This window comes from Protopterus annectens, chromosome 4.part1 (genome assembly GCF_019279795.1).
Source record: "Protopterus annectens isolate FY-2018-M chromosome 4.part1, PAN1.0, whole genome shotgun sequence".
Classification (NCBI taxonomy): Eukaryota; Metazoa; Chordata; order Ceratodontiformes; family Protopteridae; genus Protopterus; species Protopterus annectens.
Window position 1 is genome coordinate 649,864,502 of NC_056734.1, and position 72,089 is coordinate 649,936,590.

General features: G+C 39.5%; 1 protein-coding gene across 1 annotated transcript; it reads right to left on the reverse strand.

Moving 5' to 3' along the window:
* Positions 1-4,183: 4,183 nt before the first annotated feature.
* On the reverse strand, positions 4,184-52,037 carry LOC122801265 (vomeronasal type-2 receptor 26-like). Its single transcript, XM_044070815.1, has 5 exons — positions 51,995-52,037; positions 27,548-27,570; positions 26,640-26,870; positions 24,138-24,261; positions 4,184-5,079 (listed from the first exon to the last, which is right to left on the reverse strand). The coding sequence occupies exons 1-5, from the start codon at positions 52,035-52,037 to the stop codon at positions 4,184-4,186; spliced, it is 1,317 nt and encodes a 438-aa protein (XP_043926750.1).
* Between the last annotated feature and the right edge of the window lie 20,052 nt (positions 52,038-72,089).

Sequence of the window (72,089 nt, forward strand, 5' to 3'; positions counted from 1 at the left end):
GTTCAAAATGCATTGAAACTTTATTATGTAAATGGAAAAATATTTTGCAGATACTGCTATTTAGATAATGATTTCATATGTTTGTTCAGAAAAAATTCCTAACACCAGTTTGAAACTGTTGCTAAGGCAGTTACCATTCAACCATTTGTGCTGTTTGTTGTCTGTTATCAATTTTGGATGAGCTACTACACTTTTATCTATAGACACTGTAATAAACTTGGTACATTCTAAGTCTGCACTAACAGTTGTAGACTCTCTCCCATAAATAGTTTCATTTTTCTAAGAGTGACAGAATAACAGTGTGAGAAGTTTTAATTTGTAAATCCAAAAAAGGAAGACATTGATAGTTATAAGACAAAATTCTGTAGCGGTGTGCTTCCTATGTTATGATTAAACAAAAAATTGCTTTTAAAATTGTTAAAAGAGTACATGAAACAAACGTAAATACATAGGGAGACTTTGTGGGCTGTCTGCTTGAGTGTTGTAACTAGCTCTTCGTGGCTGTACTTTCCCCGATTTGTTTCCTCTCTTCTCTAGCCCTTTTGAATGTATCAGTTGTTTTGCTCTCTGTCTGCCTTTAAGGCAGTTCATTTTATCTATCCATGAAGAAATGCTACCTCATGTGTAGCTGTACATTATGCCCTCTACTCCCCTTCCTTGTCGTTCTCTTCAGTTTATTCCCCCTATAAGTCAGATTTGATAAATGGTGTAGACATATTATAAGCACACTTTCATTTCTATTGTACTTTGAATTTAGACCAGAATGAACTAGTTTATGTAATACAATGGCTCAGTTGTAATAGCTCTGTATCACAACACAAAGTTCTGAAATTCGATCTTGCCTTCTTTGACTGTGTGCATTTTTGCATTTTCTTCCCCTGTGCACATGAGCATTTTATATTTTTTTCTAGATACTGCAGTTTCTTCCTATCGCTACAAAACATGCTACTTGATTGGCTGGATCACGTTGTGCATGTTTTGTGCTACATTTATCCTTGCTTTGTAGTATGGGTCATGACTAAAAAGGGTTCGTGAAAGACCACATTATTTACCTATTTGAATGAATAGACTAATTTGAGAAAGCACACACAAACACATACATACAGACACACACACAGTGGCAGATTATAATGGGTCTATATTATAACATCAAAGTCTAAAATCTTCGAATGTTATAATATTGAACCCATTCAATTGAAACACCAGAAAACCGAACAGTCAGAATAGCGAATTTTTTCCCAGGGAAAAAAATTGTTCTGACAAATATACACACAACTCAAGCACACCAAAATAAATAATCCACACACATACACTTCACGAAACCCTACACTAAACCAGACATACACCACTAGCTACCCACTTAACTTAACTCAACCCTAACCCTAAGGTCCCTAACTATCGCACATTCACCTTACCCACTCCCTAACCCTAACTCACCTACCCCACTCTAACCCTCATGTCGACACAATCGCACATTTACCTGACCCGCGCTCTAACCCTAACTCACCTAACCCATGCCCAATCGCACACTCACCTTCATTCACGCACTTACCTTAACCCGGTCCGTAATCTTCGCTCCACAGCTGAGGAAATAGCGAAGCTGCAGAAACGGACCACTGAATACTTTCCCTAGGAAAGTATTTGGTGTTCTGCAGCTTCACTATTTCAAGTGTTCACTCTACTGGGTTTGATATTATAACATTCAAAGTTTTTAGACTTCGATGTTATAATATAGACTCGGTTATAATATGGGTGATTTGGGTGATGACCCGGGGTCCACATCTTCAGTGGAACCCATTGCCAGATGAGAAAAGGAGCACTGTAGATTGCTTGACTTTTTTATTTGATATGTTTGAGTAATGAAATGCTGTATCTCTTTACTTAAAAAAGACGCGTGTCACAAAGCTCCTTAAAAAAACTGTCATAGTTGTAGCACCATACAAGGAAGGTGATTGGTTAAATGCACAGATCTTTGGGATGTCAGTGCACTTAACCAATCAGTTCGCAGGTTGCCTCTTCCTTGCCTGAGCAGACAACCTGTCAATATTAATCAGTTAGTAGATGGTTAAGATTTGTATTTTAGTGTCTTTGCACCAAAAGAAGGATCTTGTTTAAAAGCTAGATCTCATTTTGCTTGGGCTTAATAGGATAAATATTTTGCTTAAGTAATAGTTTTACATTTTTGTTGAAAGCATGTGAATATCTGAGGGCAGTACATGAGAGCTATCCTAACACAAGTGACTAAGAAAGAACTACCATATAATTAAAGAAAGCTGATAGTAGTAAATGTGTTTGCTGAGCCAGAAATGCAGAAAAACAAAACAGAAGTGGGAGGCAGTCTCTTAATAACATTATTCTTAAATGAATGAATGAATGAATGAATCCGAAAAAAAAAACATGTGTGGGTTTTTGAGGTTTAGCATCTATAACGTTTGTGAGGCTTGACATTGTTTTAATATAATTATATGGTAGAAAGGTTCAAAAAAGTATTCAAGTCCCATAAGTTAAAAAAATAGAATAAAATTAGCTTCCAGGTTTATTCAGATGCATTTTTTAAAGGAAGTTTTTTTGCTGTACTGTTGATTATCACCAGCCCTTTTCTTTTTCTATTGTCTTTAATCCTTACTTTTTTTCATTCCTGAAAGCAGACTTGCTTTCAATGGTGGGTTTTAGAAGTTTATTCTCCTCCTAAGTAAATATGCCCCAATGTGCTTTCATTACATTTATTCTTGTGTGACTATACTATATATAGGTCACATCTGGACCTACTACACTACTCTGGTTAACAAATATGTGTTATTTACTTCCTAATTATTAAAAAAAATAAATTATGAACTGCTTTCGCATGTGAAATACTAATTGTTGTAGTGGGGATTGAACCAGGAGCAACTACTTGCAAAGTGAACACTCTAACCACTTCACTATTTCTGCATTGCTAAGCTTTGGAGTATATAACTATTTAGCTCCTCATGATGTGTAAGCTAGGCTGAGCAGAGCTGTGCAGTGTGCACACTCCCTCAGCTACACATAAACTTTATTGGGGACTGAAAAAAAAATTAAACTGATGTGTTTTAATTTTGTACTGTAGGGGTATGCACATTGATGTATGCAACATTATCTGTGGGGGGCTGTGCTTTTACAATGGTGATGACATGGCAGGCTTTGCATTTGAGGTATGCTCCACAGATGCTAACAGTGTCCATCATACCTCTGAACTGTACAGATTGTCACAGGCTGCCCAGATATTTGCTCTATAGATTTGGTCCATTTTTCATAGCATTTTGGCTTTCTGGCAGATTAGTGGCAAATCATTAAAGATTGCAATTAAAAAATACTGACAGACATTTGCGTTTTAGACTTCATACCCTTAAGCACATTCATGCTAATGCATGACCTGTTATTCTGTCAACTTAAGTCTGTGAGCCAGACTTTTATTTCCTTTCTCCAAATTTCTTACTCTAAGAGGTTGAGAGGTATTTCGCAGACACTCTCGCCACCATTAGATTGCCATACAGAAATTATGGAGTGCAAGAGGCATGTGTATAGTGAGAGCATTGCTCTCAGACACACCCCCTGCACTCGTGCACTGAATGGTGTACATTTTAGAGCACGGTAGCGTGCCTTCATGAATATGCATGGCATGCTGCCATACTGTATGAGAATGGTCCCTTCCATGCAGGAATAGGTTATTCCTGCACGGAAGTTTTCTGAATCCCTGGAAATGTCTTTGAAGATGGTGAAAAGAATGTGAGTGATACTGAATTTATACATGGAAAACTTAAGAATAGGCTGTGAATATAGTTTTAATGTAATAAGTAAAGATTTGCTTGTTACATATGCATAGAGTTTATTGTTTTTGTGAAGTACAATTATTTCTTGTAAACTGTGAAAGCTGAATTTAGCATATTATAAAGTGTACCAGCATTAAGAAAAATAACTTTTGAAATAAATGTCTGTTTATTGTAATATTAAATATTTAATACTTAATGCATTCACTGTGGCTGTTCCTGTCAGAGTTGATAATTAACAAGTTATACAATCGTAGGTATATGTGATCCAACATCTATTTCTATAACTTGATACAGGACAGACCAATTGCCCCCCCCTCCACACACACACATAAATATATCTGTAACACCTGGAGGAATTAAACAGAAGATTGCCTATTTTTATGCAGAGAATTTCATATTTGCTGCAAGATCCCCCTTGTGTTTCTGTGGGGCCTCAGAATAATAACATAGCATTTTGGGCAAAATATGCAAATAATTATACATGCACCAGGTGTTAAGATAGCAAATATCTCCACAGCCACCATATACTTTCCATTTATGCTGAGGTATGCTGGTATGAAAGAGAGCCAGACACTAACAAACACAATCATGCTGAAACTAATGAATTTAGCCTCATTAAAACGGTCTGGCAATTTTCTTGCAAGAAATGCCATAACAAATCTGACACTGGCCAAGAGACCCATGTATCCAAGCATAAAGTAGAACATAATCACTGAACTCACTTTGCACTCCAGTACAATTTTGCCTTCTTCAGTCTTCATATTCATTTCAGGATATGGGGCAAATTTCACCAGCCAAATAATAGACAATACAGCTTGATGCATGGTGCCAAGGAATGCAATGCAGTAGGGAGTTTTGGGTCCAATGTAATGTCGTAAAATGCTGTCAGGTGTTGTGGCTTTAAAAGCAATGGCAACAGTAATAGTTTTGGCCAGTATTCCAGAAACATATAAAGAGAATATTATTCCAAAACTAGTCTGATGAAGCAAACTTATGACTTTCTGGGGCTGTCCAATGAACAGCAAGCGGGAAAGAAAACAAAGGAATAGGGAACTAAGGATGATGTAGCTGAGTTCACGGTTGTTGGCTTTCACAACTGGAGTGTCCTGATACTTAATGAAAGTACAGAATATAGATTTAGTAAATAAAGAGAAGAAAACTGTGCAACTAGTCCGACTTGTTCCCAGAGCTTCTTCATAAGACAGATAATCCATAGACTTCTGGATGCACATATGCTGTTCATCATTAGGCCACTGATCCTCTGGACATCTGAAGCAGTTATTTGCATCTAAGCGAGAGAAAATATGTAAAGGTCATATTTACAGAAATTAAATACTACTCCAAGATGTATGGTATTCAGTCATGTTAATAACTACATAGCAGTAGTGAGTTGGTTATAGAGGAGCAGATAAGGGAATTCAAGTCAGTTTACATCTTATAGGTTTAGGCAGTGGTGAGTGCAGAAAGCTGAACCTCTAGCAAATCTGGCAACATGGTTGTTCAGTTTTTGCAAGTTAGTCAGTATAGGAAAGCATATAAGAGGGTCAAAAGTAGGTGGGAGCTGGCAATGGTAGTTCTGGCAGTTGGGGTGAGAAATGCAAAGTTTCTATATAGGGATCCCACTTTTTTATTAGTGTTTTTTATTGTTTAGTTAAGTTTACGTGCAGGTCAAATTTGAGGTTTCTGTCTATTATTACACCTAGTAATTTAGTGTTAGTATCTGGGTAGATTGTAGTACCATTGTTAGATATAACTGTGAAGGTAATTGTTGGTGACTGACGGGTGGGGGTGAAGTAATTTGGTTTTATTGGGGTTTACTATTAGACCACGGTTAGAGAAGCATCTCTCAACAGTTTTAAATGTGGATTGGGTCATGGTCTGGAGGTCCTGTGGGATATTGGCTGAACAAATGAGGGTGGAATCGTCTGCATATTGTATGCATGAAGCATTTGGGTTGACTGTGGGGAGAGCATTTATAAAGATGGAAAAAAGTAATGGGCCCAAGATGAAACTACTATAGTAACAGGTAAGGGGGAAGAGAGTTGGTTTTGCCACAGAACAGCCTGATGACTATCCTGCAGGTAGTGTTGGAACCACTGGATGGATTGGTGATCAAGGGATAACTTTCTAGAGCAATAATAAATAGCTGGTGACTGACCATGTCAAAAGCCTTGGAGAGGTCAAGGAATAGGGAATATGAGAGTTGGGCATTATTTCTATTAGAATTAATGGTGTTAGTAAAAGAGAGCAGTGCAGTAGTGGTACTATGGTGGGGTCTGAAGTCATGCTGGGAGTTGACAACAGTTTGTTTTGGAGGAGAAAGTACATTAGCTGTTTGTGAATGCACTTCTCCATGATCTTAGCCATGGGGGATAGAACGGCTATGGGTCTGTAGTTGGAGAATTCTGTGGATGGTCCACCCTTGAGGAGTGGTATCACATGTGACACTTTCCAGAGTGAGGGGATGATAGCTTCTTTAATAGTTCTATTTATTAAGATGGAGATGGGGATAGCTATGGCTTTTGCTGCATTTTGTAGGTACTCAGCTGGCATTAGGTCATTAAGACATGACATATAAGAAAAAGTAAATTAAAGGGTAAAACATGCAGAATCAATAATTAAATCAAGAAGATTGATAAACCCAGAAACACATTACATAAATTAAAAAGTTTGTAGGCATAGTAACAGGTACCATACAATACTACTCTTTTTTAAACAAGGATGTGAAAATTTGAAGCTAATATGGAGGTGTTAATTTGAAACTAGCATATTTCATGTACATTATTTTCTTCAGCCAGTTGTGTGAAGTTTGAGAAAACATTTCAGTCTAAGAGTAATCTTAGGCAATGAAATTCAGTAAACAGTAAGAATGGCAGAATAAAAGATATCTTGTAGATAAGCCTTTTAAGTCCAGATGAAATGCTTATCATTAGATGCAGTAGATTTAGCAACATTCAACATATACGTAAATACAAATATGTGACAGTTTTATAAGCATCATGAATATATGTGATCTGAAAGAAAGACCAAATATATCAGGGAACAAAAGAGTAGCACAGTAGGAGAGATGATGCAAAGAGGTAACTGAGAAATTTTGTAGGGAGGGTAGGAAGCTAGGAAGCAAAAGGGGGAAAGAGACTAAAGCAGGGAATTACAAAATATGTTCAACTGAATTTTATGTGACTACAGTTTGTAGTGTGTATAAGTCTGCAATGAGTAAAGTGAGTGACTTAAAAAGTTATGAGTTAGTTAGTATTAAGTGTGTGCAAGGAATATGTTCAGGGTTGATTGTTACCAATTAATATATCTTATAGAGTATCATCAGTGGGTAAGTTAGCATCAGGTTTCTCCTATATTTACATTGGTAGATTGCTCTTTACAGATTTAGGCAGGAATGGAATTCCAGGATTTCAGTGTTGATACCATTGGCTAAGTATCCTAATGTTTGCTACTTGACTTTCTGACTTGTAACAGATGATATTTCAAAGACAGTCACATTTCTGGGTACATCTACCACTTTATTTCTGCTATCAGAGATGGACATATAGATACCTAGATGATATTTTATACCATTGTATGATAAGATTCCTGCATGGACAGTGTCTCTAATAGATATTTAAGAGGAGACCTTATTCGAGTATATAAGGCATTTAGAGACAACTACCTCTGGGAATATCTGGGCTTATCAAAAAGTGGAGAATCAACAGACAACCTGTGCAGAAAATTCTTTAAGATTGAGAAGTGTACTAACTGGTTTTCTGAGAGAGCAGCTGATGCGCGGAACAGACTATCCAATTACATTAAAGGAAGCACTAGCTTAGATATTTTTAAGAACAGCCCGAGCACTTTTTATGGGAACAAGTGTTTTGGAATATTGTCAAGCCTCAATGCCTGTGCTTGAAATAATTGTATGTGTGTATGTCTGTATGTATTTATTTGTTTACAAGGTCAGAACAGTGATCAACAAGGACTGTTTTTAGGTTAACCCCAGGAGTACAATTATACTAAGACCAAGAATGTACTGGTAACTGGAAATAATAATAATAGGACAAAGATGCTTGTTGAGGTTTTTCACAATGCTGTAGCAATTACTATTAACAAAGGTATGTAAATAAGTAAAGGAATGGATTAATATGATATAACAACAGAAAATAGTTACAGTGAATAAAAGTCGTCAGCAATACAAAAGAGTAAGTTTGAATCCAGATTATGGAACGTCTGTGTGACATTTCCATTGGTGGAGTATTTGCAGTTGGACTGCTTAAAAAATATGCCTTTAATTCCTTGCTAATTTTACAAAATAAACTGTGTCATTTATTTGGAGATGGATTCCAAGATTCTGGAGACAAAGACTAGAGACATATATTTGCCTTTTGCTTCCTTTCAATTTGCACTTTTATTGAGGTTTTATAAAAATATAAAGTAAAATGTAACAAAAATATCTAAACTAAAGTTTGTAAGAAGGAACTTAGAATAATGCTCTATATTATAATAAATACTGAAGCAAAAATTAATTCACAGTATTTAACTATATAAAAAATGAATCAGGTATATCCGAATTCCCATGGGTTGTTCCTCCATATAACAGTTCAAATAGGATAAAGCAAGTATAGGACTGGCGATGCGTGTGTTATCAAACATAAAGTAAAATGGGAACTCTGTAACAGGAAGTCCTATTTTCCCATCCTTATTTATATCATTTCTTAGCATTGATTTCCAGTCCTATTAAACTGTTTGAAAAGCTCATCCATTTGGAAGGGGCACAATGAAGTACAAATATGTATGATTTTAACAAAACATGACCAATTTCTTTATCATCTTTGACAGAAATGAAATTTACTGGCCCCTTAGAATCTCTTTCGATATTCCAGGTCTAGGGAACATCTGTACTAGGGCATTGCAATATCTTTTTCAGTTACTCTCTGCATAGGAACAGCTTCTGGGCAATATAGCCTATAATCACCAAAATATACCAGTGCACATTTATGATTTTAACTATGAGTCTAACTGTGTTTATGCCTAGTCACACAAAGGATCCTTCATAGTGTACAATCTCACTAAGGGGCTCTGAAAGCCATACTTTAGGTTAAAACAATATATTTCAATTACATCGAAGCACAGGCACTAGAATAGCTAGCTAGATGTCTGCTCCTTCCATCCTTACCTACACTTTAGTTACAAATACAGAAGTATAGACCCTTACCGTTTACAAGACAGAGTCTGCCCATAGACCAAAGTCACTGGTGCCAAAAGCCAGTCAATACCTAGCCTCAAATGATACCTCCTGCCTAGAGGAGGGAACAAAATATGTCAGTCCCTGGATGAATGTGTGGGTGCCCATATATTAATTAAGGTATTCCTTCAAAGAAGTACAAGACTGTTTTATATGTAAGAGAAGAGTATTACAGAGATTGGGAAAGTGGTGCAGAATAAATCTCTCCATCCTGCTGGCATTATTTGTTTATTGATGGAAAATCAATATTTGGTTTAAGTGTTTGTGAGGCCAATTGTTTTGTGTTGGAGTAGAGGGGTCAAGAAGGGTTGGGGCCTTAACAGCAGTGAATGTTATGCATAAATCACCTGGTAGGAGTCTTTAAATGGCAGATTACAGCAACAGAGCTTCAAGCCTATTTTGGTAGATAGGAGTCTTCAATCAAGTTATAATTTTAGTGCATGGTTTATTTAGATAGATATGTAGTAAAAGGAGCATTGTATTCTATAAATGGTGCGATCAGTATAGGGTACAAAGAAGTGATCATTTATTTTGACTTGGATAAGACATCTTTAATTATTAGTCTGCACAGAAGAATTTCCTGACTACTGTTGTTACCTGATTGTCAAAGGACAGAGAGTTGTTGAATAAGTTACCAAGAACTCTGTAGACCAGAGCAATCAAGACTGGGGTGCTGTCTATATTGTAAGCTACTATCATTATTTCTTTACCAAATGTGAAAACACTGCACTTCATAATATTTAATTTAAAGCCATTTATAATATACCACTGATTTGTGTGGCTTAGACTTTTCTGCAGTAACATGATATCAGATGCTGAGTAATAGACTACAGACAGCTTGAGGACATCAGCAAATGTATTTAGTCATATGTATGGGGCAGTGCTTTGAAGTTCTGAGTAGTATATGTAAAATGAAAGGGGCCACAGTACTAAGCCCTGTAGTAAGCCCTGTTGAGGGCCACTGGGACATTTTTTGAATTATGAGGTGGCACATGTTACTTGAAATGCATGAGTTCTGTCTGTTAGCTATTTTGTTATCCATTATGCAACACAAGGGTCTACATTAGACCTTTAAGGTTATTTACAGTCCCAGAATGGAGAACAGTATTAAAGAGCATGGCTGAATCCATGCCCATTATATGAACTGCATGGCTGCTCTCCACAGCCTCAGTAACTTCTTTGAAGAAGTTTACTAGATTGAGTAGACATTATATTCCTTTGACAAACCATATTTTTTACGTATCTAGAACAACAATACTTTCTATATTGTTGGTGAAAAAATCAGATACAATACATTCCAGGCTTTTAAATTAAACCAGTTAGGCTGAAGGATCTGTTGCTCACAGAATCTAAGTTGGATCCCCTTTTGCAGACGGGGCATAACAATAGCTGTTTTCCATACCTCATACCTCATACCCTGTGGCTATGCATGTGCTGAACAGATTTAGGAGGGCTTCAGTGACAGTTGTTGATTAAGCAACCAGGTATAGGTAGAGGGCCCACTGAAGTGTTATTTTTAGTTTTAGAGTGTGGAATAAGGACATGTTCAATAATAACTTTCTGAAGGAAGGGAAGCAACAATTTCAACATCATCATCATCACCTCCCTTTTCCCATTTTCTACATGGGATCAGGCCGTCATGTCACTTGTCAACATCTCTCCCTATGCAATGTCACTCTCCTACCTTCTTCAACACTCATACCTGACTGTCACAGGTCTTCTGTCACACAATCCATCCACCTATTTGCTGGCTGCCCTAATTTCCTCTTGCCTTCTTCCTGTGTGCCCAAACCACCATAATCTGCTTGTCTACCAGTGGTCTAGAGTAGTATTCTACGTATACCTATAATACAAGGGTTACCCAAGGTACATAAGTCTATGGATCCACCTCCAATGAGACCTATTGTCTCAGGGCAGGGATGGTTGACCGAACCGATGTCCATTTACATAGAATACTACTCTAGACCACTGGTAGACAAGTGTGTCCATATTCTTAAAGATAGCAAACAGTTTCTGATAGATTTGTATGATTTTATGAAGGATGTGGAACCTAATAATAAGTTTCTAATGGTAACGCTCGATGTGGTGAGTTTGTTTACCATTATACCCAATGAGGTAGGGGTCCAGTTCTATCTTAACCACTTACATAAGAACTCTAGTTACACGAACAGGTTTATAGATTTACTATCTTTGTTTTTGGAAACTGTACTCACCAATAACGTGTTTATGTTTGGTGAGGATATGTACCTGCAGAATGATGGCGTAGCTATGGGCACTTCATGTGCCAATAGCTACGCCAACATAGTTATGGCAGAGTGGGAGGATCAGTATTTGTTTGGTTCTAGTGGTTTTAGAGACCATGTGAAGTTTTATAGGAGGTTTGTAGATGACCTCTTCCTCGTTTGGTGTGGCTCTCTAGAGGAATTGTTGTTATTTGTTCATAATGTGAACCACTCTACTGGATTTTTGAAGTTTACACTTGGCTACTCAGAGGATGTTATCTCTTTTTTAGATGTGGATATTCGTAGACTGCCAGGTGGACTGATTAATACTTCTATACATAGGAAACCATGCTATCGGAGCGCACTCCTTCATAGGAGTAGTATGCATCCTACCTATGTGTTTGAAAATGTCATGAAAGGACAAATCATGAGGGCTTCAAGGTTGAATCCCTCTGATATGGGTTACTCCCGAGAGTTAAAGAAAATGGGAGAGATGTTCTTGTCCCGAGGTTATGACTCAGTTACTTTTAATAGGATGAAAATAGAGGTGGATTCGTTACGTAGTACTGTGGCCAGACCCTATTTTTCAGATCTAGGGGTAGCCGATGATGTTGTACCTATAGGCAATGGGCTCCCACAAGGTATCGTTAGAGCCCCCCTTTGTTATACTAAGGATGCCAGGTCTATTAGGAGGTTTATGGAAGATAGATGGGAGATCTTGACTCTGGATCCTGTGGTCAAGGGAATTGTGGGTTTGAAACCTTCTATTAGCTATAAGAATAAACCCAACCTCAAGAGTATGCTATGTCATAGGCCTGTACCACCAGTTGTAGGACGTATAAATGGACCAACATGGAATACACATCCATGTGGCAATTGTAACCAGTGTGGGTTTATAGATACTAGGGATTCATTCACCCATCCTGTTACCAATTATGAGTTCAAGTTTTCTACATGTACCAATTGCTTAGATTCTAATGTAGTCTATTTGGCTAGGTGCTCCGCCTGCACCTCGTTCTATATAGGCAAAACTAATAGGACTTTGAGGGAGCGGGTGAGGGAACATATGTATCAGATCAGGATAGCTAACACCACGAATGCCTTAGCCAGACATGTTATAGTCACTTGCCCGCAGCATACTTTCTCATTTTGTGTTATAGAGGTAGTATGTCCTAGTAAGAGAGGGGGGGGCATTATTAACCATACCTTAGAGAGAGAGATGCAATGGATCATCAGATGTAGGGCAGATAAGTTCCCAGGACTCAATGATAAGGTCAATATAACCCCTGTGTTAAGGAAAAGGAGATGTTTTAGACCTTAATGTTTTTGATGATGTTTTTGATATTTTTGATGATGGTATATGTAAATACTGTCTATGTGACAGTTTCTAGATGTTTTTATTATTTTTACTTTTGTTTTTAACATTTAGCGCTTGTTAGCCTTGTTGAATTTGAAGTACTGTGTCTTTATTGTATATTGAGCAGTTTTTTAGATGCATAGTAATTAGTGTTTGACATGTGTTTGGGTTTAACCTATCAACAACAGTGCTCCAGTATTTAAATTGGGATAGGCATGCTTTTCTTTTGTAACTGTCTGAAGAAGCCTAAGGATGAAAGCGCTAACAGTTTTATACCAATAAACTGCTTGGATTTTATACTACAGTTGGTGATCGTGTTTTGAACTGTTTTGAACTGATTTCCTGCATTTTATTGCTCGAGGAGTCTATATTTTATCAGCCGTCAGACCCAGCACATGGTGGTGTTTGTTTTTTTCATTGGTAGAAGTGACAACTGAGAATACATGAGGGCTGCAGATTTTGTTAGTGACTTGTGAAAGTTCATTGCATAGTTTTAATTAATTTATCTTTTTTAAGTCCTTGAATTCAGAGATGATTACTGATTTGTCATTAGGATTAACCACTAGTGACAAGTACAAATCAGTGCAAGTGTTAGTGGGATGAAATCAAAAACATTTTGAACTCTAGTTGGCTGGTTACATATTTCCACAAGGGACTTAACATTTACTGAGACTAGGAACCATTGGGCATACCCACCCTTTGTGGTATAGGCACTCCAGTTAATCAAAAAATATTTTTATTTATGAATAATTAGGTAAGCACATTTAGAAAGCTTTCATGGCCCCCTAGATACATGTAAGGTGACCTGTAGCATGCTATAAATGTATCAGTTGTCTTGTTTAGTTTAATTTTAACTTCACTAAATACTGTTTGTGGATTCAGAGTAAACTATCTGGAGATGACTGATTCTTGCAGTACTGCGGTAATTCCCATTGGTTTCCATCAGGTTTGAATGCATTATAGGTACTGAGATCCAGTAAAGCTGGAGTGCTGTCTTTACAATGAAAATAAATCTATGTCACAACACAGATAAGAATGTGTTTTAATTTTTTTTTTTTTAAGTAGAGTTTTGATATATTGCAATTTATGGTTAAGATGTCTTGCCCTTAGCAGAACATCTTAATGTGGTTCTGACTGGAATTTACTGTAAGCTTTATACATACACGCACACACACACACACACACACACACACACACACACACACACATATATATATATATATATATATATAGATATATATATATATATAGATTAGTACTAGGCTAACTGCCCTTGTGGGCCATTTTCAGCCTAGCCAATTACCCCATGTGAGAATCAAACCCTGCACCTTATGTTTGTAAGGTAAACACCTTAACCATTATGCCAACCTCCCACCCAAATGACGATCACAGTACAGCACGGTAAAGCACGATATATATGTATACAGATCTATGTCAGATTATTGAAGTTCTGAAACTTCAAAATTCATATAGCCGAGACAATATGATCGAAGTTTCGGAACATAAAACATTTTAAAAAATTATATTTTTGAATTTTTAATGTTTGACAGGATGGCATGCACCCCAGCATCCCCCACCCCCTGCTAATTAAATATGCCAACTCTGAGATTGCACTACATTGCAGAAAAGGGTAAATTTCCTCTACCGTGCTGTATGTGATCTCCATTTGAAATGTTCAAAGTTTCAAACCTTCAATCATATGGTCCTGACCATATGACTTTCAAAGTTTGAAACTTCAATAATCTGATAGGGACCCATTGATACATATGGGTTCCTTTTATGTAAGTGAATGCTTAAAGTTGCAAACACTGTTTAATTGAATGTGTTTACTCGAAATGGCAAAATTCCGAAAGCATGGAGCAGCGATTTTTTTTCCCAGGGAAAAAAAATCACTGGGCCTTTTTCGGGACTTTGCCATTTCCTCCACTGTGGTGGGATCTCGGAGATGGTATATTTAAGTACAGGGTGTGGGGAGCACATTTCAAGCATTTGCTGATATAATATAGACCCAATACATATGTATATATATATATATATATATATATATATATATATATATATATATATATATATATATATATACACATATATATACAGTGGAATGTCTCTGAAAACATGCCCTATGGGGGATGCAAATGCTTTGGCAAGTATGTAGAATATGTGTAATTAAAGTTATGGATCCCTAGCAAAGAAAATTGAAATATCAGTTATCTTGTCCAAAGGTGGCACATACTAGATCCTGCTAGAAAAACCCAGCTATATAATCAGTTATTAAGCTAGTTATCGTCTCTTTGTATTATGCATCATTTGAGGGTAGAATTCCACTCAAGGTCAAAGTCTTGCGTGCATGCATTACAATCTCAAGTATATTTCTCTGAATGTCCTTCTGGGTAGTGCATCTCAGGTTATTCACACCTGTGTGAGCCAGGACCAGATTGCTGTAATATATGCAGTATTTTGGGGACTGTACCACCTTCAGGACGTCATGGGTCCTGGCACCAGAAAGGCAACTAACTACTGTCTTTGTCAGGCCTAATGAGTAAAGAGTCAATGAGCATGAATGAAGATGAAGTTAGGAGTTACTAGGGTATTTCTGCTTGGGCAGAAAATCTTATTAGCAGTGAAAGATTTACAGTCTGCGGTTTGGTGACTCACTCAGTTATGTGAGTATAACATAGCTAGATTAAGGGATTCCAGCCAAGACCTTTTTGTTCTGATTCTTAGAGGCATGAGGAGGGTTTCTTTTACAATCTCTGTATATGCTAGTTTAGTGTAATCTTGTGGCATTATGTATGACATTATGTGTTGATTACTGACTTTCTATGTAAGTGAGTGAGTGGTTTCTAATTTTTTACAGATAATTACCACTCTCACAAATCATGTCATGCTGGTTCAGTAGTAGTAGGTTGTCTGGAAGCATTAGTTATATCCTTCACTGTCTCATAATACCAACTGCAATCAGGCTGACAACAGAGGGGATAGAGATAGTCAGGGCTTCCGTGTTTGCACGCTTAGTCAAATTAGCGAGGGTGGGAATGATGTATTGAATAAATTTAGTCATTAGGCCGAGAATGGATATTGGTATGTGAATCATGCTGTGGACATTCATTTAAATTTATTTCTTTAAAGAAAAATTTTAGTATGTATAGCAGACTGCATATATTCATTGGCTACATGACAACTTTGATTAAAATGTTTAGACTGATTACATTTAAGATACTTCACTTAATCCATTTTATGTTCTGTTGTATCCTTTTTCTGGTGTTCCTTTTTAAAGTCTATAAAAGGTCTCCCATCCACAGCTTTTATTCCAAAATTAGTATTTCCATAAACAAGATGATCTACAATGTTATTATTTCCTTGTGCACTCACTGGATTATAGCACCCATCAAAGCTGTCACGAACTGGTTGAAAAGGATCATCTCTGCTACTTTTAGGACACATGGTTATCCTCTGTTTGCAACTAATTACAGGTTAGATGAGCAGGGTATATCATAAATGAATAAAGTGGATTCTCCAAATTGTAAATCCAGGCATGGAGCATTTGGGCCTTTACAGTAGGTGTTAAAACCCGGTGTGCTAGTATTTCCACTTTCCATTTGTCATAATTATTTTCATTGACAAACTCTACATAAAAGGAAGCCTTCTGTAGTACTGCAGAAAGGAATGAAGCAACAGCCGTGGTCCGCTCACATTCACTGACCTTTGAAAATGCTTGGATGAAAGTGTCTACATCATCATTTACATTCACTTTCTGTAAGAAAGAATTGGCCTTAATATGACACACTCCCATCCTGCAGGTGGAGTCTGAAATCCTACCTGAGATTTTTACTTTTCTTGCAGGGCTAATACACTGTGCTGGATTTCATCCCCACTTTCTTATTATCAATGACAAAGATTTATTTGTTTGCCACAAGTGTTGTTGTAACACCTGTTGCTGATCACTGGTTTCCTGAAAACCCTGACAAAGAGGTTTAATAGCTTTATCCATTTCATTTTATGATATAGAAGTTGTATCCAAATGTAGAACTATATTCTCACTGTCACATGTTTTTCATGTATGTACACAGGGTATAACATGATTCATTGGTTGTACCCAAATAAAAAATGACCCTCTCACTCACTGCTACAAGGTTTTCCTTTGTACAGGTACAGACTATAAATGATAAACAACAGAAATATAATGTATCAGGGGTTACAACTTTAGGAAATGTAATTCAGATTATCAGTCTGCATATGATAGTACAATTCATGAACAATTTTATAAAAACATCGTATCAGTTTATTACTGTGTGATACTATTCCGTCTCCCCACCCAGTCTTCACGTTACAGCAGGTGTTCAGCTGGAAGTGAGGCAGTTACCACACAGTTTTTGGCCTATATTTTCTGCATCTTATAATCATATTTTGCCCACTGCATTTTCTACTACATGTGACATCCTGAAATCTTTTGGCCTAGTATTTAACTTATACGAAAGAGAAAATAGCCACAAAAAGTATTGTTTGGTTTACTCCAAGTACAAGCAAGCATAAGAACAGAGATTTGCTTAAACCAAATAGTTGCTGAAATGGAATTTGTTTCAATTATTTTTACTCTGTAGAAGATAGCTATGGGTTCCTCCCATTTGCTCACAAATACACTTAGTTCATAACAGAAGACTATAGTTCCTGTAACAGAGCCCAATATGGAGCACAGTTTTTAAATGTCAGTCTTTCCTTAAGAAGGTAGAAGTGAGCAGACATTCTCTCAAGTATATAGCAAGTTGATCCATAAACTGTAGAAAGAGAAAAAAGCTTTCTTCTTACCACTAAACAGAGGGTTTTCTTTTATTAGCAGTCAATAAGTAGCAAAAGATAGTGGAGTCACCAAGCCAGCACCATGGTGTAGATGGCTAAAACCCTAATTACAAAGCAGGAAAGGTGTGTCTGAGGTGCTGGCAGGTACAATGGGTGAGCCTACTCAGGGAGGGTAGGATGAAAGGTCCTGTGCAAAGGGCACACAATGCACTTAGACAACAGCAAAGTGCTTCCTGAGAGTAGGAGGAGTGTTTTACTGATGTCACCCCCTGTGGAAGTGAGAGGTGTTTTAGCATGGTCTGCCAAATGCATGCCCCATCCATAAGGTATTAATGGGGTATGGGTGAAGTTGGGAGAAAATTAGGAAAAACACTACTGACAACAGTAAAATGCAGACCTGGGGCACATTGATCTCCTTGCCATCCCCAGTCCTTATCAGAGTAAGAATAGTACCACCAACCAAGAAACAGATAAACAAATCAGCAAGCAAATAGAGTCCCAACTGTCTCTTAAGAAATATTACTGTCTGTGAAGCCTGACAAGGTATACAAGGATAATGCAGTACTGCAAAGTTTATGAGACACAGTTTATTGTCATTGTAGACACTTGCATATTTAAAGTGTTTTACTGTTTTAATTGAGCTATTGTCATTAGAGGATATGTTGAGCAATTGGAGGAATTTTGCTGAAGGATTAACAAGAGTCATCTTTTCAAAAAATATTAGCACAACAATATTTTTTGAACAACTCCTGCAGTTCTGTTTAGATTAATGCAAGTTTGGGAAAGAGATCTGTAAGGTGGAATCCATATATTGAAGTAATTTTGACTGCTTACCCAAAACAAGCTCTGTCTAATGGATACCACACACCCAACAGTGGGGAAATGTTTGACTGCAAATACCTGACAATGATGAACATCTAAAACTATACACTTACTGATGGTAAGTGACCCAGAATATGCCTAGAAATTAACAGGGGATGCTGGTAATACAGGTTGATGTGTGATTGATTTTAGGAGCATTTAGGGATTAAAATAAAGGTGATCACCCATTAGAGGGATCTGAGTTTTGATGACTGCTGAGTATCAAGTAAAGAATGGTCATAATCACCAAGCAATGAGCACTGAATAACTGCAAAAATCCAAACATGTACTGAGTTGTGGAAATGAGTAAGATCCGATAACATAAAGTGAATGGAGATAAACACTTGGTAGCAGACATTAAAACTGTAAAGAGTCCAATAAATAATTAATGATCTTACGCTGCAGACATAAAACACTCAAACTGATGCAGTATATCTATCTACACGCATATATATATATATATATATATATATATATATATATATATATGTGTGTGTGTGTGTGTGTGTGTGTGTGTGTGTATGTATATGTATATATTATATATATATATATATATATATATATATATATAAATATATATATATATATATATATATATATATATATAAAGTGAATATAAAAAGTGTACACACCCCTGTTAAAATGCCAGGTTTTTGTGATATAAAAAAACAGAGACCACAATAAATCATGTCAAAACTTTTCCCACCTTTAACGTGACCAATAGCCTATACAATTCAATTAAAAAACAAAACAAATCTGTTAGGGGAAAGATATAAAAAAATAAAAAAATGTACAATAAGCTGGTTGCATAAGTGTGCACACCCTTAAACTAACACTTTGCTGAAGCAACTTTTGATGTAATGACAGGATTCAATCATCTATTAAAGAGACTATGATTAACCCAAAATAAAGTTCAGCTGTCCTAGTAGGATTTTCCTGACATTTACTCAGTTGCCTGCTACAACAAAAAACATGGTTTGCAGAGAGCTTGCAAAGCATCAAAGGGATCTCATTGTTGAAAGGTATCAGTCAGGAGAAGGGTACAAAAAAATGTCCACAACATTGGATATACCATGGAACACAGTGAAGACAGTCATCAAAAAGTGGAAAAAATATGGGACAACAGTAACGTTGCAAAGAATTGAATGTCCCTCCAAAATTGATGAAAAGACAAGAAGAAAACTGGTCAGGGAGGCTGCCAAGAGACCTACAACAACACTGAAGGAGCTGCATGAATTTCTGGCAAGTACTGGTTGTGTATTACATGTGACAACAATCTCCTGTATTGTCCATATGTTTGGGCTATGGGGTAGGGTTGCAAGATGGAAGCATTTTCTTACACAGAAACACATCCAGGCCTGGCCAAAATTTGCAAAACAATACATTAAGTCTCCAAACAGCATGTGGGAAAATGTGTTATGATCTGATAAGACCAGTGTTGAACTTTTTGGCCACAATTCCAAAAGGTACGTTTGGCACAAAAACAACACTTGGTATTACCAAAAGAACACCATCCCCTCGGTGAAGCATGGTTGTGGCAGTATCATCCTTTGGGGCTGGTTTCTTCAGTTGGAACTGGGGCTTTAGTCAAGGTGGAGGGAATTATGAACAGTTCCAAATACCAGTCTCTTTTGGCCCAAAACCTTCAGACATCTGCTAGAAAGCTGAAGATGAAGAGGATTTTCACCTTTCAACATGACAATGACCCCAAGCATACATCAAAATCAACAACAGAATGGCTTCACCAGAAGAAAATTAATGTTCTGGAATGTTCTGAGCCCAGACCTAACCCAAGAGAAAATCTGTAGAGTGACCTAAAGAGGGCTGTGCACAAAAGATGCCCTCGCAATCTGACATATTTGGAGTCCTTTTGCAAGCAAGAGTGGGAAAATATTGCCAAGTTAAGATATGCCATGCTGAGAGACTTCTACCCAAGAAGACCAAATGCTGTAATTAAATCAAAAAGTGCTTCAACAAAGTATTAGTTTAAGGGTGTGCACACTTATGCAACAGCTTATTGTATTTTTTTTTTTTTTATATTTTTCCCCTAACAACTTTGTTTGTTTTTCAATTGAATTGTAAAGGTTATAGGTCACATTAAAGGTGGGAAATGTTTTGAAATGATTTATTGTGGTCTTATTTTTTTATATCACAAAAACCTGGTATTTTAATAGGGGTGTGTACACTTTTTATATCCACTGTGTGTGTGTGTGTATATATATATATATATATATATATATATATATATATATATATATATATATATATATATATATATATATATATATGTGTGTGTATATATCTTAGTATACATTCATTTGTGCATTAGTGGAGTGTTCGAGTGTGTATTAATTGAAAGTACATTTTCAAAATATAATAAGACTGAAAAAAAATAAGTTTGGATCCATAATGAGCAAATCACAGCACACTTTCGCACATGTGCAATTTGACACCTGAAATTGAGGAAGTGTGGCTTTGCTGTACAAATAGCATCATCATTGGAAGTGGCATAAGTAATTAAACATGAGTATGTGCCGATATTTTGAGTGTTGCATATGTAAATGGTGAACTAAGTGCCCTGAACATTTAGAGTCACGATTTGTGACCTTGTGGATTATACAACTAAGGGCACAACATTGCACTTTGGGTCATTGGTGGCAGTTATTAAGAAACCTGTAAAGAATGCAGATAAATACATGTAGGTTACACTTTTATAAGCTGTACTGTACTATGACATGGTTTTTATTTGTGCATATATCTCTACTATTACAGGTTGATGAAGTTGGTGTTCAGGAGTATGTGCCTGGCACAGTAAACAATATATACACTACATTAAAAATGCAAAAAGGACCTGCATTACTTGTGGTGGATGGCTACCAGTTTTATTTGGAAAAGTCTGTTGAGCTGAGACAGTACTGGTGTTCTACACAGAGAACTAGGAGTAGATGTAAAGGGCATTGTGTTAGAGAAAGCCATGTTGATGGCTATACGTTATTAAAAAGTAAACAACATTATCATGCCCCAGATATTTTGCAAAGTGAGGTGTTTAAAGTAAGGGATTATCTCAAATGGAGTGCTGAACACTCCATAGAGGACCCCTGCAAAATTGTCTGTGAAGTGTTAGCCACAACCTCTACAGCTGTCATTAATGAATTACCCAATACAGCAGCCCTAAAGCAAACTGTTAGTAGGTATAGATACAAACAAAAGGTAGAAAGGTTTAAGGATTTACGTTCACTGAAGGACTTAACACCAGACATGCTGCCTCTAAATAGCAGTTCATTTATCATAAAGCACAGTGTCAATATGGTGCAAAACATGAATATAGTTGTTATTACCACTGTTAATAATTTACAGATGTTGTGTGCATCTGAGTATGTACTTGTTGATGGTACTTTTCCAATCAGTGCGACAAAGTGCAGACTGGTTTGTAGTATTCATTGCGCTTTGGACTGCACAAACAGTAGGAAAGTTGTTCCAGCCATTTATGGCATATTATCTAGTAAATCAGAGAAATGTTACGATATCTTTTGGGGTCTCATACTGGAATTGTGTGCATTGCACGATTTACAGCTATTGCCTAATATGGTTCTCACTGACTTTGAACATGCGGCTGTTAATTCTATTAAAAAGCACTTGCTGAACATGTCTGCTAAGTGTTGTTGGTTCCATTTATGTCATATTATCCAGAAATTGCATCTAACATCAGAGTTTGCCAGTAACATTGAGTTTGCTTTACTATGTAAGGAAATACCTGCATTGGCTTTTTTGACCCCCACAGATATTGGAGATACATTAGCTGATATTGGGAATTACATGCCAGAAAGTGCCACACCATTTTGCACTTATTTTAAGGAAACATACATTAATGGAAGACCGCGGCATTATGGCATGTGTGGTACAACTTCATAGAGACTGCCACCTCTGTTTGATACTGCATTTTGGAATCAGCATGACACGTGAAATGGAGTACTCTCATAGTCAAATGCCATGGAGGGGTGGCATAGGAGACTCCGTAGCTTAGTGGGGAATAAATGACTGTATTTACTTGATGTTCTCCATGCCATACAACTTGAACAAAACCATGTGGAGGACCTCAGAACTAGACATCTCCTATGCCTACCTTCATCTCCTAAACAAAAGTGCTTAATGGATAAGGAATCCAACTTTGAGAAACCATTGTACAAGAGAAATTATTTTACTCCCAGGAGATTTGTTAAATTAGTAGCATGGCATTGTTCATTTTAGGTTTAACACTTGTCTAAGGTCATTTGGTTTGGATTTCTGCATATCTAAATGCTAACACTGTGTATGCGGTTTATGTCAGTATGTCTGCACAGTTATCACTTGGGAAAGACTTCATGTTTGACTCAGAGGCAGCATATTACTTAAGGGTGCACAGTGACAGTGTTGTAATGTTTTGGGAAGTACAGATAACACGTTTATGTGGTGTTCATCAAATACGTTCAAAAAAAATATTCCACTATATGACTTCGACATTTTATGTAGTGCGACCATTGCAGATTTGTTATTTAAAGTCGAATAAACATGCATGGGCACAAACCATGTTCTATCAAATGAATGTATACCTATGGATTCTCTTCAGAATCTCGAAAGCCAAAAATCTTGAATTTCATAAGACTGAGACCAAAATCTCGAAAGTTCAAAATACTGAAAACTCAAAATACTGAATCTCAGACAACTGAAAACACAAAGGATACAAAGACTTACTATAAGTGCGATCTCAGAGTTGATATATTTAAGTAGCAGGGTGTGTGGGGATTGCAGGGGGGCTCGCCCTCCTGCTTATACTTGGAGAAAAGTCATATGGTTTGTCTTATACGTCTGCTGGAATATAGTAAGTCTTGATATCCTGTGTGTTTTCAGTATTCTGAGATTCAGTATTTTGAGTTTTCAGTATTTTGAACTTTCAAAATTTTGGTCTCAGTCTTTTGAAAGTCAAGATTTTGGGCTTTTGAGATTCTGAAGTGAATATATATATATATATATATATATATATATATATATATATATATATATATATATATATATATATATAGATATACATATATATATATATATATATATATATATATATATATATATATATATATATATATATGTCTACTTCTAAATTTCAGAGTTTCAAAACTTCACATATCTTAAGGTCGGGACCATAAGACTGAAGTTTTGAAACTTCAAAATGTAAGTTAAAAAAAAAAAAATCTTTTTACGTTTTTTTGGCCCCTGCACCCCCTACACCCACTGCTTATTAAATATACCAGGTTCGACATTGCACTACAGCAAGGAAAACTGTAAATATTCCATTCCACACTGTATCGGGATCTCCATTTAAATGGGTCGAAGTTTCAAAACTTCGATCTTATAGTCTCGACCATAAGAAATTTGAATATTTGAAACTTCAGTATTCAGAAGTAAACCTATATAGATAGAGTCTGTATTAGACACTTGAAGATGCATTTCATGGAACAGCTCTTCATCGACCCATAAACCACAAAAACACAAAACAGCGAATATGCATATAAGCGATTATTTTACCTGGGAAAGAAATCACTTACCCTAAACAAAAAAACACATCACTATGACCAATACTGTGCCCCCCACACCCCCTTAACTAAATATGCCAACTCCAAGATTGCACTACAATGGGGAAAACAGCAAAGTAACAGACGTGGCTAAGCAATTTCTTTCCCAGGGAAAGAAATCACTTACATGACTGTTTGCTGTTTTGTGTTTTCGTTATTTAACGGTCAATGAAGAGGCATTTGATGAAACGCCTCTTTGAGTATATAATAGGAACCTTATTTATAGATAAATATAATAATATAAAATAGCCATTTCAAGTTCCTGCTTACCAGTCTGGTTAGATATCTCTCCTTTAGGGCATGAAATACAGTCAAAACAGCAGAGAGGCTGTCCCTTGCGAGCAGCCTTCCTAAATCCAGAATGACAGGACTCACTGCATACAGACAGGGGAATCTAAAAAGAGAAAATATTCAGTAGTAGTATATTTTGAAAATTAAACAAAAAAGTTAAGCCAGCAATAATGCCTAACAGGTGTGTGCCATTGTGGAAATACCACACAGCCATGGTGTTCTGAGACCAGATGACAAGGAGTTATTTTTACAATAACACACAGCCTGGTAGGTATTCTTGCACTTAGAGAATGGATTTTCTGATTATTTGCAAAATTGTTTTGTATTTGTTTTTTGTTTTTGTTTTTTTTTGTTTTGGTAAAACATTATGTTAATGTGCAATCCAGACAAGTACTTTTCTTTATTTGATGACATACAGAATCTATACTGTATTTTACAACAGCAAAATAAAAATGGTTAGAAACTTATAGCAACATTTCAGAACAGTGGTTGAACAATAAGGTTATATACAGTCTAAACCACCACCCTAAAACCAAAAGCAAACTAATACATAATAAAATATTTACAATGAAAGGAGAAGATAATTAATATAATAAAGTAGCTAGTGGCCCATATAAAGTAAAAGCACAACAAATGATGGTGTATGCAAAGTAATTTAACATAGTCATACAATCCTGGCATATATAGATACAGTAGGAAATCAAATTTAGTTGCATTGAAGAAGATGAATATGCCATGGAGTATTTTTTTTGTTTTTGATTTTTTTTTTGTTTTTTTGTTTGTTTTGTTCTTTCAGGTGTAACTTCACATTAGTTTTGAATGCTCTCAGCTTGTCACAACTTGTTATGTTTCTAGGTGTGTCATTCGAAAGGACGGGTACAATTTTAGCTGACTTCATGTGATTTAACAACTTCAGGCCCAGTCTGGGTTATAAAGTGCAACAAGGATAACAAAAAAAAAAAAAAATATGCAGCAAATGGATACAATTAACAAGAAGCATCAGTACAAGCATTATTATACTACAAAATGCAAATGCAGACCAGAACTACCCTATAAAAAAATGGAACACAATACAACCTATGTACATATATAAACAGATGCACACTGCCTTAAGCAAGAGACTCAACGTAAGACATAGCTGCAGCAGAATTAAGTGCTGTGCAGTTTTAAAAGGTGAAATACGTAACATGTCCCAAGTTGCTGCATTTGAACTTGCTTTGTTTATATCTTTGAATTGTGGTCTTAACTTAGAAAAAGTAGCAGGTTCTTGTAAGTTTAAAGTGAGTGATTGCAATAGTTTGTGGTCTAATACAGGGGAAGCTGTGATCATGTAGTGGAGTTTTAGTCTGGGTGTTTGTAAAACTTGGACTGAGTTGGACTGACTTTTGCAGTTGTAAGAGGAGATGTCTGTGATAAGTTTAGTTGGCGAGAAAAGAGATGGAGCACCATATTTCAGAAGATGAAATGGTAGTAAGCCAGGAAGGAGGACAACTGTTTTTTTTTTTTTTTTTTTTTTTTTTTTACTGGCAGCCATTAAACCTTCTTGATGGATAGGCAGCAATGCTTTTAAAAGGGGGATATGGCTTTGACATGTTTTACTGGAGATGCTTGGAGTGTTGTGGTATTTTTTTCATGCTGTACTGAGATGTAATAAACCCCATTCCTGCTGTGAACTGTGCAAACAGGATACCTTTGGCCTATGATTGAGATCTAAGGAGAATTGAGATATGTTCTTGGCTTAAAACAGGGCATTTGATGTATTTTATTAATGTGAGTCTGAAATTTTTATTAAACTGCACTTCTGAGTAATAGAAGCTGAACTCAGACTGAATTCTTGTGGAATACACACAAAAGGCTTTTTTTATCCTGCAGAAGACTTTGTCTCACTTATTCAACCTTTACTTGATCAACCCAATGATTGTGGCAAGTCTGAAAAAGAGGAGCTTCATCTTCTCTGAACAGTGCAATACTGAACTATCACAAAGTATTGCACAGACGCAAACTATAATCCACAGTTAGTTCTCATGTAAAATATAAATATTGCTGAAAGTAAGGTAATCCTGGATGCAATACAGAAAACTCCAAGTTGGTCAGGTCAACAATAATCCATAAACAGACAGAAGAAGAAGTGTTGAAGCTTAATGATTTAAGAATACATGTAAAAAACTATAATCATTTTTCAAAACTATCTAATTAAAAAGAAGGCAGCCTTAACCTGTACCATCAATACAGTTTATACAAAGTAGTACATTTAATTAAAACACTATACTTGACATAAAATGTGGCTACAGTTGATAATCTGTACTAGCATTAGGCTCTAAACTGAAAAGCGAAAGTCATAGTAAAAGAATAGTTAAACATGAAGCTGGAATCTTTCAAATTCTCAGAACAAAATCAGGAACAGTGCTTATTTAATACATTGCATGTTTATTAATATTTTATATTACATCTTTTTACCTATAATACAACATGCAAACTCACCTGAGAATTACCACCATTCCACACAATAAGACTATTGTTAACAAACAGGTCTTGCCCTGAGGAAGCACGAGAGTCAAAGTATCCAATATGTACATACTTGGATGTTCTTCCATCTGCTGATACCTGCCAGTTTAATATGTCATATATTGCCGGACAGTCCCCATTTGCATCAAAATATACCTTTTCACCTGTAGTGTCTTCAAAAAATACATTTTTCACATAATGAAGAAGCTGAGGACAAAAACAAAAGTATTATGATTTGATAACCTTATCTTTTGGCTTGATGAAGCAAACAGCAACACTTAAGTTACAGTAGATAAATAAACAATAGTACTCATATTACACAGTACTGCGGTGGTGGTGCTGCAGTAGCATTGTCGCCTCATAGCAAGACGTTTGTCCCGTTCGATTCTCAGCTAGAGCGTCTTCTGTGTGGAGGCATACGTGAATAGGGCGTGCCTTCGTTGAAGGTTGTGTATCAGGGCTGGTAACCCGGTACGTAAAAATCCACTACCAATCATTAGCGGACCGGAGTTCCGCTGTGGCGACCCCTAACCGGGAAAAGCCGAAAGACACAAATAAAACTCATATTGCACAATATTTATTTGCATCCATGTCAGTATATAACAACTGTCTCATGTACACTGACACACCTAGGAACACAATTTGTGAGAGATGCAATTACATCAAGAACCTAGAGTCATTGTTCTCTCCCTCACAAGCCAGTATATCTGGCACTAAGAAGGTTGTCAACACAAACACCACATCTCAAACACCACCCACACCTACACAACATACCCCCACATATGCAGTGGTCTTCAACAAAAACATACCCAAACAAGGGAAACTTCTGAGGCAAAAACACATGCGAACACCACTGCCCACCATACCACACATAGTCCACATACCTGTATCTCACAACCACTAAGACCTAAACATAAACCCAACATGTTAGTCATAAGAGACTCCATTGTGAGACACACACATGTGCCCCTCATCAGGATGGGTAAGAAGAAAGTCACGGTTAGTTGTTTTTCAGGTGCCAGAATCTGCCATATCACCCATACACTCAAGTCTCTCAACAGGTACTGTTATGACTTAGTCATAGTCCATGTTGGCATGAATGACTTGAGACATACCTCCCTGGACTGTATGAAGAGACACATGATCAAGCTCACTGAATATGTGTCCCTGGCAGGTATGTCCCTAGTTTTAAGCAGCATTCGACTGCCATCCAGAATGATGCCTCAATATAAACAGAAAATTACTGACTTTAATAATTGGCTTAGTTTCTGGTGTCATTCCAAGGGGTTCCAGTACCTAACAGCCTGGGATGACATGAGTGACAAACCCCAATACTTTTATACTTTTCCAGAGATGGTCTGCATCTGTCTCCCTTGGGCTTCAGGCTCCTGGCAAAGGCTATTGCCTCCCTCATAGTGCCTTTATTAGACAATGCCATGAGGTCAAAACTATCAACATGAAAATTTCATCAAAACATAAATTAAAGGCCATGCTGCTAAATGCTAGGAGTCTAAACATGAAACTGGACTTAGTGCAGGCATTCTTAACCCTGGATGATTCTAACATTTGTGCAGTCACAAAAACCTGGTTCAAAGCTGCAGAGAGCACCCTGGCCATACCAGGTTACACATCTTATCATACATTCAGACCCCAAACCATAGGCAGCAAAGCAAAAGGAGGTGCAGTTGCAATATGTATAAAAGGCATGCATACCTCCAGGCTGGTCAAACAGTATGATGCACCTGAGATGCAACAGGAGCAGCTAACAATTGACAAGACCCCTATTTAAATCAGAACTAACTACAGCTACCCAACTTACACTCAGGATGCCCATTCCACCTATCTGGACCTCTTCTAATCTATCAAGATTCAATCCTTTACCCTGATCCTGGGTGACTTTAACTTTCCAACCATGGATTGGAATAAATACGCATGCCAAATCACAGATGTCCAGAGATTCCATGATATCGTCAGTGCAAATGCCTTGAACCAGCTGGTCGACACCCCCACAAGAGGTGAAAATATCTTGGACTTGGTATTAACCAACATGAACAACCACTGCAGCATCCCTATAATGTCATCATCCCTTGTAAGATCCGACTACAAAGCAATCACTTTTTCACTTTTGAAGTCACCATCACCCCCAGCTAGGGTCAAACAAAAAACTTCTCCAAAGCTGATTACAACCTCCTGAGGGAAGGTATAAACAGCTTTACAGACCACTCCCCCTCCACAAGAACTGGCACATATGTCCAAATCTACACCAAAGTACCATATGAGCATTTATATAGCGGCAGGGAATCAGGAATACCTGACAGGATGAAATCCTCCTCCTCAAGGAAGAGTAAATCTGTCTGGTGGACATCTGCAATAAATAAGCTCTATAATGCTCAACCCCACACAGTTTGGTTTCATTAAGGGAAGGTCTTGCCTATTAAATTTGGTCAAATTCTTTGAGACAGTCACCAAAGCCATGGATGAGGGGAAGATGGTGCACATCACTTAATGTGACCTGGTCAAAGCCTTCGATACTATTCCCCACTTGGGTATAATAGATACACTCTCACAACTAGACATCAATCCATATGTTACCAGATGAGTAGCAAACTGGCTCACTGATAGAACCCACCTAGTCAAAATAGGGGAAGCAACATCAAGTAGTAGACCCATAACGAGTGGTGTACCCGAGGGATCAGTCTTAGGGCCTCTGTTGCTTGAGATATACTTTTCTGAGGTGCAGGCCAAAACCAGTGGGCTATGGTTGACCAAGTTTGCAGATGACTGCAAGATGGGTGCTGTCATCAATTCCCCTAGTGATGTGAACATCCTCCAAGAGGGTCTCACCCAAACAAAAGACTGGTGCCAGAAACATGACCTCAAAACTGAATGCTAAAAAATGCATCATCATCCCCTTTGGGGAGAGTGACATCCCCAGAAATTATCACATTAATAACAAGGTCCTAAGCATGCAATCAGTTGTGAGGGACTCGAGCACCCAGGTTGATAGCAAACTGGACATTTGGCCACCATTGCCTCCATTGTACGGAAAGCTTTCTATATGGCCCACCTCAGTAGTAAAAGTATCTTATCCAGGGACAAGGTATTCATAACATCCTTGCATTCTTCCCTTATAAGACCCAATATTGAGTACAGTGCCCCTTTTGGCATGTACCTCACAAAGCATAGGCAGCAGCTGGAGAGACCACAGAGGTTCCTCACCAGGAGAATCCAGTGCCTCAAACATCTACCTTACACAGATAGGCTAAAGGCCCTGTACCTCTACTCAGTCTCATACAGACTCCTCAGAGGTGACCTCTGTTTGGCATGCAAAGCAATCTCAGACCCCACCTTGATATGACTGCTGCATATCCACAAGTCAAGCTCCACTTGAGTTACCCACACTCACAACTGCAACCTGGTCTGTGACATCAATAGGATTTGTGTCCCAGAGACTCCTCCTTTTGTGAAATAGACTCCCTCTCCACGTCAAGCAGGGCATCTCATTAAACCATTTTAAGCGCAAGCTGGATAAGTGGATGGGGAACAGAAATTACACCCCTGGGATTAAACCTGTGTCCCTGCTAGACAGTGGTGTCAGCTGCTGACTTGCTGGAATATGGGCTAAATTCTTGGTTAGGCTTGTAAGAGCCTCAGGGCCAATAGCCTAGTAACTTCCTATGATCCTATGATACATTACATGCAGTTTGTAGTTTCATTAGCCTCTGTTTATTTCCCAGAATAAAAGAATAAACAGTGATAGGAACACACATTTTTTTAAACAAGAAACATCTTCATTAAATTATCGCTTATGACATAGGCTGTTATACATTTATATAAATGAAAGCAAACCATACTGACAATATTTTAGTTGCAAACATTATATATCACTTATAATCTATCCAATCACTGTCAGTCAAACATTACAAAGCTCATTCAAATCCTGCCTTCTTTTAAACCTCATTCCTCCTCTGCATGTATTGTTCCCACAATTCCCATTTTTTTCTATGTAATTTGCTCCTACCCTTTTCTAAAGATCCCATTTCCAATTGTTTTATCTCCATTACTTGTTGTTTCTTTTGGCTTTTCCCAGTTAGGGGTCGCCACAGCGGAACTCCGGTCTGCTAATGATTGGTAGTTGATTTTTACATGCCGAGTTACCAGCCCTGACACACAACCTTCAACAAAGGTATGCCCATTCACGCATGTCTCATTACTATACTCACTATTTCTAGTATAGTTGGTTTAGACTTTGTTTTCCATTTTTTAGTAACTGCTCTTTTTTGGCAGCCACCATAATTAGACTCAGCAGGACTTACTATGTGATAAGAACACATGTTTATTCAAACAGTGTTTAGCTGAGCAGATTTAGTTGAATATACTGTATGCATACTCAGTTACTTCTACTTGCTTTCATCAAGATTGTGAAATATAGGGGTTACACAGTGCCTCCAAAGTTGTTCAATATTAGACTATTTTTTTGAGAAAATGAAATAAAGCGTTATTTATTTAAGACTCAAGAACTATCTATACATCATAAAAATGTTCTTAACATATTCAAGTGAATTTAAATTAATTCAAAATATGTTAAATATGAATAATAATGCAATACAGTTTCCATTTAATTCCCAGCCTTTCTGCTGGAACCATCTTCTATTATTTCTCATTATGACATCACAATCCTATATCTTGTTGTACAACAATTCTTCACTGTTACAGTTTCACAAACCCCAGATGATACTTTATCATCTACTCCCTTACTTATTTTAGTAATATTATCATATTTCCATATGTAATCATCTCAATATGTAACCTTTTAAAATATTGAAATGTATATTCCAACTTAAAGCTTTCTGAAATTGGTTCATCTGTCTCTTTGAAGCATTAGATGCTGCACATAAACTTTCACTGATTTACCTATATTTAATTTGCCCTTCAACAGGCAGCTTTTCAATTACCATCACAGAAACTCACTTCCTCATACATTTCCAAACATTATATGTGTCTGGTTTAGAAATACATTTGTCTTCCTCTGCATGACCCAGTAAACTTCTGATAACTAGATGTTCAATAAACAATGGCTAGGAGGCTCCAAAGAAAAGGGAATAGTCCAAAAATTCTGAATGACTGTCTGTAAATGGTAACCTGTATCCCACCCTGGCAAGCCTTTAAATCTTCCGAAAAAATCTATCTTTGACAACAGATATTAGAAAAATGGGTTACAAGAATGATCCATCTGGGGTATGGATGGCTGTGCGTGTCCTTTCCCCTTTTTCAAGGGATTGCTCCTTAACCACCAGATCATACTCACCCCCCCCCACACACACACACAGTATTCAGCGTCTGCTGACTCGGGGGTAATGGAACTTGGTCCTCTTTCTCTGATAAGAAAATGTTTTTTTATTCAAGAATGTTTCTGGTACCAAAGAAAGAAGCCTCTTTGAGATCAATCCTAGACCTTGCCATTATAAATCAGTTTGTGAAAGCCCTAAAATTCAAAAAGCTGTCCCTTCATAAACTGTTACCTCTATTTTCCCACTTCAGTTTTTTTTTTTTTTGTAAGTCTAGATTAAATGATGCTTATAATCATAATATTCCTTTACCCTCATATTTCAAACATTTTTAAGGGTTTCTGTATCCGGATTACAATTCTACTTCTCTGCATTTCTCCCAGGGTTATCCACTGCTCCAACAGTATTCAAGAGTGTCTAGCTCCAGCCTATTGTAGACTGCAAGGTATTCACATTTTCCTTATTTAGAGCACTTGCTTGTCTTCACAGAGTCTTTTGTAAAGTGTCCAAGAATCTCTCTCTTGATCAAGATATCCCTATCATAGATTGGGTTCTGAGGACAGCAGTCAAAACATTTTCACAGAATTATTCTCCTGTGGCATCTTCCAGATACGTTTTTTTTTAAGTTCTTTTCTTTCACAGCAAAAAAGTAGCTCTATATCTAGCACTTTTCCTCAGGTTTTCCATTCAGTCAATTATTTCAGAAAGGGAATTTCTCAGAATACTATCATTCATTGCATCCATGATTCCCTTGTTTCCTTTAGCCAGACTGCAAACAAAAAGATTCAATAGTACTTACAATCTATATGGTCCCAACATCAGCATTACCCTGACATTCCAGATTCCAGTTTTGGGATTTGTAGAAGCGGAATTGTTTTGTTGGAGCCTTGTTTTATCTGAATCAAAGTTCCCTATTTTCCTTTCCGGCTCCACCTCAACCTGTAACTATGAAGTCTCAGCCTATGCTTGGGGAGTAGTGTCTCTGGGAATAAAAGTGCAAGGTCTTTGGAACAAAAAGACAAACCAAAATATGTAAATATGAAGCAATATTGGCAGTCAAAAATGCTGTCAACTCCCAAAATCATCTTTGGTCCTAAGAGTGGTTACAAGTGATTACAGACAAAAGCACAATGATATGGTACACAAACAAATAGGGTGAGGCTCCAGATCTTACCCTCTGTTCAGATAAAACATGGCAGTCAGAAAACTGCAAGTCAGCACAATCTCAAATTATACAACAGAGCAAAACATTGTGGCAAGCAAGCAGAGAAGGACCAGAAAAGACTCTCCTAAATGGAAAATGAATTACAGGGTCATCCATGATTTTATCTAGCTGAGGGAAACCTCAAGTTGATCTTTTTACCTCCATTCAAAACAAACAACTGGCAAAATTCTGCTCCAGGATTTATTACAAGAAGGCTTGGAAAACAGATGCATTTTCATTTCCTTGGACGGAAATATTCCTGTTTGTCTTTTCCCCCTTCCCACTAATATCTAGGATCATTCTGAATATTCAGAACGACTCTTCAAAGATCATTGTGATGATGAACACATGGCTGCTCTTTGGGATCTTCATAAAGTCATGATGTGTACTAGGCTAATGACCACTACGGCCTTTATAAGCCTAACCATGCATCCCAAATTGCTGACAAGTTCTGTTACCCTTGATAAATGTAAGCAGGAGCTTGGCAAATTAAACATTTCAAGCTGGGGCCAGGGAGATAAAACATATACAGGCTGAATGTTCTGTTCCCCATCCAATTGTCCAAGTTTGAGACTTAAATTGGGTTAGGGAGAAACTCTGCTTCACATGGATGGAGTGCCTGTCACAAGGAAGGACCAGACTCCGGGATGCATACCTGTCTGTCTAGCAGGTCCTATTTATATCACAAGCAAGGTTTAAGTCTTTGGAATGGGTAATTCTGGTGCTGTTTGTTTTGTGGATATGCAGTAGGTCCATCAGGCTAGGGTATGACAATGCCTTGTATAACAGACATAGATCTCCCCTCAACAGCCTGTAGAAGACTGAATACAGGGACAGGGCTGTGAAGTGGACTACATAGGACATATTACTTATGTCCTGTATTTTTTTAGTGAGGAACCTCCTTGAATGTTCCATTTGTTGGATATGCCTGGTTAGGTACATACCAAAGGCAACATTGTACTCAATGACATGTCTGATGAATGCAAAATAGAGTGGAACAATGACCTCTTTGGTCCCAGATGCTATACCTTTGCTTATAAGTTACACAACATAGAATGATTTCAACAGAAATTTAAACACATGATGGTCAAAAGCTAAATTGCTGTTTATATGTGTCCCCCAGTCCCTGACTTCTAGGTCAGCTCTTATGGGAATGTTGTCAATATGATAGTTACAAGGATTGGATGAAATACCAAAGGATACTATTATGCATTTCTTGGCATTTAGATTTAGTCCATGGCTCTGACACAAGTTATTTGTCTGTGTCAGGCTTTCCTGGAGAACATTAGTGTTAGTGGGGGATTTTATGACCTCTCCTAATTTGCAATCATCTGCAAATCGTAACTTTATTTTGGAAAAGTTAACAATTCCTCCATTTGACCCAATTTGTTATGCTGATGGGAAGTTCATAACACGTATAATAGTTTTGTCAATTCCTATGACTTCTGCAAGAAGAGTGTCTAAGTACAAGTTCTCATGGTGGGTCTACATTATCTCATTTTCCACAAAGATACGGTTTCCTTGAGAACTAATACATCATTTATGCCTAACATGGTATCTAAGTTTACTTTGAGCCAAGGTATTCATCTCTCTGTTTCCTTTTCGGATCCTAAAAATGAGGTGGAAATTATTTTTATACTCTGGAAATCCACAGACAACTCAGATATGATCTTAACATAATATGACTTCAACAACAGATCAGTAATTCATTTCTTATGAAGGTAATAAAAAAAAAGCCTATACCAAAGCAGACTATTTCAAAATGGTTGTCCCATGCTATCTCCCTTTCTTTTACCCACATTAACAATTCAATTACAGGCAGGCTTTTGCTTCTTTACTGGCTTTTTGGAAAGGGGGAGACTCATGAAGTATTCTAGAGTCAGCAACTTGTTCCTCTGTATATACTTTCACAAAGCAGTAGGAATAAGATTTCTTTTCTATAGCAGGCTTTGATAGGACCATTTTCTAGAGGTTATGGGGCCCTTAACCTTCGCCCTCTCAGTCTATATGAGCTGCTGTATTCTACCCATATAGCTAAGGCTACTGCAGCAGTGATCAAATGATGAATATAATACAGTTGTGTTAGTAAACTTACCATAAAGTGGATGTTTGAATGATCACTGCTACAGAAGCCACTCCCTCCCTCCACCCACCCTTATTTTTGGTATGCTTTTTTGTTGCCAGTGTTAGGGCACTGAATTTTATTTACCTAGAACAGCCATTTTTCAGGGGTCTAGCCTCCCCCTTACTGTTGACATGAAAACTCTGAAAGACCTGGCACTCTGACTGCTGATTTTTCTACAGCTCTGCCTGAGCTGTCAATTATCTTGGCAATGGAAGGTGCCCTTAAGCTTTGGAAGTTGGTTGACTTTTATATCCTGTGCAGAATATAATCCATATAGCTTAGGCTACTGCAGTAGTGATCATTCAAACAACTTAATGTTACATTGTTGAGTTACACAACTGTACTTTCATCTGCAGCAAGAGTAAGGTGATAGTAAGTCTCCAGATTGGGATTCTTGGTAAGTTGGTTCCTGTTGGTGAAGCATGCATATCAACACACCTGCAAGCACAAACACACAGACACACACACACACACACACACACACACACACACACACACACACACACACACACACACACACACACACACACACACACACACACACACACACACACACACACACACACACACACACACACACACAAAATGCTCCCTGGGCTTATTTGTGCACTGCACTGCTTGGTAGCATGAGCTCAATGGACTTGTGCTCTGTGGGTGCTACAACCCGTGTTCCTGCTGTGTGCTACCCAAGTGATGAGAAAGACCTGCCTTCTTTTCCCATGGAAGGGTGAAACAGCATCTGCTCACTGCCTAATTCTTTCCACATCTTCTACAGCACCTGTGCCGATAATTAAACATGGGCATTCCTGGGATTCAGTTAGGTCTGCACTGTATTATTTTCATGTGAACACCAATGCTTCACCATAAAAAACAACTAATACCAAAGGAAAAAAGAAACAATCTTGTTATATACCACAAATAAATAAATTATTAAAACTAATCACTCAATTCAACTTTTAAAATCTGTTATTAAAGGGAAACTACATATCAAATAATTCTACAGCTTAGTGGAAATATTTCATAAAAAACTGTAAACATATGCAAAATTAAAAGCAACCACCTATCTGACAAAGTCATATTTTCAAGCCTAATACCACTAAACATTCAAAATACCTCATTCCAAGATCAATCCAAATGCATTCTTTATTGCTCAAACCCCATTATACTGAACTCAATTAGAGACAAAGGTAAAAAACTAGAAAACCTTCAAGGGGTTAAATTGCATTATCATTCACGATTAATATGCCCCACTCAATTTAAAACCATTTTCATATTTAAATTATCTGGCCCCTTAACCTTTATAATTCTTTTCCATATACTCATATTTTTCAGCCCTAAGTGTTAGTACATTGCCTATGGACATCTTACCATTAGTCCCAGGAAAATGGGTTTCCTCTAATAATAGCTGCCATTATACCACTTTAGTTACAAAATTCTAAGTGTGATTCCCAGTTGTCAACCCTATCATTTTTGTGTACCATCTCTAAAATGAAAAAAACAGGAACTTTTTATGACCTGCACACTTTCTCCCATGCATACATAATGCATTATTCACGTATTTTTAATAGTATATACATGTTGGTAAATCCCCCATCTGAGGGGCTGCTTTGTTTTTCCAACACAGAAGGCTAGACAGGTCAAACAGGTGGCAATGTACACCACACCTTTCGTGGCACAACTATGCCTCCCATTAGTGTTGATAGTTCTAGGGTAATTGCCCACTAATACATTAGAACCCCTATAAATGCACCTACATTGTGGATATCCACCACATTTAAACATTACAGTTTTACTGTCAACAAAATAATCATTCCTCCTGTACCCATTCTCCAGTATAGACTTAATGTCCTTACATTTTTTGTATATCACCAATGGACTGTCACCGAGATCAGGGGCAAAATACATAGTAAAAAATACCCCTTTCCAATTTGTATTCAAAATCTCACTTATTTGGGAAAAATTCTGTCCATAAGGCAGACCATATCTTAAGAATAGTCTTCCCTTCTTTCACTTGTTGATGGGTTCAGTATACGGCAAAATTTTATTCGGGGCTGGAATACATTTCTTCTCTTCCTAGTTATTTCAGCACTGAGTTTGTCTAAAATATTTTCAGGATACTTCCCAACCCTACACATTTGTTTTAACAATAATTCCAAATCTTTGTTAAAAATACTGTCTTCTGAGATCAATGTACATAACCAAACCATCTTCCCCTTTACTAAATTTCTTTCTTGCTAATAGGAGTGGTTACTATGAAAATGCAAGTAACCATTGGAAAAGGTTGCTTTCCTGTCTATATTGGAGTCGTATTTCTTTTCCACCTTATTCTTACCTATAGAAAGAACCAAAAATGCATATATTCTAAATTAACTGTATTCAGTTAATGTATTCAAAAAAATGTTTAAGGTACTCATGTTACCCTTCCAAATAATAAATATATCATCCAGGTAATGGAAGTATTCACTAAAATATTCATTATAAGGTGTTGTGAAGACATACATGTTTTCACACCACAAAAATACCAAATTTGAAGAAATGGGGGCTGCTACCACCCACAAAGCTACACCCCTAGTCTGTTTGTAATATTCCATTTCAAAATAAAATTGTTAAGCAACACCATATCCATAGTCCCACAAATCAAATGGATGTCATTGTTTCGTTGTGACTGAATCTTTGATTGGTGATACATGCTTCATGAAACCATTCTAGCCCTATATTGTGGAGCACTACCAAGAATAAATATTTCACATCAATCCCCACAAACAGGGAATCACTCAAGCATACACTTTTTCCAAAAGTCTTAAAAAGTGCCATGAATCTATCAAAACATGTTTTTCATTATCCAAAAACTTAGTCCAGAATCCACATACTTTGTCAGTAGTTCAGTTTTTGAACCTCCTACAGCTACTATTGAGCTAAAGGGGATCAATAATACATTTGTGTAACTTGGGGATTCCAAGAAAAGTTGATACCATATTTTTTTTTACCCTAAAAAAATACATCTTTTGTTTGGAAAGGGAAAATCCCTAAATGGTTGAAGCATAGATCCAGTTTGTAGCAGGCTATACTCACTTCATTAATGGACACACTCCTGAAATAATCACTTCCCAGGATTCAATAATGCTTTCATGGAGTGTAAGAATAACGCAGCCGCTCCTGCATGGAATATGGCCACCAAGAGATCCATTAAACAAGCCTGGGGACATGCACGAGCCAGACAGCACTATTCTCGCACTGACACCACTGAATAATGCTAGTTACTTACTTAATTTGCTGGTAAAACCCATGAAAATGAGGTGAATTAGAGATTCAGTAAGCAGGCAGGCATCCATGCAAGAATAGTGTGAGATGCAAAAATGTATTCGCCTACTAGCCGAATACATTTCTTGCAAAAATCAAAATGGAGGCATGACAGCTCAAGGTAAAGCATTTATTATACCCCTTAGGCATGCCAATGGCCAAATATATGGCCACTGGCATTGAAAAGTGTTGCAAAATTATAAAAATCAAAGTTTATTTTTTTTTGGCTGATCTTGGCTGTTTAGGCATAGGGCAGAGGCCCTCAAATGGGATTGTGCCGAAAATAAAAAAAAATGTGAAAAGGCAATTTTAAGTGAAATCTACATTTTACCATTATAGTCTATGACATGCAAAATCAAACAATAACCAGTAACACTGGTTGCTATGGAGGAAGGTTGTGGTGTAGTGGTGTAACCAGGGACTAAGGCAGTGAGGTATGCAAATTAGCAAATTTTACTGAATCACTAAAGGGGAGACCATTCTCTGGCTGCACCTAACCATGTAGGAGCTATAAGGCAGTGGTGTAAGCAGGAGAAGCACCTGATATGAGAAGAGGGTGAGTCATGTTTGGTGTAAGCACATTGGAGCTCCTAGAAAACACATGCTAATGCAATATCTGTTATTGTATCACCCTTCTAGGTTTGTAAGGCCAATAGATAAAATGGTCCCTATATTTAGGCCTTTGTCACATAATTACTTATGAATTTGTCCAGATGTCTGGCTCTCATATGTAGACAGGTATGGTGCCTAGTAGCACAGCAGGTGCCTGAAGGTCAGTGTACTGGCAGGTCAAAAAAGGCTGCCACCTTATTGTGTCAGCACTGACAACATGTCACTGGCAAACAGCCATACCCCTGGAATGGTTGTCACAGAAGGAGCACAAGTATGCCTTGTATATCTATTCTACTTGTCCTAACATTGCATTTGCCTGCAAAGTATTTTCAAAACAAGAAAAGGTCATGTGAAAACATCAGTGACAGACAGTGGAGAAGCGGATGTCACACCCATAACAGAAAGCAAGCAAGTAACAAACTGGTCCCCCAACTATCTCTGTATGGCAGAACAGTATCAACACCCTGTCTCCAGGTGTGGGCCTTTGTCTGACTGTCATATGTGGGCCTGTCCAGATGTCGGAGTCAGTGATAGATTGACAACTAGGCCAACATGTAGCCACATAATAACATAGTAACACAAATTGTCTGAGGACCCCAGCAGATGTAGTGGTGCAATGATGGACAGCCTGCCAAATAGGTATGCTCAGAGGTGTGTAGTCCATAACCTTGTGTATGATGTTATGGCATTTACCATGCTAACACCAGAATTACAAATACATAATGGCAGCCACTATGGGCAAAGCCTGTGACCGGCTACAAAAGGATAAAGAGACACACAGAAGGGGGAGGGGAACCACTGGTCAAATAAATGGAGAATGTGCACACCAGAGCACATTTTGCAGTAACATAGGTGCCCTGCAGTGTATGGAGTCAGTAAGCATCATCTGCAAATACACAACACACACCCACATAAGTGGAGGTCCACAACAAATAAAACCCCAAGTAAGGACACCTCAGAGGCAAAAACACATGAGAACTTCCCAAACCTACACACCACAGAGCACGCATACTCCACACACCAGGGTCCTGCAAATACTAAGGCCTTACCATGCACACAACATATTAGTCATAGAAGACTCCACTGTGAGATACACAGATGTGCCACACACCAGGCAGGATAAGGAGAAAGTCATGATTACTTGTTTGGCAGGTGCCATAATCTGCCATATCTCACATGCACTCAAGTCACCCCACAACAGGTACAGGTATCACACTAGCCAGGTCCATGGTGGTGTGAATGTTGTCAGAAGTACCTCACGGACTATAGAAATGCAATGTGCTGAATATGTGTCCCATGCAGTTATGTCCCTAGCCATAAGGAGCATCCTGCTGTTACCCACACTTACCACTGTCACCCCAGGGGGATCCACTGCCTGGCAGCCTGGGAACATATGAGTGACAGAATGCACTGCCTTGCTACAGATGGCCTACAGCAGTCTCACATGGCATACAGGCCTCTGGCAAAGGTCCATGCCTCACCCATAGTGCCATTTTAGGAAATGTCACGAGGTCCATACTACTAACATAACACAGTCAACAAAATGCAAATGAAAGGCCATGCTGCTAAATGCTAGTAGCATACCTCTCAACATTGTAGAGCATAAATCTGGACAAAGCCATACATAATGGTGGGATAAAGGCCCAACTATAGGCACACTTTTGAAATAATGCTCTCATAATGTTAGTAAGGTGATAGAACAACAGAAGAGGTGTGTAGTAGCATGGATGTCATGAAGGATGTGAAGTCTGAAACTCTAATGTTCAGTCATTATTCCCTGACTGCAACCCTGAGTGATTTGCAACAAACTTGCTAGAAAACCACAATGTTAAGGGAAACTGACCAGATATGTGAGGCATGAATCTGGATAATCTGTGAGAAACTGTACAGTTGAGAGGTATGGCCACACCAGGATATGACCTTTCAGATAAGAAGAATACTGCACAACCAGGAGATCCCCAGTCAGTATATCACCAAGGTGCTGGACCTTTTACACAGCTTCATCAGTCAATCGGCTGTAGCCACACCTCTCAACTGGCCAGATTGTGCAAGAATGTCTAGCCTTTGCCTCATAATATTGGTGTGCATCATCCATCTCGTATTTCTCTGGTAAATCACAGTGACGATGTGATGATATCTGTCAGTTGGTAATGACACAATACATTACAGTGTCAAACATTACACAGAAAATGTCTGCTAAAACAAACCCTGTGACTCAAGCAACTCATACATTAATAAGAGCAATAGTTACAGTACCCCCCCCCCATGTTTGGGCCATTGTTTTCCCATATTGGCAGCCTATCTCCAAATATTTTGCACAAAAAGGTTGCAAGGTATGGCTGTAACACACAGCACCCTGGACTGAAGTTACAACTATTCCTGGAATGGATTCCCACACTTACTATAGAAGGTCATACTAGGCATGCTCCTATACTTTAAAGTCCATGTCTGAAACCACAATGGACTATATATCTATATATATATATATATATATATATATATATATATATATATATATATGTATATATATATATATATATATATATATATATATATCTATGCGTGTGTATATTGTGCTGATGTTTTTGCATACACACAGCTATGTACACCTGTCTCCACACACACCCATCAGACAGGATTACCCACACCCATCCGTAGGTGGCCCATATGTGGTATATTTGCATCTGTTGTGTGTGATACACACACATATATATGGGCAACATATTACAATACATCAAGCATACACACACATAGACATGGGGAAGAGAGAGACAGGCAGTGATAGAGTGAGACTCACAGGGAGACACACACACAGAGTAAGTCATACACAGGGATACACTGAATTGTAGAGAGTTATGTCCTGCTGCCGACAGTTGCATACCAGTTGTAACCACTGGCATGTGCCAGCATGAAGATGAGAATCATTGTCTGATGGTACTGAGGTGGGGGTTGTAATATCATATCACCTACCTGTGTGTGTGTGTGTGTGTGTGTGTGTGTGTGTGTGTGTGTGTGTGTGTGTGTGTGTGTGTGTGTGTGTGTGCCTCTGTAGGTCTAAGTATTATGATGTCTTACCCACCCAGTACACTTCCAATTGCCCTACTTTACAAGATCTGCTGATGTCATTCACCTTAGAAGTTCCTTTGGATTGGCTTCAGTCCTGTAAACTCTACAGCACGTGTGATAACTGTGTAACCCTATAATTCAAATAACTAGATAAATAGGGGGTTCTAATCACAGTCCTGACATATGTAAGTGCGCGCGCGTGTGTGTGTGTGTGTGTGTGTGTGTGTGTGTGTGTGTGTGTGTGTGTGTGTGTGTGTGTGTGTGTAAGAATAAGTAGTTTCATCCTTTCCCACCCAGTACACTTCCCATTGCCCTACTTCACAAGATCTGCTGATGCCATTCACCGTAGAAGTACCTTTGGACTAGACTCAGCCCTCTAAGCTCTGTGGTATGTCCAATAACTGCATAACACTGTAGTACAAATATTTAATTAGGGGTTTTAGTCTCAGTCCTGAGAAATGCAAAAGTGTGTGTTTGTACGCTAAATATTTTGAGCCCATTCACACCCAGTACACTTCCCATTTCCCCACTTTAGCAGTCCTGCTGATGTCAGTCACCTTAGAAGTACCTTTGGGCAGCCTTCCACCCTATAAGGTCTGTTGCACATGCAATAACTATGTAACACTATAATACCAAAAAGTAGTTAGGTAGGGATTATAATCTCAATCCTGGCAAATGTAAAAGTATGTGTGTGTGTATTTGTACTTTAAAGATTTTGAGCCCATTCACAACTGGTACACTTTCCATTGCCCTACTTTAGCAGTCCTACTGATGTTAGTCATCTTAGAAGTACCTTTGGGCAGCCCTCAGCCCTATAAGCTCTGTGGTGCATGTGATAACTGTGTAACACTATAGTACAAGCGACTAGTTAGGTAGATGTTCTAATCTCAGTCCTGGCAAATGTAAAAGTGTGTGTTTGTGTGCATTTCTAGGGTGAAGGTTTTGAGAGCATTCACACCCAGTAGCCTTCCCATTCCCTTACTTTAGCAGTCATGCTGATGTCATCAACTTAGATGTACCTTTGGGTAGCTTTCAGCCCTATAAGCTCTGTGGCGTGTTTGATAACTGCATAATACTGTAGTGCAAATAATTAGGTAGGGGTTATAATTTTAGTTTTGGCAAATGTGTGTGTGAGTGTATTTGTGTTTGTGAGAGTGTATATGTAGAGGTTAAAGTATTTTGTGGCCTTTCTCACCAAATACATCTCCCATTGCTGTACTTTACAAGGGCTGGTGATGTTCCTCACCTTAGAAGTACATTGGGACACCCTTCACCCTGTAAGGTACATGGTGTATGCAATAAATGGATAACACTATAGTAGCAATACCTAAGTAGGTAGGGGTTCTAATCTCAGTCCTGGCAAATGTCTGTGTGTGTGAGAACAGTATCCTGTGTGTGCATGTTTGGTTAGGAACCATATCCATTGGGGACGGATTTTAATATTTTTTTTGTGGTCCACCCAGTACATGTCCCAGTGTCCACTTTACAAGGCCCACTGTTGTCATCCACTGTAGAGGTAGTTGCAGACAATCTGCAGCCCTATAAGCTCTGTTCCACATGAAATAACTATGTAACATGATGGAATTAAATAACAAAATAGGTGGGGCTTCTAATCCTTTGATACCATCCCTCACTCAGGAATCATAGACAAACACACTCAGCTAGGCATCAACCCATATATAACAAGGTGGGTTGCAAACTGTCTCACAGATATAACCCACAGTGTGAAAGCAGTGGACTCCATGTCAGACTACTGACCAGTCACAAGTGGAGTACCACAGGGTATGGTCCTGGGTCCCCTTGTGTTTGGTATCTATGCCTCTGAAGTCTATCCCAACAAGAATGGACTCTGGCTGAAAATGTTTGCAGATGACTGCAAGGTGGGTGCTATTATTACCTCCCCAAGTGATGTTGACATCCTGCAGAAAGGCCTCACTGAGACCTACCAATGTTGTCCGAACCCTGGACTTAAGCTCAGTGCCAGAAAATGTGTTGCTATCCCCTTTGGGAACAACTTGTTTCCCATGAATCACCACATCGATAGTAGCCCACTGAACACAGAAGTCATTATAAGAGAACTGGGCACACAGGTTGACAGCGACCTCTCTGTTGACTACCACAGTACCACTGTAGTCAGAAAGTCCTTCTATGTGACACACTTCATTACTAAGGGTGTTGCATCCAGGAAGAAAGAGGTAATTTTCTTCCTCTACTCTTCCCTCATTAGGCCAATCATCGAGTACAATGGCCAATTTGGCATTTAACTCACTAGACATCTGCAACAACTGGAGAGGCTGCAAACGTACCTCACAAAGAGGATCCTAGGCTTTAAACACTTGTCCTATATGGACAGACACCAATAACTCCAACTATTCTGTCTTATATTGGCTGCTTAGAGGTGATCTCTGCTTGACTTACAAAGCCATGACTGACCCAGCTCTGTTAGGCATGCTCCATATAAAGAAACCAAATCCATCTACACCACATGCCCTAGAGACCTCAACCCCATTTACACAATCAACAGAATATGCTGGGGGGACAGGTTAAAAACCCAGAGACTGCCCACACTATGGAATAGACTTCACATACATGGCCCTCTGCAAGTGAAATCTGAATGAGTGGATGGGGAATATAAATCTCACCCCAGGGATCACTCGAGTGGCTATACTCAATAGACACATTGGGGAGTAATATCAAGTGGCACGATTCCAGGGTAATCCAATAGGCTAGGCTTGTAAAGGTTCCATGGCCATTCGCCTAGTAAACAAGCATGAACCTATGGATCTCAGTACTGGCATACATGTGCATGTGCATTAGTGTGTATAAAAGTGTGTGTGTATAAACATGTAGGTGAAAGTAGTTTAAGGCCCTTCTCACCAACTACACCTCCCATTGCCATAAATTACAAGGGCTGGTGATGTTATTCACTTTACAGATACCTTAGGAAACTCTTCAACCTACAAGCCCTGTGGTGTGTGCGGTACCTGCATAACACTATAGTACCAATAACTAGATTGGTAGGGGTTCACATCTGTGTCCTGGCAAATGTGAAAATGTATGTGCGTGTGTGTGCATGCGCGCGTGTGTGTGTGTGTGTGTGTGTGTGTGTGTGTGTGTGTGTGTGTGTGTGTGTGTGTGTGTGTGTGTGTGTGCGTGTAAGTGTTTGTAAGTGTGTATATTTGTAGGATACAGCATTTGAGGCCTCAGTCTCCCCGTACACTGCCCATTGCCATACTTTACAAGGGCTGGTGATGTTGTTCACCTTTCAAGAACAGTGGGACACTCTTCACTTTATAAGCTCTGTGGTGCATGCGATAAATGCATAACACTGTAGTAGCAATAACTAGATAAATAGGGGTTCTAATCTCAGTCCTGGCAAGTGTGTGTGTGTGTGTGTGTGTGTGTGTGTGTGTGTGTGTGTGTGTGTGTGTGTGTGTGTGTGAGAACTGTATCCTCTGTATGTGCTTGAATGAGAACTATATCCATTGTGGGAGTGGGTTTTACGTTTTTAGGCTGTGGCATTCCCAGTACACATCCCAAGGACCACTTTACAAGGCTCGCGGTCTTCATTAACCATAGAGGTATCTGTTGACACTCTGCAGCCCAGTAAGACCCATGCAGCATGCAGGAACTATGTAACAGTATGGACTGACTAACAAGATAGGCAGGACTGCTAATTTCAGTCCTGGCAAATGTGTGTATGAGTGTATTTGTGTTTGTGAATGTGCATTACTGTAGGTTAAAGTATTTTGAGTCCATTCTCACCCAATACATCTCACATTGCCATACTTCATAAGGTCTGGTGATGTTGTTCATCTAAGAATTACCTTGAGACACTATTTACCCTATAATATTTGTGGCACATGCAATAAAAGAATAACACTGTAATCACAATAACTAGATAGGTAGGGGTTCTAATCTCAGTCCTGACAAGTGTGTGTGTGTGTGTGTGTGTGTGTGTGTGTGTGTGTGTGTGTGTGTGTGTGTGTGTGTGTGTGTGTGTGTGTGTGTGTGTGTGTGTGTGTGTGTGTGTGTGTGTGCTTGAGTGAGAACTATAACCATTGGGTGGCCGTGGTTTACAATTTTAGGCCATGATACTCCTAGTACACATCCCAAGGTCCAGTTTTTGAAGCCCACTGTTTACAACTACCTTGGAGGTATCTGTAAACACTATTCTGCCCTGTAAGCCCTGTGCTGCATGCAACAGCTATGTAACAGTATGGAATGACTAACATGATAGGCATGGCTGCAAATGTCAATGCTGGCAAATGTGTGTGTGTGAATTGCTGTGTATAGCAGTGTTTGTGAGTGTGTAGACTCAGAGGTGACAGTATTATTAGTCCTTTCTTACCCAGTACACTCCTCATTGCCATACCTCACAAGGACAAGTGATGTTATTCACTTTACAGGTACCTTGAAACACTCCTCACACTATTAGTTCCATGCCACCTGTCATAACCACAAAACACTGTACTACCACTAACTAGAAGGGTAGGTGTTCCAAACCCAACACTGGCAACTGTGATCCTGTGTGTGTGTGTGTGTGTGTGTGTGTGTGTGTGTGTGTGTGTGTGTGTGTGTGTGTGTGTGTGTGTGTGAGTGTGACTGTGTGTGTGGGAACAATATTCTCTATTTATTTGGTCAACACAATATCCTCTGGGGGTGTGGGTTTTACCAGTTTGAGATGTGTTCCACCCACTACACTTACCATTGTCCACTTTACAAGAGCTGCTGATGTCAACCACCATAGACTTACCTGTATACACCCCTCAGCCCTATAAGCTCTGTGGCACATGCAATAACTGTTACACAGACCTGGTAAATGTGTACATATACAGCTGTACCTCAGCTATGACATGGTCGATGTGTTACCACTCTGTCATACCCCTTCGTAATGTAAAATAAAATAAATAAATAAAGAAAAAAATGTCTGCAGGGCCACATCTTGCTGACACACAGACACCTAGAACACAAACAGAATACAGCATGTAAGACTACATTCAGTCAGCGATACTAACACCAATAATGCATCATGGCTGAAAAGGTACACACAGTCTGAAGTGTACCCATTACAAATGCCAACTGTCAGCACCCTACACAGCATTACATAGCTAAATTGTACTTAATTCACCCTGTGCATCTGAACTATATTAGCATTTCCCTGCATCAGTGGTATGGATGACAGGGATGTGGCAAAGGTATCATCATATGCACAGGGTATTGTGTGGGTTTGCCAGAAGCCTAGGCTGGGCCATACGGTTGACCTCATGTGTGTGTGTGTTTGGATGGGTGTTCTATGAATAGACCATGCAGAGGTGGTGTGTGTGTGTGTTTGGTGGTGACCTGCCTGTGATGGTGATGTGTGTGTATTTATATGCACACAGTCACGCCATGTGGCTGCCCTACACAGGGGTATGTTGGACAGCTGTGGACCATACATGGCAGAGTGTACAGTTCATTGTCTCCAGCCACTGACACATGAACTGGTCCTGCCAGGGGTCTCACTGGCACCACCAGCCCCAAGACCAGATGCAATACTACTCCCTGATGGTGACTGCTGTCTGCTGGATCCATGTCCCTGACGGGACCGGCTAGGACCACGTGCTCATGGCCTACTGCATTGTGGTCTGGACAGCACCCCCATTTAGTAGTGCTGGTGGTACTGCCACTATGGGAGTGTGAAGGTGCATGGCCCTGTAAACCCTCAGCTGATCATGGTGCTGACCTATGTCCACATGGCTGCCACCCATCTCCCACCACAGGCTCCAGCACAGACATAGCACAGTTGAGGAGTGCCACAGCCTCACCCCAACATCTATTCATGACCTCAGTATTTTCATGTGTGGCCTCAACTAGGTCATGTAGGTCGCCATGACACCAGGAAGATGTGCATCCAAAACCCTGAGTATTTGTCTGGTGCTGTGGTCAGTACATGACTGTGCCTCCATGATGACCCAAAACATGCTTCTGGTGACATCTGCTGCACCACTTGTGACAAGACCTGGACAGGCAGCAGTCCTCTTCTAACACTGCTGTCCATCTGCTTATGTAGGACCTTGCCCTGCACTCTGACTATGGCAAGTGTCTACACTCACACTTGCTATAGTCACAACACTAGCCTGTTCCACACCACCATCCACCAACTGTCCATTATCTGTGGCAACTGGGGATGGGGTATTTGTAGGCATCATGACTGCATGTGGGGATGTTGTGGACAACAGTGGGATGCCAACTGATGACACAGATTCAACCCCTGACAACCCCACCTGTGCCTCACTATGACTATCATCATTGTCAGAGTCTGCAGAGACACTGACGTCAGGTTCCATGCAGGATGGACCACGACCCCCATCGCCACTTGTGAGGGGAAGACAACATATGTAAATTAATATGTGTACTATAAGGTTGGCTGGTATACACACACACACACACACACACACACACACACACACACACACACACACACACACACACACACTCATGGACACACATACAGACACATACAGGTGAGGTGGCACAAAGGCATTACACAGACTTCACAATATCCAAATTGTGACATGCATGACACACAGTCAGACCACAATATACTCTGAGCATGCCCTCAACATCATGCAATGCAGCCACTTTCACTCCATGTCACTAACAATATACACCTCTGGAATATGTGAGTAGTATTTGTATGTGATGGCCCTTCACCTAATACACACTGCACCCATGTGCACATTATTGGTATTCACAAATATTTTGCACAAAAAGGTTGCAAGGTATGGCTGTAGCACACAACACCCTGGACTAAAGTTACAGGTATTCCTGGAATGGATTCCCACACTTACTATAGAAGGTCATACTGGGCATGCTCCTACACTTTAAAGCCCATGTCTGAAACCATAATGGCCAGATTTTGCAAGAATGTCTAAACTTTGCCTCATAATATTGGTGTGTGCATCATCCATCTCATATTTCTCTGGTAAATTACAGTGATGATGTGATTATATCTGTCAGTTGGTAATGACACAATACATTACAGTGTCAAACATTACATAAGTCAGAAAATGTCTGCTAAAACAAACCCTGTAACTCAAGCAACTCATACATTAATAAGAGTAATAGTTACAGTATCCCCCTATGTTTGTGCCATTGTTTCCCCATATTGGTAGCCTATCTCCAAATATTTTGCAAAAAAAGGTTGCAAGGTATGGCTGTAGCACACAACACCCTGGACTGAAGTTACAACTATTCCTGCAATGGATTCCCACACTTACTATAGAAGGTCATACTAGGCATGCTCCTACACTTCATAGCACAGTGATAACACCCATATAACATACTTTACAACCGTAGAAATCTTTGCAAAATCTGTAAATGTCTGGTTCATATGTTTGCTCTGTCCCTCATAATGCCTGTGTTTGTTTGACATATTACTGGGATGATCTGAGGATTGATGTCACTAATTATTGACATACATTTGAGTGTCAAACCACAACACCTGCAGTAAATGTATGTTAAAACAAATCCTCTTACACCTACAACTTTCTAAACTTATAGTGGAAATGATAAGTGTACACACCCCTGTTAACATGCCAGGTTCTTGTAATATAGAAAGTGAAATCACAATTATCAATTTCAAAACATTGCCCACCTTTAATGTGACATATCACCTGTGCAATCTAATTGGTAAACAAACAAATGTGTTAAGTGTAAAATATAATAAATGAAATACATACAATAGGGTGGTTGCATAAGTGTGCACACCCTTAAAATGAAACCTTGTTGAAGCACCTTTTGATTTAATTACAGCATGCAGTCTTCTTGGAAAAGAGTCTATCAGCATGGCATATCTTGACTTGGCATTATTTGGCACTCTTCCTTGCTAAAGCCCTCCAACTCTGTCAGATTGCAAGGGCATCTCATGTGCACAGCACTCTTCAGGTCACACCCCAAATTTTCTATCAGAGATTGGTTTGGGCTCTGGCTGGACCAATCCATAACCTCGATTGTGTTCTGGTTGTGCCATTCCTAGGTTGTTTTGGATGTATGCTTTTGGTCATTGTCACGTGGAAAGGTGAAACTGCTCTTCATCTTCAGATTTCTGGCAGATGCCTGATGGTTTTGGGCCAGAAGTGAGTGGTATTTGGAACTGTTCATAATTCCCTCCACCTTGACTAAAGCCCCAGTTTCAGCTTATGAAGATCAACCCCAAAGCAGGACACTGCCACCATCGTGCCTCACTGTGGGGATGGTGGTCATTGGGTGATGTGAAGTGTTGCTTGTGCACCAGACGTACCCTTTGGAATTGTGGCTGAAAAGTTGAACCTTGGTCTCATTACACCATAACACATTTTCACACATGCTCTTGGGAGACTTGTAATGTTTTGCAAATTGTACTCAGGCCTGGATGTTTTCCTGTGTGGGAAAATGCTTTCATCTTCCAACCCTACCCCATAGGCCTGTAAAGAATACAGGAGGTTTTGCCACATGTAGCACACAACCAATACTTGCCAGAGATTCCTGCAACTCCTTCAGTGTTGCTGTATGTCTCCCGGCAGCTTCCCTGACCAGTTTTTGTCATGTCATTTCATCAGTTTTGGGGGACGTTCGGTTCCTTGCACCATCACTGTTATCCCATATCTACTCCACCTTTTGATGACTGACTTCACTGTGTTCCATGGTATATGCAATGCCATGGTAATGTTTTTGTACCCTACTCGTGAGTAATACCATTCAACACTGATATCCCTTTGATGCTTTGTAAACTCTCTGTGAACCATGGCTTTTGTTGTAGCAGGCAATTGAGTAAATGTCAGGAATATCCTTCTAGGAGAGAAGACCATTATTTGGTGTTACTCAGAGTCTCTTTACTTGATGGCAGGTGTGTACCCAAGCAGTCTGAATACTGTAATTAAATCACAAGCTGTTCCAACAAAGTATTAGTTGACAGGTGTGCATGCATATGCATCCAGCTTATTGTAGGCTTTGTATCCCTATTTAGTCCCCTGACAGATTTGTTTGTTTTTCAAGTGAATTGTTCAGGTTATAGGTCACATTAAAGGTGGGAACAGGTGTAGAATGAAATATTGTGGTCTAATTTTTTTATATCACAAACACTTGACATCTTAACAGAGGTTTGCACACTTTTTATAGCCACTGTATAAGAGTAATATTTCAAATATGTCCATATTTTCAGGCTTTTGTCCCCCCATTTTGTCAGTCTCTGTTGAGATTTCTTGCACTAACAGACTGTGAGGTATGCTACGGAAATGTTATGACTCCTGCATATAGGCCCCTGTGGTGACCACTGTGATGCAATGCAGTTAACCCCATCACAAGTGAACATGCACATAACGCAATATGGCTAGGAGTGACACTTGTGTGCATGGTAAATTGCATGCCCTTAACATGCCTTGGGTATTGGTGAACCCCAACAGGACAATTCCATACTCACCAGCATCAGGATGCTGTCCCACATCCAGACTGCTGCAACCTTTGCAGTTGTGGGAGAGAGGTATTGTCAGCAGACTCACATGTGGCATTGGTAGAAGATGAATGCAGCTTTTCTGCACATTTATGGTACAAGCTCCAGTACTACACAGTTTGCTAACCTTCACCATAGATGTTCATGTCTGAGTATTACAAAACCCAACTACAACTGCATTCTGACCTGACATTTGCATTTAGATACTCTATGGACATCAGTATGGCTGCTACACTAGTCTATTGATCTCCACTGTGGACTTACCTGCATGCTCCTCGCCCATTGTGCGGGTGCCACCCACCTCCATATTGCGGGTATATGGACTCTGATGTTGGGGTGGCTTGGGTGTCCCAAGGTTGGCAAGAAGCTCCTTGGTGGGTGTAAGTGGGGCCTGCATGGCAGGACCCCCACCTGTGGCTGTGTGGTCCCTGGTCATGGCAGCAGCCCTTTATCAGGCATGGAGTATCAGGTCAATCGTATGATGCCAGACCTGCCCATATGTTCATGCATGCAGGTCAACATTATTTCCCCTGTGGACAAAGTCATCCCACAGGGAGGTCCATTCCCACAGATACTGTTGGCTCTGGCTGAACATTACACTGTAGTGCTGGATGATGTGATCAGTTATTACTGCAGTTTCAGTTTCAGCCTCCATGTAAGCAGGATTTCTGCTGCAATGCATTGAACCTGGAAAACATAAATAGGGAAACACATCACAGAACCTCATACATTTGTCAGTGGTATTTACAGAACCTGCACATCAACATTGACTAGCAGTAGCTGCCACTCACAACCACATCATACCCCTGTCAGCTATCAGCACAGTATCAGCTTGCATTGCACTCCTGGTCCTTATGTGCCATGTTCCGGCCAATGAGGGCCAGTAAATTACATAATCCTCTCTTCATCATTCACTTCTGTGTAGAGGTATGACAGTGGCTGTCTTCCATGCAGATGGGGTGTAGATGGTGCTTAGGCTTTATTTGACTACAGTGTGTAATGGAGCTGGGTGCACATGCCTGAGTTAATGTAGGATGCAGACATGGATGTTATCAAGTCCCATAGAGACCTAATTTTGTTGCCTTTCAGTAGCCATTATGGACCTGCTCCATGATGATGAGTGGAGGGGTGCAGGTGCTATGCATATCCACCTATACTGATGTGGGGACAGGAGGGTGATATTTCCACTTAACCTGTCTGCAGTGGGTTGGCTATAGCTATGGTATGTGTGTATGTGGTGTGACTGACCACCAGTACAGGGTGGATTAGGTTGTTGCCTCTGAGACTGAAGACATATGTGAGGACAGTCTTGGTGGAGTGGATGTGTCCAATTTGTACTCATAGATAGCCTTTTCTGTGATTCACATATGACCTTATATGGTTGTTCAGACAAAGGTGGACATGCTTCTAAGTCAGTTCCTACACCTACTTGGCCCTGTACAGCCAATATAGTGACCTATTACGTGGTTTGTGAATTGCTGCTGTCCAACAAAGGGGATTGCCCTACCTTGGTGGAGGCAGTTTTATGAGTCAGGTATTGCTGAAACCATACAGCTATGTAGGTGCTCCTATAGCTGTTTGTAGTAGGCATGGACACAAGGTCATAACATAGTTAGACACTTCTCCAGTTATAACCTGATAATCATGCTTATTGTAGTACCCATTTCTGTGTCAGGGCAATGCAACAACCAGTAGCTGTAGACATATATATCTGTTGGATGCACTAACACTCATATTACACATGTGTACAACATATACAGTTATTTACATGACTGCTTGCAACTCATGTCTTTTGTTTCTGGCTTCCAGCTAAACCTACTCATACATACATGTGCACAGGTGATACCTGATATACATCTCTGTTCCATGTCAGTATGGCACACTGTATTTACAGTCTTGCTGCTCTGTCATACTTCTCAACCTGTTAGAGCAGGACATCTGGGTGATGGCACACATAAATGGGGGGGCAAAGCCCCAAAAATATTGACACTGTATTACTATTGCTGTAACATACTTAAATCGGTTGGTAGCACAGTAGGCTTTGCATTCTCAGAAATACCCTGGAGGATGTCTGACATTTATAAGTAGGCTATTATGTTCTGATGTCAATGTTCACAGATTTGTCAATGGTTTGCCAGACATAACACACCTCTATGTGTAAATGACTACAAATATTAAGCACACATGTGGTTATTGTGCAGCAGGACACTGTACAGTTGAATGGTATGAGCTCATTGTATCACATGCTGTTCAACACACATGACTACAACAGTAGTTTATTATGCACATACCCTGTATAAGTCTCTTAGATTTGCAATGTTGCTATGTGTATCATAGTTATATTCACAAGTAACATATGGATATGTACAATATCCCAGTAGCTGGCCCAGCAGTGTCACATTCAGTATTGTTTGACAGACACTGCAGTAGTAGTCATATGTGAGCTGTCCTTTTCTGGGGTGACTCAGGGGCCTGAGCTGTGATCTGTGTCACTGCAGACAGAGCCGGATGCTATGGCCATAGGTGCTGTTCAGCAGTATATCAGTACAGCAAGTCTTGTTGAGATATATTTGTTTAACTCCCTATTTCCCATTATTACATACCCCCTACTGCATTCCATTACATTCTTACTTGTTTGACATACCTGTTTTTTTTCCAAGTAGTCCTGAATAGTTGTGTTTTGGGTTTGTTCGGTTTGTTTTGTGGTCTTTCTTTCTTTCTTTCTTTCTCTCTCTCTCTGTCTACTTATGTAGAGGTTTACACCTGCTTTGCATAGCTAGGTTGCTTACCTTTTGTAAGTAATGGTCATGAGCAGGTGATGTTCTGTGCACCAACTGGGTTCCCCACTTGCTAATTGCATGCAGAACAGCTGTGTTGTTATAATAGCCAATGGCATGGCAACACACTCCTATAATTGAGTACTTCATGTGTGCGTTGCCCCTTTTCCTTTCCTGTGAAGATGACATCATGAAGATGTGTGAGCTATAGCATCACATAGGGTAGGCGGGAATCCCTCTTACAGCAAAACTTGTGGAGATAAACCAACTAATTGGGAGACAAAGTTCCAGTCTTAGGTACAGAATATATGGATTGCTGTTATACAGTTGGAATAATGCTAGTTTAACAGGGTTTGTCTGGACATGCATTTTCAGTGTGATTTCAAGTCTGACAGTGTTATGTGAATGACATTACTCTCAACGGTAGGGTTATCTGCAAAATGGCCAGTTATGTTTGGTCTGTTCCCCAGAGAGTTTCTGTCCTTGGCAAACTAGTAGGATACTCTGGGGATTGCTGTCAGTAAATGCTAACATCCATTTGTTTCTGACTTCATATCCCTCAGAAAAGATATGCTACAGCAAAGCTTGTAACATCAGTAACTTTCTTAGTTTATGACAGCAATATTTCCAATATGCCCCTGTGTTTGGGCCTCTGTCCCTGAATGTCAGGCTTTGTCCAGATGTCATGCACTAAGAGGTTCAGAGGTATGTTACATCATTATTTAGTGCCTACATTCCCGCTATCACCCCAGTGATGTAGCAGACTTTCAGACATGTTACGAAGAAGAGTCCATAGCTATGAGGCCAAAAACTGCACATTCTGTGAGAATCTGTACAGTTGAGACATCCGTGTATGCCTGGCCATTGCTAACAGACTATCAGGATTGTGTAGCAGTGTAGTGTGTAAATGTTAGTTGGTCTGTTTAGGAAGAGGGGGTACATGTGAGTGACATGGGCCCTTTCTATCTGACTGTGCATGCTGCTCCAGGTTCTGGTGGTCTATCAGCTGTATATGTTTGTATGGCCAGATTGTGACATGTCCCATAACACCTCAGGATTTCCACTACACTGTGACTTGGGGCAGTATATGTAGGGGTAGTGTGTGAGTGGAAAAAAGGTTATTTTTGTTCCCACAGTCATTATACTGTAGTATTTAGTTGTTTTACTGGTATGTCACTGTGACTGTGGCTCAATTGGTTGTGGGTATGCACTTTCATACCATTGTCTGTTTTCCACTACTGTTACATCCATGTAGTGCCTGTTATGTTTGCTAATTGATGTATAAGTCCACAGAACTGATTTGGGGTGATGTTGTGTTGGTCAGACTGTAGTTTGGATGGTGCTTGGTGACATGCTTGCCAGCTCAGTGTAGTTTCCTAATGTTATGTTATGTCCAGATATTCATAGAATGTCCAGCTGTGTGGCTCTTATCTTTTGCCTAGTCCTCATAACTGCTGTGTATTTCTGAGAAACCAGGGGGATGATGTGAAGTTTGAGGTAACTAACGTATTAGAAGCAATTGAGTGTTAGACTTCTGATATTTCAGGCAATATACGTTAGAACAGATAGTGTTACTGCAGCAACTTTCTCAGATTATCTACTCATGTATTTCAGATGTGTCCCTATTATCATGCCTTTGTCCCCCCATGTTGTAAAGCTTGGCCTGGATTCATTGCACTAAGAAGTTCTGAGCATACCTGTCAACTACCAGGCATTCCACAGGATGTCCAGATGTTTGACTCATATTTTTCATCTGTTCCACTAATTATTTGTAAGTGTCTGGTAAATCAATGTGATGATCTGAGGAGTTATGCCGGTAAATAATGACATATACATTTCTGTTTCAGACCTCATATCCTTCAGAAAATGTATGCTGAAACAAATCCTGTTACTGTAGCATCTTTATAACTTTGTAAGAGTGACATTTAAAATATGTCCCTATTTGTGGCCCATTGTCTCCCCATTTTGACAGACTTTGTCCAGATTTCCTGCACTAAGAGGTTGGGAGTTATGATTCTGAGGTATGACTGCACTGCATGTTATATACATACATACATACATATATATATATATATATATATATATATATATATATATATATATATTATGTATATACTTTTTTCATATATATATGTCACCATAAACTTCATATATAAATATGTGTGTGTGTGTGTGTGTGTGTGTGTGTGTGTGTGTGTGTGTGTGTGTGTGTGTGTGTGTGTGTGTGTGTGTGTGTGTGTGTATTTATATATACAAAATATGACTGATTCCACAGTGCTTTTTCCCTATTGTTGAATGTCTCTATTGCATGATATGTTTGAAAAAGCAGTAGAAATTCATACAGCTCAAAGGGTGTAGTAGTACATTGCTTTGACTTTAGTGTACAGATTCCTGGGTTCGAGACCTACACAGCCGTCTACCTTGTTGCTGGGCGGAACAGAGGCTAATGGAGACAAAGTGATTAAAGCAGTTTTAAGTGGGTTTGTGTAGTTTTGCGTGATGCCAAAACATGGTTAGTCCATTTTGGCTTCATTTAGCGGCACTTATTCCTGCTTACACCTGCACTAATTTCTTTAAAAGAAAGGAAAAAGGGGTGATAGGAAAGTGGTGAAAAAGGGGCACACAGAGGGAAAAAAATGAAACATAGCTTGGGATGTGCAGGATGGGTGTAGGAAAGGTCCATAGCTGCCCATTTTTTATACATCAACAGCTGTGCATTTGTACAGAATTTGGAGTTGAATTTGGACACTCAAATCTCAGAGAGAGGGGTGAGGGCAACAGAAATGTTTTGTCAAGCCAATTATACCAGACTACATGTGTCCAGTGGACAAGTGTGTGAAATGGACACCTATGTATGGGGCGATATATATTTTTTTTGGGGGGGGCAGATGCCCTTTTTTTTTAAAGGTGAGAGTGGGATGTTGAGGAAGGATTGTAGGTATGTCTGGGGAGGTAAATTGGGTAGGGAGACAGACAAGACAGACAACACAACAGACAGGGTCGGTAAATGATAAACACCTTTGACAGAAAAGGTGGTTGGGAATCCGAAGCCCATAAGCCCCCAAATGGATACAGTGGGACCGAGGTCCCCACCCATGGGCAGTCACCACTTCACCTTCACAGCCCCTGTTTGGATGATGCTGCGCACCATACCCTGCAACTGACTGCAGTGACAGGGCCCTGTCCATGCCCACTCCCGTGGGGGTATGGGCCCCATCCCCTGAGATGGTTCCACCCAAAAATGGATGAGGAAGTCCTAGGTTGGGTCCCAGACATGTTGGGGCCCAGTGCTACTGCCAGATGAGGTGGGACAGGCGGATCTGATGGGATCTGCCTTTGTAAATGTGCTATGGTATTGAGGTTTTACAAAATATTTTGGTTAGTTATGAACAACACATTTCAAAGTTAGTTATAACAGCATGCATGGGTGTTCCAATTAACCCCATAAAACAGATGTGAAACAGTTGCATAGCAAACAGAACACATGCATACGTGGAACAACAGTATGCATCGTAACAGCATGCCAGTAACATTGATGGCAACAGGCTACCAACAATGTTATTTGAATAAGGTATGTTAAGATGCAACCAATCAAATATAGGAATAATAATAAACTACAAGTCCCAACATTAGGTTTGGAGAACAACATACCTATAGTATATGAATAATAATTATTGATGCAGATGAGGAGCGGGGGCAGAGACAAAAAGTCCATTAACAACTGCTTATGCTTCTATTTTCCACAACGGTACTGCTCAATACTCTATGGGTTTGCCCTCACTTTACATCTACCTATGGCCCATAGCTTCTGTAGCACAAGCATACTTATTAAACTGTCAGCCTGGAATGGTATGGGACAAATTGTGACAACTTTGGGTACATGATTAGAGGGGACCCGTAAATGTCAGAGTTACATATCTGGCACAGAAAGGGTACCCTGGACTGCTGTTATGTGAGTGTGCTACTGTCATACTTCAACTGGTTTCCTATCTGTTTCCAGGGTTATTGGCAACAATGACCACTAGCCATGACATAGTGATACTTGAGAGACATGTATCGGGAAGTGTGCATGTTGTATGTACCTATCCTGCTGTCATTTGCAGGCATATGATGAGACAGCTGAACAGTTGTACACGGTTTATTAGTATACCCTTCATACAGCTACTACCAACATTTCCTTACCTGTAAAACTTGTGGAGAAAATATCTGTTAACACTACCTGACTGTTTTTACATATATTCCTGATTCCTTGTGTGTAGATATGCACACATCTTAGTACCACTCCCTGGATTTGAACCCTGTCTGGGTGTGCAAAATAACAACTAAGCTATTTTTATCACACTCAGCTACTGGGGAGCTGCTGTTTCTTGTTTCACTGGTTTCTGCCTATTAGTTTCTTGGTTAGACAGTCTAAACTTGTAATCCTGTGATGCATGCATGACAGATAGTTAGTGTACTGTGCATTAATCCTTTGAATTACTACAATCTGGAAAGCAAAGGTTTACACAGGGCATTTATATCTTGTTTTACAGCTCCATTCTAAGTCTACAACAACAACATACCAGAGTAAACACAACAGTTTGTGTTATAGATGTTTATTTCAGATCAATATTAGTCGGACAAAGTTTATTTATTCAGTTAACACAGTAACAGTATACCTTATAACAGTACACAATGTACTCCTTAGTTATTTGTACAATATACTGCAAAATCGATTTTTACTCATCAGACTGTCAGCATGGGCTTCAATGTTACTAGCTTTCTCTGCTGCAGTTGTAAGGGAGAAAAACAAACATTATGCATACCTGTCTATCACATCCTCAGGCTAGAATTTGATAACCTATATCTGTGATACTTACAAACTGCAGGAGCATGGTTGACCCAGATATCTTGAATCCACTGGTCCGAGAGTGCACCTTCCTCTGCTTTAGGTCGGCATAGTGGTGCCAGACCTGCTCACCAGTTTAGGGGATTCCAGTAGCACTGGTGAGATCACAAGCGAGATGGTCCCAGGCTTCTTCTTTATATTGTGAGCCCTGGTACTGGCCCTGCAGCAGTCTCTCATCATGGTTACTTATGAGGAGTCTAGCCATGACCCTGGACTCCACGATGCCCAAGCACTGCACCTTAAAGTGTGAACACTCACCTATGCCAGCCATGGTTCCTGCACAGGTTGAGCTATATCAGGTACTGGCTGTGCTCCTACCTGTGCAGTTTAAATAAGGCCATATTCCCGCCTTTTGCCAGCATTGGTCAATTTTGAGAATGATGAGGACAGGTTAGCAGTGCGCACACCTGGTAAGTCAATTTTAACAATGCTTAAAGGGGACATTGTTGAACACTGCTTAACAGTGCACAAATCCACTTAGCTGAGCTGACTGTTGCTTAGCATTCACATCTAAGCATTGCTTAAACCAGCTAAGCATAGCTGAGCACTGCTAATCATTACTCCTGTTTAATTTTTAAAAATATTAGAATAATGACTTCATTTAGTAAGTGTATTTGATTTTCTTTACATGATGTCCCTCTATGTGCTTTCATTACATTACCAAGGGGTGTGACTATACTGTATGGGACACTTGTGTATACATGGGTGGTTTCACATGTTATATGCATGCACACTTCCATTTTAGACCAGCAAAACTACCCTGGTTGACAAATATCACTTACTACATTATTTACAAAAAATAAATAAATAATTTTAACACTGCTTTTCTATGTAAAAATAAAGTGCCTGTCTTGGCACTTGAACCATGAATGTCTGTATACAAAGCCTGGACTCTAACCACTATGCTATCCCAGTGTTAGGATTTTAGCTGTACATTTTTATCTCCTCTGGGGTGTTTAAGCAATGCTGGGCAGAGGGCCATAATGCTCACACCCACTTAGCTATGCTTAAACATACCTTAGTAGGAAAAAAAATATTTGTATTTATTTATGGACTTGTCCAGCTTTGTTACTCTAGGATTTTGACAGGTATGTGAGGCAGACATCTAGGCATTCTGAAGACACATGTACAGTTGAGGGCTTTTCCCATATGGCACCTTTAAATGGCCAACATTTGTGTTTCAGTCCTCATACCCTTCAGGAGGTCCGTGCTAATGTTAACCTTTTATTTAATCATCTTTTGGGTTTGTTAGTGCAATATTTAAAACGTGTCCGTATTTTTCTTGCTTTGTCCCCCCATTATTTATGGCATTGTACTGCTTAATTGCCCTAGGAGGGTGAAAAGCATGTGAGGCAAGCATCTGGGTATTCTGCAGACACCTGTACAGTTAATGGCTATGGCCATATGGTGCTTTCACATGGCAGACATTTGTGTTTCAATCTTCATACCCTGTAGGAAGCCCGTGCTACTGCAAACTTTTTATTCTATCAGTTTTTGGGTTTGTCAGTGCAATATTTAAAATGTGTCCCTATTTTTGTGGCTTTGTCCCCCATTATTTATGGTTTTGTACTGCTTTATTGCTCTGGGAGGGTGAGATGTATGTGAGGCAGGCATCTGGGCATTCTGCAGAAGAATGTACTGTTGACGGCTATGGCCATACAGCACTTTTACAATGCAGTGGGTGTGTGACATGTCACACACCCCCTGCATTGTTTCCTCCTCTACCTATTTCAGTGACTGCAGACACTGAAATGCTCATTTTATTTAATTTCATTTTCCACAGACACTGAAATACTTTTAAAAAGTGCTGTATGGCACTTTCTGAGTGCAGGGGGCATGTTGGACATGTGTGCACTGCTTAGACATGTCCCCTGCACTCATTCATTCTTCATGTCCATTTAGCCTTAGCAGCACGCCTTCATGAATATGCAAGGCGCACTGCTGTTAAAGCTAAGGCTAAATGGACATGAACCACTCCATGCAGGATATTCCTGCACAGAGTTTATTGAATCCTGAGGACTGTCTTTTAGGTATTGTAACATCTTAAATATATAATGAAATGTATCCATAATTACGACCCCATGCCCTTTGCCTGGCTTCATTATTCTAATCATTGTGTTCTTACTCAATTCATGTAATAGTTTACTTTCATCCTTCATTTGACTGTAAAAGTATGTACATTTTTTTATCACTACTACTGTTAAAACTTTTGTCTAATATCAACTTCATAAAGCTTTTCAAATAAAGCTATAGGAGGAGTTAGGGAAAGATTAATAACATTTTTCCTCTACATTGTATTATACAAATCACTCCTTTGTTCTTTTCCATCAAAAACATTTTTAAATTCAGCTAATGAGTAAAGAACTTCAGCTCAACCAAGGTATCAATTAGATCAAGCCTTTTAAAAGTTACGAAGGTAAAACCTTTTGTAAATAAATCACCAAATTTAGCTGCAATGTCCAGGTTGCTATAACTGTAGGTTGCACAGTACCTGTGTTACCAATGGACACATTCATGTTCTTTTCTTCCCTCTCCTGGGGTTTATCCTGGCTGGGATCCAATTGTTGTTTATCACTGAAGATTGAAGACTCCCCCTCCCCACTGAACCTTTCTCCTTCCCATTGTTCTTCTCCATCAACCTGGATGAACATGTCATCAGTGGTTGTTGCTTTAAAAAATCATTGCTTCCAAGATATATAACATCCTCATCTAGGGGAGGAAAAATAACTTCATTGTTATGAGGTTGGCAATCAGTACTGGGCTGGCCTGGGAATGGATTTGACTTCTTCTCTTTGTAGTCCAACTCATCACACTTTATTTTGTTTTCCTTGCATTTCTCAATATTACTGCAATCATGTTCAACATTGTAAAAAATCGTAGTATAAATTTCTCAATGTCCATCAAACAAAAGATCAGTAGTGATCTCATGATCCAACTTCCTAATATTTTGTTCCAAGTTGCTCATCTTCCTAAGATTGTCTCAGATGAGTAACTTCATAAAACCAAAGCCAGCAGAGGTGAATAAGTCAAACACTTCCACATGCAAAATCAAACCTTCATTAAATTCATTAAAGAATTTAAAAATTCAGAGACCCTTGTGGACCTGCTTTCTACATAAACATTTTTCAAAGAAGACATTGCCCATTTGCAGGCTCGTGTATTTTTTTGAAAGTTTTCATACCTAAACATCTTAGTCCAGAGGTTCTTGTGATAATTAGTAGCCTCACCAGTATTGTTCATTATTTAACTGAAACTTAGATTGTTGTCGGAAGTTCCTTAGTTCCTAAGTCACATCCACACTCATTCAGTGTATTACGTTCAACCCCTCAGTTAACACTCTCCTTAACTACAGTGGCATAAGTGACAATCTTGAAAAACATTATTCATTTCTTTAGCTCCTCCTCCACCTACCATGTGGTAACCACCCAAGTCATGTTGACTTCAACTGTAACTTTCCTTTGGGCCAGAGCAATTAAAAAGTTTATCTATCTTGTCAGTTACTTGAGTTAAAAAACTGAACCAAAATGGTTAAATCCTGTAGTTCACTGATTTTATCCAAATCAAAACCTCCAGAACTGCTGCCAATCAGTTCTTGAGATATGGTGTCCGGCAACCGAGAAAACAAAACCAAACAAACACCAATACCTTGTTGTAAAAAACAACAGATACCAAAGCAAAAAGAATCAAACTCTCAGTACACCACAATTAAGATATGTACTCCACTTTAATGTATTATAGAGCACTTTTGTTCTACTGGAACGTCATCAGAACTAATGAAAATATTGTATCCTTTTCCTTTTAAAGGACAATTAATCAATTAAAATGTCAGACGTATTATTAAAGCAATCACTCAATTCAACTTTAATAATCTATTATTAAAGGGAAATTACATATCAAACAGTTCTATAGCTTAGTGGAAATATTTCATAAAAAGTGTAAATATATGGAAATTTAAAACAACTACCTCTCTGACAAAGTCTTATTTTCAAGTTTAAAATACTCCATTCCAAAATCAATCCAAATGCATTTTTGATTGTTCAAACCCCATTATACACACAATAAAAAATTAATACAGTCATTCAGATAAATTCAAAAAGTTCAAGGGGTTAAATTGCATTAGCATTTAGAATTTATATGATGCAGTACAATCCACATTTTCATATAATTGTATTACATTTGTCCCTTTAACCTTTATAATTTATTTTTCAATACCCTTGTCTTTCAGCCTTAAGTGGTAATACATTAGGGAATAATGAGATGGTGCCCATTGGCAGTGGAGTATGTAACTTAATTGTATTTCTTTTTCTTTTAGTAAGTGATACCCCAACCCCATGTGCAAAATGGGAAAAGGGGTTGAAGATAGATGGATGGATGGATTAGTATTTTCATGTGAATAATTCAGTTGCATTACAAGTAGATATCAGCTGCAATGGTATTGTTGCAATGATTCTATATGAAGGCAAACTGATAGCTTATGGAGCAAGAAATTTTATGGAATACTAGAGGAGATATATTCATATAGAAAAAAAAAACTGCTCACCTTAGTGTATGCATATGAAAAGTTCCATGAATTTATGAGAAAATTGTGTTGGTGAAATAAATTATTACAGAGTATATATATATATATATATATATATATATATATATATATATATATATATATATATATATAAAAAGTCTTTGGCCAGGATTTAATAAAACTTACATGGAGTGATTCTCCATGTCTAAATAGTGTAGCAGCTCTAGCATGGAATATGGCTGCTAAGTGATGCAGTAAACAAGGCTGGGGGTGTGCACAAGCCTCCCATCACTATTCTAACACGGACACCATGAATAATGCTAGTCACCTCATTGGCTGGTGTAAACCATGCAAATGAGGTGAGTTAGCAATTCAGCAAGCAGCTAGGCATTCGTGTTAGAGCCCTGTCCAACGCAGAAATGTATTCGGTACTAACTGTGTACATTTCTGCAAAAATCAAAATGGGGGCATGGCAGCTCAAAGTAAAGGATGTATTAATGAGTATTAGGCATGCCAATGGCCATTAGCATACAAAACCGTTGCAAAATTATAAAAATCAAGGGCCAATTTTGGCCATTTAAGCATTGTGCAGCAGCGTGCAAATGAGATCATACAGAAAATTAAAAAAAAATGTAAGAAGACAATTTTATGTGAAAGATGAATTTTGCCATTACAATTGGTAGCATGCAGAACCAAAACAATAACTGGTAACAGTGGTAGCTAAGGACATAGGCTCCGGTGTAGTGGTGTAACAAGGAACTAAGGCAGTGGGGTATGCAAATGAGCTAAATGTATTAAATAACAAAATGGGAGACCATATCCACATGCACCTAACTGTGTAGGAGCTATAATGCAGTGGTGTAAGCAGGAGAAGCAGCTGGCATGAAAAGGATGTGTGTCATACTTGGTGTAAGCACATTGGAGCTCTGTGGCTCCTATTTGCACTCAGCTAAGCACAGCTAAGCAAGGGGGTGTGTCTGAGGCTGCTTAGCTGTGCTCAGTTATTTGAAGAACTGAGAAGCGTGTTCATGTGCAGGGGTGGGCTTTTTCTTCTCAGCAACATTTATACTTGCTAAAATAGTTTGCGTGGCGCGCCGCTTGGCTTAAACAGAGTGAAAAAAAGGAAATAGCAGTATAAAACTTCCTCTCCTAGTCACAGTGGCCCTTCAAACCTGTCAGTAATACAATTGGCAGGTGGAATATATCATAGTCAGCCAATCACACAAGCAGCATTTGCAGCACAACAGTATAAAGTATGCAAACACCTTCCAGTCTGTTTTTTCCCCACAAACCCTGCAACATTGGTGTACACAGTTGGAAATTTTAACTGACAAAATGTTAGGGGCTGCTGTCGCTTTGATACATTAGCATGTGCTAGAGACTGAGGGTGGTGAAGAGGATAATGACGACAGCCATTCCTGACTGAGGAGGAGGAGAAGAGTGTTCAGACCCAGAATAACCTACCAGGGGCTACATGATCTGGAGATACTAGAGTGCTACATGGTGGACAGGAACATACTTCAGCAACTCATCGATCTGTGCCGGCCTCACCTCAGATCCAGAGCCAACAGAGCGGAACCCATCCCAGTTGAAACAAAGGTATGTGTAGCCTTAAGAATACTAGCTACAGGTACCTTTCAAAGACCTACTGGGGACATAATGGGGGTCTCACAGGCATCTGCATCCAGGGTACTCCACCAGTTCCTGGATGTCATATGAACACATGCTGTTAAGCACATATATTTCCCTAGCACCCATGAGGAGAACACCAGCAATATGCATCACTTGCACCATGTAGCAGACTACCTGGAAGTACTGGGTGCCATAGACTTCCCACACATCTACATCAAGGCACCACCCGGTGAAGAGAGTAGAGTATGTCAGCCGCAAGGGCTATCACTACATCAACTGCCAGGTTGTCTGCAATGCCCAGGGCATTGTCATGAATGTGTGCTGGTAGCTCTGGTAGTTATCACATCTCACACATCTGGCATTCCTCACAGCTGTACCAGGCATTTGATGAGGGATATCCCATATGGCCATCCTGTGGGGGATGCTGGCTATGCACTGGAGCCATGGATGATGACACGTATCAGAAATACACAGACACACCCACAGAAGAATGCCATAATGAGACACATGCGCAAACCAGGAACATTGTAGAGCATGTGTTTGGGATGTTATAACAGCAGTGCTTTATTTATTTACTATACGTTTTAATATTTTATGCTGATTATTTTTAAAAAATGTAGTTTTGTTCTAAGCTTGGATCTAAGTTGTTTTAGAACATGTTTTTGTTACAAGTGCACTATGCACATGGGGAGTAAGAGTTGCTATGTTTCATTGCCTCATTTTTAATTGCTTAATTGCCTTTAAAATAGATTGGTTAGCTGTTTCTTAAATAGTTGTGTGTACGAATTGTTTTCAGGATCTGAGGAAGGCACATGCCGAAAGTGCTTATCCTGTTCTTGTTTTTTTGTATTAAAGTTCCAGTTTTATGTCTATGGTGTTACGCTCCTTTTTTGTTTTCTTCTAATTTAGGATGCTCAAGTCACGGTTCCACTGCCTTGGCTTATCTGGTGGAGCCCTGCAGTATTCTCCAGCCACATGTGCACACGTTCATAGTATGTGCCATGTTACACAATATGATCCTGCAGAAACAGCTGTGGCAGGAACATCACAGGGAAGGGCCACACAGCCCCTCACCATTGCCAAGGTCCCCACAGGCACAGGGGGACTTGGAGGAGGAAGCCCCTGAGTGTGCTCCTGTAGGCAGACAGAGGCAGGCTCAGTATGCCCAGGCCTTGGCAAAGAGGCAACATATAGCACACGCATTGACACTGTAGGGACCCAGGGACTGCTACCTCTCTCTGACTTGCACACACAGTCACACAGTAAAATGGATGCCACATATATCACACTACCTGTATTTTACCATGTATAGGCTGTGTATTGTGTGCATCCAACAGAGCCAGCCCTTAAGCACCGACCTCTCAGCTGCTGCAGGCACAAGGTAAGTCAGACTTTTTAACTATAAATGAATGGAGTAGTATGTTGTGGTAGCATAGCTATGGTATCACTGCATGCATGCAAGGGAATGGGGTAGCCTACCAGGATAGCAGTAGACAACTGACAGTTATGTGGGAAAACAGGAAATGTCCACCCAATACTGGCTTGCCCAGAGTATGCAATAGTCCCCTAGGTGACAAATCTCACTACAGTATATGTGGGGGACTAACTAACTTGGGGGGGTCATAGGTCATATGCATGTATGTCAATGTGGAGCTCCCATATTCACCCCTCAGCCTCACCCAGCAAGTCACCCATAGAAAACCATAAAGAAATGTCTGGCAAAGGCCCACAAATGGGAACAATGATGAAATGTCCCCATACAGACTTACACAGTAATATCACAGCAGGTCTTGCAGTTGCAGTAAGGCTCTGAAGGTTAAGAAGTCTGACACCTAAATGTCTGCCATTACAACCTAACCTGTGGTCTTTAGTGATATGCCTGTATTCTCAAAGACAGGCACAATACTATGCTAAATGGAACCAAAGTGTGAAGCCAACATCAGCACAGTCTGTGCAAATGTGGACAGCTGACAGGTGTGCCTCCTACACACTCATGTTCCCATAGAAATGCAGTAACATTAATGTTTGTAGGGTATTATCAGCAGAGCACACAGTCCCAGGGCTGTCCCACACAAATTGATAACTTGTTACATGTCCACAATATGCAGGGGTCAATGAGCTGTGTATATGTGTGGTTAATACTGTCAGTATGTGGCCTGCACTTACTCCTGGCTGTCGTGCCTTAGTGGCCTACATACAGTACTGTGGTTGACAGGGTCCATGTTCCAAGAAATGCAGTGCCAACTATTTTGCATGTCAACTACACCTATGGTAGGAGTTGTACACACTGTCCAGATGTCAATATCTGTTACTGCAGGAAAGCTGGACAGGTCAGGGACAGGGGGTCACACATATGGAAAGTACACAGCTCAGAGTAACCTACACAATGCCTAACATACCTCTCAACTGTACAGACGTTTTGCAGAATGTCCAGAGGTTTGCATCATATCTAAGGTATGTTTATCATGAACTTGTGGTTTTCTGGCAAATCATTGACAAATCACAAAAGACTAAAGTCAGAAAATAATGACAGATTGTAGTTTCAGACTACATACCATTTAGGAAAATGGATGCTAATGCAAAACCTGTTATTGTATCACCTTTCTAGGTTTGTAAGGCCAATAGTTAACTATGGTCCCTATATGTAGGCTTTTGCACTCAAATTACTTATGTTTTTTTCCAGATCTCTGGCTCTAAAAATTCGAGACGTATGGTGCCTAGTAGGACAGCATGTACCCAAAGGTCAAAATACTACCAGGTTATAAAAGGCTGCCCCCTTCTGTGTCAGCACTGACAACATGTCACTGGCCAACATCCATGCCCCTGGAATGACAGGTTGTCACAGAAGGAGCACAAGTATGCCTTGCATATCTGTTCTACTTGTCCTAACATTGCATTCACCTGCCAACTATTTGCAAAACAAGAAAGGGTCATGTCAAAACATCAATGGCAGACAGTGGAGAAGCAGACTTCATACCCACAAGAGAAACAAGCAAATACCAAACTGGTCTCCCAACTGTCTATGTTTGGCAGAATAGTATTAACACCCTGTCCTCATGTGTGGGCCTTTGTCTGACTGTCATATATGGGCCTGTCCAGATGTCAGTCTGTGATGGTTTGACAGCTACATGTAGCCTCATAATAACATATAGTAACACAAACCATCTGAGGACCACAGCAAATGTAGTGGTGCAATGATGTGTGATGTTATGGCATTTACCCTGCTCACACCAGAATTGCAAATACATAACAGCAGCCACTGTGAGCAAAGCCTATGACTGGACTACAGAAGGACAAAGAGACACAAAGGGGGAAGGGAAATAACTGGCCAAACAAATGGAGAATGTGCATACCCAAACAAATTGTGCAGTAACATAGGTGCCATGCAGTGTACTGCGTCAGTAAACATCACCTGCAAATACGCAACACACACCCATGTAAGTGGAGTTCCACAACAAAAAGAAAAACCCAAAAAAAGGACACCTCAGAGGCAAAAACACATGATAACTCCTCAAACCTACACACCACAAACCTTGTATAGTCCACACACCAGGGTCTTGCAAACACTAAGGCCTTAGCATGCACCCAACATATTACTCATAGAAAACTCTACTGGGAGACACACAGATGTGCCTTTCACCAGGCAGAATAAGGAGAAAGTCACGGTCACTTGTTTGTCAGGTGCCATAATCTGCCATATCACACATGCACTCAAGTCACCCCCTAACAACTACAGGTATCTTTCCGGCCTGGTCCATGGTGGTGTGAACGATGTCAGATGTACTTCCCTGGACTATAGGAAGAGAGACATGATTCAGCTTGCAGAATATGTGTTTCATGCAGGTAAGTCTCTAGCCTTAAGCAGCAGTCTGCCATCACCCAGAATGATTGCTCAATACAAAGAGAAAATGATTGTCAGTAATACTTGGCTCCCTTACTGGTGTCATCCCATGGGGCTCCACTGCCTAGCAGCCTGGGAACATATGATCGACAGACCACGCTGCCTTGCTAGAGATGGCCTGCATCTGTCTCACTTGGCATTCAGGCCTGTGGCAATGGGTCTTGCCTCCCCATAGTGCCTTTGTAGGGAAAGTCATGGGGTCCATACTACCAACATAAAACACTCAACAAAACACAAATTAAAGGCCATGCCGCTAAACATTAGGTGTCCAAACAGGAAAATGCACTCATTGCAGGCAGTCATAACCCTGGAAGATGGTGACATTTGTGCACTTACAGAAACCTGGCCCACAGCCACGGACAGAAACTCATCTGTACCTGATCACTCATCCTGTCCCACAGCCAGACCCCAAAATATGGGCAGCAAAGCCAAAGGATGTGGAGTATAAATATATATTAGACAGACACACACCTCCAGGCTGGTCAAACAGTCTAACACATGAGACACAAGCAGAGTCAACTGTCTACAAGACCCCTATGCAAATTATACGTAGCTACAGGCCAACATATCTGATTCAAGACACCCACTCCACATATCTGGCCCTCTACAAATCTATCAAGATTCCACCCATCACCCTGATCCTGGCTGATATTACCCAAACATTGATTGGGAATCCAACTATGCCAGAACAGAAATGCACAGAGAAGCCCCCATTTATCAATGATGCATCCTTAGGACAGCCACCTGATACCTCCACAAGATGTGATACCTATGTCGGACATGGCAGTAGCCAACATAATCAACCACTGCAGCACCCCTACGGTATCATCCTCCCTGACAAGATCTGACAGAAAAGCGGTCACATGTGATATCACCATCTCTCCTGATCCACTCTAGCCTTGGTAAAAGGAAAATGTCCCACAAGCTGATCACAACCACCAGAAGGATGGTATAAACAGTTGAACAGCCATCTACCCCACTAGAGGAACAGACACCAACTTCCAAATTTACACAAAACTAGCATGTCAGCATATAGATAGAGATGAAGGGAATCAGGAATACCTGACAGGACAACATCAACATCTGCAAGAGAGAGTAAACCTGTCTGCAAACATCTGCAATAAAGTAACTATATACCCAAAGGATAACATTGCTGTCCAGGACTGAGAAGGAGCAGGTGCACAATTGGAAGTAATCACCCCTTAGCCTGAACAAACAAATAAGATCACCAGTGAAATCCACTAAAGGCAACAATGAGTCCAAATTATCCACATCTAAGATAGACAATCATAAGGCCTTCTTCACATATGTCTGCATTCCCAAAAGAAGCTCCCAGATCTGTGCAGAACAGGCAGTCAAAAATACCACATATACAAATACTGTAGCTATAGCCAATCTGCTGTCTGATAGATTCAATGGAAATGTCTCCCCTCTGCCCCCCCATCAGGAAAGCAGGACATCCCCAGTACCTGAAATCCCAACTCTTATCATTAGGGAGCAGGGCATCACTGACCTCTCAAAGTCAAGAGAACAGCCTCCATGGGACCTGAATACATCCCAGGCTGCAAACTACATGGACACAGGCAGCATCATTACACACCCTACACACCCAAAGCCTGAGTACTGTCTATGTCACAGCCGAGTGGTGGACAGCCACTGTCATCCCCTTTACATCAAGGTGGAGTGTTCACCAATCCAGGAAATGAAAGACCCATCAGCCTAGCGAGCCTGATCCACAAGCCTATGCAATGGATTATTGTGGATTGCATTAACAAGGACACTGGCAAAATCCAAATACATTACCCTACACAGTCACCATCCTCCGGGGAGGTATGTCAGTGAACTCTGGATGACTTCCCTGAGGCAGCCAACAAAGGCATGGATGAGGGATAAATGGTGCACTCCAGCCACCGTGACCTGGCTGAAGCCTTACACACCATTCTCCACTTGCCCATTGTACATGAACTCTGTCAACTAGGCAGCAATCTATATGTTACCAGATGGGTTTCAAACGGGTTCATTGATAAAACCCACATAATCATAATAGGTGTAGCCAGCTCAAACAATACACCCTTAATGAGTGGCATACCCCAGGGATTGGTCTGGGGGTCTCTGGTATACGGGATATACTTCCCTGAGGTGCAGGCCAAAAACACTGGCCCATGGCTGACCAAGTTGGCAGATGACTGCAAGCTGGGAACATACCAAACAAAGTCGGCTGCGCGCGGGTCCAAAAACAAAAAAAAGCAAAAACAAAAGTAGAAGTAAGAGCAGACACAGACCAGAAAAAAAATCAACTTCGAATTCATAGACTTTATTTTGTCTAACAGCCTTTCTTCACATGACAACTTATGTTTGGGAAATTGTTATGTTTCAGGATGTTTTGCGTTTTCAAATCCATTTAATGAATATGAATAATTTGTTGTTTTGACTTTTATTTATTAATATTAGTTTTGTTTCTGTATGAAGAAACTGAAAAGAAATTTTAGTTTTATTTCACATTCACATTTTCAATATTCATGATTTGATTTCTGCCTGCCTATTTTATTTTTTTTATATATTATATATTTTAACAGGGCATTTTTTTTTTTTCCCACACTGAAAGAGGCAGTTTATGCCGAAACCGGTCTGTTAATAAAGGA

Coding starts and splice junctions, on each gene's coding strand:
- LOC122801265 (XM_044070815.1), bottom strand. CDS start 52,037: ATGGAGGTGGGTGGCACCCGCACAATGGGCGAGGAGCATGCAG. Junction 27,571..51,994: donor AATGGGCGAGGAGCATGCAG/GTAAGTCCACAG, acceptor GTTTATGTTTAG/GTCTTAGTGGTTGTGAGATA. Junction 26,871..27,547: donor TTAGTGGTTGTGAGATACAG/GTATGTGGACTA, acceptor TTTTGTCCTCAG/CTTCTTCATTATGTGAAAAA.